This window comes from Anguilla rostrata, chromosome 9, assembly GCF_018555375.3.
Source record: "Anguilla rostrata isolate EN2019 chromosome 9, ASM1855537v3, whole genome shotgun sequence".
In the NCBI taxonomy this organism is placed as follows: Eukaryota; Metazoa; Chordata; class Actinopteri; order Anguilliformes; family Anguillidae; genus Anguilla; species Anguilla rostrata.
This window is the reverse complement of record NC_057941.1, coordinates 18,421,450-18,483,988: the sequence shown is the minus strand read 5'-3', so window position 1 is coordinate 18,483,988 and position 62,539 is coordinate 18,421,450. Positions and strand designations below refer to the sequence as shown.

Below are 62,539 nucleotides of genomic sequence, written 5' to 3'. Positions count from 1 at the left end.
TTTCAATACCTATGCCCTCCACACTAAAAGGAATAAACAATTACATTGTGAATGGGAATAAGCAGTGAGTAGAGCTAATAAGAATTTCAGATAGGGATTTTACAAGAGACCGTGTGAAAGTTTGAAAGTTTGGATAGTCCCTCGCTTCACATTGGAGTTATATAGACCTGGCTCCGTAATCATCTTCCTCCTTCCTCCATACCACCACGGATGACTTTGTTACCAATGGGTGAGCAGGCAAAAGCCCACCAGAGGGCTGCAAAGAGAAGAGAGCTCAGAGATGTGGGCATTTTTTATCAGCATTTAAAAGGATTGAAATAAGTCCACTTATCTGGTGGAAACCAGACAACTCGCCCAGACCACACTTCAGTGGAGGAAAAAACATCACTAATGTAACATTCTGCACATCGAAGCAAATATTCCATGCAGTTATCAGAGGAGCAAAACATATCAGAGTTAAGCCTGTGACTTTGTGGACACCTCTTTGTTACCAGCTAGCCCCACACGATGAAGAAGTATTTTAGCTTTGACATCACGTGACCTTTTTTTGGACTAATTCAGCAACTGCACCGTATAGGAGCTGGATGGAATCCTTGTTGTAGTACACCCTCTGGGATGACAGACAATGATTGTAGAATAGCAATTCTGAGTAGGGTGAAGACACTTCATATTAAGCTTAACAGGTACTGCCAACTTGCAGGCATCCAATCGAATGTCAAAGTTTGCTGGAATGTGACGCACTTCTTATCCTGGCTGATTGAAACCCTCCCATCCCTGGGCAGAAAATTTTGCTTCACCTTTCAGTGCTGCTGCATGTTATAGATTCCATGGCAGATCCTGGGGCCCATCCATGCACCACAGGGCCTTAAGAAGATGAGCTTTAGTCGACAAGTTCAGAAAGCGCCAACCACTCATTAATCCCACCCCCTCACCAAAATCATTATAGATGTGGTTGAAACCATGTTAGGGACTTAGGGTCATCTCAACCTTGTGAAGGTTGACTGACATGGCTGAGTTTGAAGACTTAGGTGTCACCTTACATTTGAGTATTGGAAACAGGTCTTAGAGTCTATTTGCTCTCACCTTATTGAAACTAAAGCCTCAGCATTGTTTTGCTGCACTAGGCAACAGTGTTCTGCTATCACTCAAGTCTAACATTAGCATTCTCCCTTAATTATTTCCTGTGAAACAATGCATGCAGGTACACATAAATGCATTATTTATGAAGCAAGATAAAAAAAAAGGAATTATGTGGTGTGCTCCATAATTGTAATTTTCTCATAGCAACCATTCAACTCGGTGAGTTCTTTTACAATGCAACCCACACTCCTGGTAATTTACCACAGAATTTACATTGTACATCAGAGAAGGCCAGTTAAGAAGAGAAACAATGAAAACACCTGCCATTAATTTGATGAAAATAACTACATTCAGATTGGGAATATCTGTCAATCACAGCTGGTGAACCGGGCTTGTTTGCAAATAGTGGGGTTTTTACATTTGTAAATAATATTCCAAGACAATTTTTATTCCAGACAGCATTTCCATAGTTAGAAGCTCCACTAATGAAAATATGCAGTTATTATAAATCTTATGATTATGAAGAAAAAGTAACCAAACAAATAACCTTGTACCTCTCAGCCAAAGACTGTTTGTTTTTTACACAATGATTGGTGTCTTCTGTGAGAAAATGTCATTACACTGCAGGGAAAAGCTGGACATTGTTTATAACATGAAACTTGTTTAGAATGAACTTGAATCTAAGAAGTTGTCAGTTGTTCCTACTGTGTGTTGCTACCTTGCCCAGGATTAACCAGTTTTGCCATTGTTAGTTCTAGTCCAGATTGCCATTGTTGTATGTGTTATACCTTAACAATTGATTTGTACGAACAGGTGCAGAACAAAATTTACAAAAAAACTGTCTACTGACTCTGTTAGAATGTTGGAATCATTGGGTTCGGGATGGGGTGGGGTGGTATCTGTTTTACCACACCATAGAAACAAGAGTCTCTTTATAATTAATTATATGATGTGACTTTACAGTTATTTAGAGCTGTTTAAAAAAAAAAGCAGCCATGAAACATCACATGAGTCTCCTAGCACAAGATGTCCAAACTGTGTGAGTTGTCAGGCTACAGATTTCTATGATGCACACTTGAGGCCAGGTTAAAAGTGGCAGCGGGGCGCAGGGCTAGTGGCAACATAAAAAAGTATTCAGGAAGTCTCCCTTGGCTGGGCTGTGCTCTCTCACCCACTCACCCAAAAGTACTAAGGTCAAACACTAATTGGCATCCTTTTCATAAGTTCAATTATTTGCTTTTTACATTCAACGTGCATGCTCACAATTATTTAATTTGACATTCGAAGTGCTCGTGACTGAGTCAAAAAATTGATGAATTTTTAACATTCCAAATGGAGACTGGGAAAAACCCTAACATCTGCTAACATGAGCACTGCTAACATCAAAGCTCATTTTACAGCACCTGGATGACCCCCTGGCATTTTTAGATAATGTTCTATGGAGAGATAAGTCGAAGGTTTTTGAACGACACAGGTCCCATTATGTCTGCTTAAAGCGAATAAATTCTTGTCTGGTCATCTGTCCGCGAGTTGAAGCTGAAGCATAATTGGGTTATGCAGCAAGACAGTGATCCAAAACACAAAAGAAGTTTTGGAGTGGCCTATAGTTAAAGTCCTGACTTGAACCCAATAGAGATGCTGTGGCAACACCTGAAACAAGCAGTTCATGCTAGAAAACCTACCAATTTGTCTGAGTTAAAGCAGTTCTGCAAAGACGAGTGGACTAAAATCCCTCCAAATCAATCGTTGTTACACTCAATAGAGGTGGTATGTATTGTAATAAGTAATAACACACTGCAAAGAAATATGGAAATGCAAAAAGGAATATGTCCATTTTATTGTGGATTGCAGTTGCCTGTAGTCTGGCAATTAAGGTAATGGAGGTAAGCTGCATGTACCTGACCTGTAGGCACCAGAACGGCCATCATTGTTCATCCAATGTGTTCTATAACATGAATAGAACTACGGTCATAGACTCCATAAATGATTACTGTACATTTGTATATATGAGCAAAATATGCCTTTATGAGTTTTATGAGATGTATGTTACAACCTCAAGTAGTCTTGGTTTAACACAAATAAATAAATAAATAAATAAATAAATAAATAAATAAATAAATAAATAAATAAATTTACTTTAAAACATTTAAAGAATGTTATGAGAAAAGGTGCCGCCAATTCAATTCAGTTGTGGGCTTTTTTTAGGGACTGAGCCTAAAACCTGAAACTGTTTTTTTTTTCTGCCAAGATGTCAGTGACGAGCCACTGCGAATAACCTCTTTCTCTTTCTTAGTCAGCTTTTTTGAATTGATACACTTCGCTCTGGAGGAAACTACAGACGGTCTTTCAAATGTTTTCTCTTTGTCATATGGGGATCATGTTTCAAGGCTGCTGAAATAAGAAATCACAGGAGCTGCCATTACCTTTAAAGCCGAGGAGATATTGCAACCCGAGGAAAATGTTTCCAGCTGATATAACGGAGATGAGTAAATCAGACAATTCGTTTTGGCAATGTAGTTACATTCAAGCATTGAGCAATACATGAGTATATCGACAGCTCTGTTCATAAATTATATTATTAAAAGCTCTGCTATACCTAACAGGTGACTTAAACTCTTTGTGTTACCTGAAGATATTATCTATTTACATTTTGATTTATCGATTACTAACATCAAAACAAACAACACAGAGCAGAAAAAAACATAAAATTATTATCTCACCTTCTTGGAGAAAACGCGATAAAAAAAGTAACACGGCCTGTTTTGTGTTAAAACTTTACGGTATAGAAGATAAACATGCAAACACATAGAACAAACACAAACATGCAAGTGCTCCGTCTCCATACCAAGACAAGTGAACATTATTGTCCTTACCCGCGTTTCTTAGTTTCCGATTTCTAAATACGGCAATAATCACCAGCAGATTCCCCAATACATCTACAACGGTCGTGAAGATCAGCACGCTGGCCAGCACCGCAACAGCCCAGGCGGGACGCGTGCCCGCGCCCAATGGTGGACCAAGTTCCGTGCGGTTACTGAGGAAAGAAATGTTCTCTGGCATGCCGAAATACGCTTCTAGCTTCAACCTTTCCAATCATTCAAACAAACTCTAGTAAAAAAAAAAAAAAAGACTGTTGAAATTATAAAGCGGCAAAGAAATGTACCAAATACAGGAGCAAGATACCACCACTGGCATTTCCCAACAGTTCTTAACAAAACGTTCAGGGCTTCATTGGTGGAAGTGTCATTGAACTTGTGGCTTCCGATCGTGCTTGCGTGAGTTTATTTTGCAGGTTTTGCAGGTAACAGCCGGGCGGTGACGGTGTGGGTGCCCCTGCGTCCGAAATCATTTAAACCCGAATGCATTGACAGCGCGGGGTGACTCATTGTAGCAGTGTTACTCACTGGTGATGCTTAAACTCTCAGCAACGGCTATTCAAATTTGCAAATCGTGCAAGGAGCTGGTGGCCAGGGGGCTTGGCTCTCAATTCAGAGAAAGTACTGGTAGGGATGCGCATTAATTGCTGTTTGGAAAGCCGATTAATGTGCTCCATTGACGTCTTGTAAAATATTTCAGAAGTATTTATCAGATATCAAGGGAAACTTGCATTGACCAGACCTGCGTATTTACTCAAATACGTGACTTACAGTGGATGAGGATGAAAGTAATTAAAACAAGGTCACTTACAGCTACATATATGCTACAGCAAAACATTTATCTTGACAGAGCGTCGGTGGACTGACACGCTGTGATTGAAAAACGCAATGAAATTTATACTTATATATATTTTCCTTTCGTTTTAATTTTCAAGTTATTCTTTTTTTTTTTTACGCTGAACACACTAATTCTAGACTTCTCCATTCGTGTATGAGTACTAAAAAATCGACCCCCATCCTCTTGATATAAAATGAATTATAAACTAAAATATTTTCATTCTAGTGAGGCACCAAATTATTCCTACAAGTGACAGCACAGCTATTAAGCATAGCTTTTCAATGATAGCGTAAACATACCTGCGGCAAAATAGTCTCAAATAGCGTACAAGGGTCCCCATCACCTGATAGGGCATTCCATATTCTTGATAATATGCCATTATGAAAGCCAAAATAATGTAAATAATTTGAGCATTAGTGACTGTTTATGAGGATGGGCATACTAAATAGTCATAGAAAACGTTTAATTTCCCTCTGTATAACTGTAAATTTGTCACTGTATGACATTTCACAGTTTGATGTTGAAAGATCAAAATGGAAAAAATCCAGTCAATATCAGCAAGTGAAATTTAGTTAAGGTTTCTGTACAAATAAGATAAATGAGGGCTCTGATTGGCAGTTTGAAAACTGCCCTATCAGAATATAAATACACAGCTCATCAGCTCAAATGGGTTTGCAAGTTTCTTCTATTTTTCATGCCTGAACCTGTCATTGCAGAGCAGGGAGGACAGTGGTGCCTGTGCATTCAACCAACTGGTGTCTGTGCATTCAACCAACAGCAGATTAATCTCTACTGTCTTGAAAATTTGTTTAATCAGATGAATACGAGTGGAGAAAGGCCACAGTCATCACAGACAACAGAAACAAGTGAAGAATTCAAGTGATTTTCCATTTCACTACTCTGGTTATTTGGTAAAAAGCTGGTTGTCTGAGAAAATTTCAGACTCAATAACAGGTTCATAATTGTATTAATCTGTTATACCACAAAACTTTACATCAATCAGCTTGTGCTAGGAAATATATTAACCGCAGTGCCAACAAGGAAGAATAGGCCAATGGCAGACTGGAATACAGTGAAGAATATATATGATTAACAGACAGGAACTAGAATTGTAGTATCTATTGATAAATAACCAATGAAATTGTAATTGCTTTGTCATCCAGCTACAGGTATACAAATAATATTATATATGTTGAATGCCCTTTGTTTTTATGAAATGTGCAGAGCCACTGACTTTGTAAAGGAGCTGTCTGATTTTTCCTGAGCAAGGCTTTTCTGATCCAGTCATTTAATCTGTGCTAAGATTTGGTTACTGTCTCCAAGGAGAATTATATTCATCGTCTTGACATGCCCTCAATCCTAAGGAGAATTGTCTCACAGTGTTACAAAGCATTTCAACAGTTTTGCATCAACTACCTGTACAAGACTGAATTGAGCCTTGATGGCTCGATATGCAAAGCTTGCACAATAGGCTGTCCAGGGAATAAAGTTATTTTTTTATAAATGTCTTTCACAGCTATCCCTAAGTGAATTTGAAACTTACTTGGTAGCAATAATTTAAGTATCTACATATATTTAGTTTTGGCATTAAAATCATTGTAATCACTCCTGCAATATAAACATACATAACCACCAATTTCTATGCACTCATCAGACTGTAGTAACAGAAAAGAATGCTATTTTCAATCGTATGCATATGTCCATGTTCTTATACTTCCACCAAATACAGTTAAAAAAAAAAAAAAATCATAAATAAGTACTAGACAGCACTATCTTCATGTTACTGTTTCACCATGAAGTGGGACTCTTTGTATGTCATCAAACCAGATTAGATTGTTTAAGTAAAGTGTGGTTAGTGCATATACTTTTCAATTTGGTGTTTATTCTGCAATACTGCTCAGTATACATTTTAAAATGCATAGTGCTAGTTCAACTAGTCTACGTATTGTTACGGCTGGCTCGACTGGCCGCAACAAACAAAGTTCGGATGGATCAAAAACAAGACAGAAACTGATCTAAAAACAAACCCAGACATTTATTAATCTAAATTACAAACAAAAACCTACAAAGTTCACAAAACCAAAGCTCTCCCCACAAATCACAAGACCCAAAAGAAAATCTTCCCTGCCTCATACTACTGGGCTTATATTGGGCCACAGGCAGGTGGAAGCAATCAGGGAATTAAGTAATTAAGCAACTACCTCCACCTGCACTACCCAGGCAAGCAGAGGCAGGGGACGTAACAGTATGCATAAATGGGTTTTCTTCAAATTAATTAATCATTACTGATTAATATATTACTGCTCATCCATGTATCTTTCCATTAATTCTATATCAATTATTTATGTTTTTGCATTTATTGTATGGCAGAGTAACTGTGTATTGTACATGAACTCAGTGATGAATGTGTGTTAAGTATCATTTTACTTTTTTTTTTACTTTTCTTAGTTATCATACTGCAAGGTATATTTTTACAATTGATATTAATGAGGAAATATGCACATCATTTGAGGACTGGAAATTATAAATGAGGAGGTGCCTTCAGTTAAATGGTAGTGTGAGTTAAATGTCTCTCAAACATGCGCATACACAGACACACACACACATGCATACACACGCACGTGCGCGCGCACACACACACACACACACACACACAAACAAACAGTAAATATACCCACAGACTATAGACTTTAGTTTAGCTGACTGAATGATGACTCATCAATACGACAAATCTCACTGATGTATACAGTACATCTGCTTTGCTCTGGAATTCATTTTTCTGTTTTCTGGAGTTTTGCAATTTTTTTTTCAACATTTGCTTTTTTACACATATGCTTTTTACAAATGAGCACTATTGACAAAAGATTGTGAAAACCTACAAAACTACAAAACTCTGCACAAAAACGCAAAAAGCAGAATCCTCTAATATGCACAAACTCCAGCCTAAGAGCCATTACATGAATATTGCATGAAAACTAAATAATCACCAGTAGTTTATTCAGTATTCAAAGTAAAATGATATTTAATACTGAAGAAATTATATAGTTGAAAATAGTTGAACAGGAGTGTTTGTCTAGTTTATCTTATGGTTTTTAATGTTTTTAATGTTGTGACTGAATGCTTTCAATTCATCTGTGTTGAAATGTTATACCTTACCTTGTGTAAAGCAAGGTTGTACATTATGGGTTAAAAAAGAGAAGAGCCACTACACACAAAAAAAAAGAAAAAAGAAAAAGAAAAATAATGCTAAATTAGAAATCAAAGTTTAAAATTCTCTGAATTTTGAGTCCACATTTGTTTTAACCTTTAGTGGAGGTTCCCTTTAAGTACATCAATACATTTAAATTATGTAGGAAAATGACCTGTGTGCTAGTACATATAGATATTGCTCAGATTTGTCTCTTTAAGGTCTTTCTGGTTCATTAGATTTCAATTTGAAATTCCCTTGCACAGACTTTCGATTATATTCAAGCATGATCCAAACTAAACCCGAGTGAAAGATTTCAGTCATTAGGTGAGCCATGGTGCAGTTTAAATAGGCTCATTTACAGTCTGTTGTAGAAGATGGACAGTGACTCAGCTGTTCTGACAGTAGTGAGGATTTCATTACACCACTGAGGGGCCAGAACAACAAATATGCAAGTTCATGCTTCATCTGTTCTACTGAAGGCAAGATGAAGACAAAATATAGTTAATTACGGTTTCACATAATTTATTTCTTCTAATTTTTTTTACACCATTCACAATCTATAAATGAAATTCAACTTAGAAACAACAGTAAATGTCGACACAAATTCTTCTTTTGGACAACCTACTAATGTAATGTAAATTTAGAAAAATGTTAACAGTATAACAATCGTAAATCTGCCTTACTGGGAACATTAGGAATACATTAAAAAATAGTTTAAACAAATGGCACATAACATTTTTTTCCTACTTAGCTAACCATCATTAGGAGCAATATTACAGTTTTACAGAGATTCCAGTTAACTGACATTAGTGACTGTTTAGGAGGGATGCTACAATTTTTTGGAATGCACTTGGCATTACACATCGCCCACAGTAACCCTGAGGGCTTTACCGTTATCAGGATTAGGAACAATGGAGTACTTTTAATGTTCAACAAGAAAGCAACAAAAGAGCTGACATGACACAATTCCCTAAATTTTAGAAAACAATGCACACACAATTACCCGCCAAAAGTTGAAAAACTCACATCATACATACCTTTGTGATGACAGCACCCAATAGTATCACCAAGACCATGGCCAAACACAATTCCCTGAAAGGAAACTGTGACCTTGGACTGAGACCATGGCTGAATTAAATACTGCATGAATGTGTAACATTACACCAATATACACAAATCTGTATGCTTCTGGTTGAGGAAAACACAGTTTATAAAATGTGGGTTCATCAAATCACTGTTATTGAATGGAATCAAAAATACCACATATAAGAGATGCAGTATCACTAGTGAGCAACAGAGAACACAAATATTCCTATGTGTGCCAGGGAAATTGAATAATCTCTCTAGGTTTGCTGCCAAGGTGTAGTGTGAATTCTAGCAGAAACAACACATTGCTTAACCCCTACCTTTACATTTTTATCACAAGACAAGTACAATGTTTCCTATGCAGCGGACCTTCAATAGTTCAGTGGACAGATGGAACAAAGCTGTTACGGCCATATGCTTCTTTTCACATTTATAACCTTCAGCATATTAAATGTTTTGTGATGTTCAGTGCTGAAGTAAATCCTTGACGTACTGGACAATTATCAGCCAGGGGCTCAGGCTGTGAGCAGCTATTCAACACAACGCTGGTTTTCTTCTGCAATGAGTGTGCCCATGCAGTATATCACATGTAATACATGAGAAGGGTCAAACCTGTGTCCGTCGATGACCGTTTCCAAATTCCTGAGGTGACTCCACCAAAAATTCATCCACGCTCTCGTAGTCGCTGCCATCCGAGACCGAGAGTGGGGAAGAATAAGAGATGCTAGACAGATGAGGGGTCGGCAACTCGCTGCCCGCCAAGCTTCCAGTCTCTGGTTCCTGGTGCGGTCTGAAGGTGCCGAACCCCCCTCGCCAAATGCCCAGGCTGGCCTCCCTCCCGCAGAGAGGGCCTGGATGAACGTGCGTGCGGATGCGGTGGCCTTTCAGGGGGCTCTCTGCAAAGACGGGACGAGCTGCCGGAGGGGTGTCATAGTGACCCTCGGGGAGGGGCATGGGGGGCTGGCGGCGTCCCTCTTCAGTGTCGTGCCCCCCAAAGCAATCAGCTCCATCCAGGCCACGGGCGCTGCCCCGAGACTCAAGTCTGGGTGCGTCATCAATTTCCAGGAGGCGAGAACCAGATATCCAGTCAGGCGTGCCCCAGTAGGCTACATAGGGCAGGGGTGGAGGAAAGAGAGGAGGATTATCTTAGATTTTGGTTAGCTTCTGTTCCCCTTAAAATCAACAAACTTCATCCATTATCTATACCCACGTATCCTGAGCAGGGTGCTGAAGCTATCTGAGTGTGCACTGGGCAAGAGGCAGGAATACACTCTGGACAGGCCACCCATCTATCACAGGGCACACGCACCATTCACTCACACACTCATACCTATGGGCAATTTAGAGTCTCAAATTAGCCTACCTGCATGTCTTTGGACTGTGGGGGGAATACCCAGAGGAAACCCACACGGACACGGCGAGAACATGCAAACTCCACACAGAAAGGCTCCAAGCCGAGATTAGAATCATCAAACTGATTAATTGATTTCACATACTGATCCCTAATTTAGCTACCTTTCACTCACAGAAACACACACACCGATGCATAATTCCAGGAGCTATGGCTGATACTGATCTGTAGCAGAAGCTTTTGGAGATCATGCAACAGTCACACATCTGTGTATCCCTTTGAGAGCAACATGTTAAAGATGTTCACACACCTCCGAAGGAAGTAAGCGCAAGCAACACATGCAGAAGGTGTAAGATGAGGGTGCAATTTATGAGAGAACACTCACAGTTCACAAAATAATCTTTGACAATTTCAAAGCAAATTTGGTTCCCATGATCCAGTGGGTAATCCTCTGGAATAAAAAAAGATAATATATAGAGACCAAGTTAAAGTTCAAACAAGAAGAACCCAAAAAGCAAGACATAAAACAGTTGTAAACAAACACAATTATTAACTCATATTGCACTCTATTAAAACAAATTAGGCTAAAAAGCCAGGCAATCAGAATCACAATGACAGACAGACAGACAAAAAATGCAGGGTTTTGGACACACAACCCCAGACCCTTAGAAAATCTGCCAACTTACGGTTTGCTTAAGTGAATTAAATAGGACCATGCCGATCCGATAAAGAAATACCTATAACAAAACTAAAGCACAATGGAATTCCTTGGTCCTTCAAGTTATTGACAAAAACAGCTGTCCTTTTGACTGATAAGCCTTTTTTCATTTAACGGTGCCAGCCAGCGACAGATGGGCTCTCCCCTCTAGGCCAGGTTCTGTTCCATGTTTCTTCCTATTACCAGACAGGGAGTATTTACTTGCCACTGTAACCCTAGGCATGCTCTTGGGAGGCTGCTTTGTCACAATGCCATTTGTAAAAAAAGTAATATACAAATAAAACTGAACTGAAATAAAATTAGTAAGCGGCCATATTAAGTGACAGGTGCCAGTTTGAGCTGTTGTCTTTGACAGCTGTTGTTCATGTAAACCGATATCTTCTTTCCTCCACAAGACACTTGTTTTATAGATTTTTGCCTCCAAGCACTGATTCAAGATCATTACCCTCCTCTTACACAAACAGGTTGGAGTGACCATAATGCAATGATTATCGTGTAGGATAACCCTGGATATGTTATTGTGTAGAACTGGATCTACAACTTCACTCTCATCAGCCTGACAACACTGTTCACACAAAACATACAGCAGGTGTTGGGCCTTTTTGTGAGTTTAATACACCACTAGCACAATCCGAAGAGAGAGGAACATATATGGCAGTAGGGTCGATGGGGAGTAGATGAATCACAGTTCAAGAAATTTCTGCTGAAAGTTTCTAATTAATTGGATGTAGTGGGAAAAGTGTGGTTTATTGTTTAAATGAGTGTGTGTGTGTGTGTGTGTGTGTGCGTCTGTGTGTGTGTACATGCTCAAAACTTGAAATGGTCAATAATCAAAAAGTTAAATCTTAAGCAAGGTTTTAAACCTGAAAACACTTTCTGGTAAGATTTTGCTCCTGGATATGCAGTGTTGTGCCTGTGGGCACTTAATCTCTGGTGCACCTCTGTTCCCTTACATCTTTTTGAAAAATTCAATCAGAATTGCCCCAGAAGGCCAGCATGTCTCTGGTTCAATAGGGGGCTTTATTAATTGCATCTCAGTCCTGAATAACCTGAGCAAGAAAACCCATTCATTAAACAGGTGAGCTAAAATTCTGGCACTTGAATCTGAAAACATGAACATGAGAATTGAATATATGAAACCAACATGACTCAAATCCAGGGGCTAAATAAATATATTTAACACAAAAGGAAGGCCACTGCTTTACTCGAAATCAAACATTCAAGACAATCATCTGGAACCTGACGTATACATTAATAATGATGATGAGAGAATTGGCAACAACCATATGCTGCCTAATTTTGTTGGATTAAGTCAATACAGATATAATTTTTTTTAACAGAAAATAGCATTCATATCTTGATTAGGAAATAATAATCATGCACATATAAAACCTGAAACTAACCAAAAGATGCAAGTACCTTTGTTTTCAGTGGTTTTGGCTGCACTGTTGTCCTGATGAACGACAGTCACAATTGAGGCTTGTGGGAGGAAGAGTGGAGAAAAAGACAGATGGAAAGTGGATGGATGCGTGCATTAGCATTAGCATTGCTGTTAGGTCTAACACTCAGTTCTTGTCCATGTCAGTCACAAATTTCTGAGACAGGCATCAATCACTTCACTTGCATCACAGATGCAATTAAATTAAAACTTTTACTTACAGCAAATAAACTAGCACAAAGAAGCTGAATTATATTAGCAATCATGGGAATTTGCCTTTTTATATGATTTAATTTTACACTTAAAATTGCAGATCACTTGTCAATATAATTTGTCAGGGGCTTGTCAATATAATTTGATCTATGATATTATTTAAGTTAAAATGTATGTTTTCCACTGGCCCAGACAGTTTTTTTTTTAATCTACGTATTTAGGGCTGTTTCTGATGTCCTGCCAGTGTTATGATGGCGTGTACAGGGTAAAGCAAGGAAATACACACAAGGAAAAAGGAAATCCAGTGCAGCTAGTAGAGTGATGCTATGCCTCCAGTATGTATGATTAAAAATTTCATTTAATATTATTTTCCATTGGCATAATTTCGTATGGTGCCCGCATTGAGACTACTGCGCTCGATAAAAGTACCGGCACGGCATAAAAACACAATTAGAATTGTGAATAAATGCTATACCATTAATCTGATCATATAGACAGCCACTGAAAACAGAACATCGGTGGAAAAGATGCTTTGGAGTCACTTAAGTGTATTTTATTGAAAACCCCTAAATGCCCCTATACCAGCAATGGTAAAGTGGGCAGGTCATCAGAACACTGAAACTGAAATACAGTAATATCAATAAACCCCAGCAAGTGAACTGTCCCTTTTACATTTCTTTTTTTTTCCATTTGTGATTGAATAACTGATATTATATTTCATGAGTAACACGCAGTACAAAAAGACAGTCCAGACACAAAATAACCCCCTGCCAGCTGCCAGGGACCAATTCAGCACAAGTCAGCAGGTGAGAACAAAACACAGAAAAATGGACACTCAAACTTAAACCTGAATGAATCCTTTCTTGTGTACACTGATTCAGCAACTCACATTTACTGCAAAAAACGGTTATTTGGACAGGTCGTAATCAGGCTGCCAGACCCCACTATCTCCTGAATCTGTGTGATGCAGGATTTTTACTCACACAATCTGTGTTTTTCTGTGGTGGCGGGTATGGGTGGGGGGGGGTGCTCAATAATATCTGTTGGAGGATTTTGTACTGTGAAAATTAAAAACGCAAATTTCTACTGCAATTTCCTGCTGAAGGTCTTGTCCTTCAGCTCTACCTCAGAAAGCATAGGTGCAGACACAAGCATTCCGAATGGAGGGAGACGGAGCAGAACCATCGTTGAGTGGCATGTGGATCAGTAGCATAAATCATTAACAGTAAAACTACAGCACTATAGAAGGATGGTGAAAAAGGTGCGACACCTCCAGACAGTTGTAAAACACTCTAGTTTGGTAATCCTTTGCTTTGCTAAACTGTCAATCTGCCAATTACACAAAATGGAATTACAAATACAAAATTAAACTATTATCTTCAAGGTCCTTACGAAAACAATCAACACTTAACTGTTATCTAAACTACCCTTGAGATAATCTGCTTAGAAAAAATATAAATATATTGTGTTGTTAGTTGATAAATTACCATAGAGAATAGTACATTTAATATTGATGGGCTTAAACTACAATGAGAAAATAATAATTTAGGTACTCAATAACACGCTGCGAGCTATTATAGGGACTTGTTATTCAAAGTGGTGTGAAAATGGGAATAATTAAGAATGTGAAGGATTTTCCTGTAGAGCTTTTTTCAATTGAAAAAGGCATCACAATGAGGCTGCCTGAGCACTAGAAAAAAAATGTATGAACGGGCAATTCACTGTACGATTAAATGCAGTTGGGCAGGCAATCTTTGCACATAGCGTATAGCCCAATTTGCCAGTTACTATCTATGACGTACTGTAATTCTATAGCATTAGATAAATTTTAGGCATGGTACTATTGGATTAGGTATGCCTTACCATCGTCACAGGAGTCAGAGAAGACAGAGCTGAGAGACTGAACCTCAGAGTTACTGCCCGAGAAACTGGTGACCTCTTCGACCATGTCTGCCACTTTAACTGCAAGAAAGGAGGGAGGTCCGGGATCAAGCATCTAATCCTGGGAGTGAGTGTGTTAGAACATAGAACGGAAACCAGAACACGCAGTTAAACTGCATATAGAGCTAGAATTAATTCTGAATTCTATGGTGTGAGGCCTCTCTATTGCATGTGTACGTGTTCTTTGTGGTCAATATGCCATCCCATCATGCTCTTCTCTCTCTGAAAAGGTGGATGCCAAGCAGAAAGGACAAAATTCTAAATTTACATTCTGGTGTGGGGAAGAACACCAGTACTGGAGCCATCTCACAGCACTACAATCTTTCCTCCTATCTGTGTATTTGCATGCTTATTGAATTTTTCATGTGTTGGGAGATTGTTTATATTGGCCTACTTTCTGTGCCACACTGCAAAGCTGCAGATACCATTTGCTTTGTTGTGGCAATCTGATATTATGAAGAAATAATTTGTATTGTGGATGAAGATCTACAATCATATCTGGAAGAATACAGGGAGGCACAATATGTGCATTTAGAACATGAAGAAGCAATGGAAATACTCATTTCAGTTAAATGACACACATTTTAAAATAAAAGTTCAACCACATGGCATCCTGCCGAATGCCACTGCTACTCGGACTGGTCTTCAACCTTCCAAAGTTCTCGAGTGTCACTCCCCTGCTGTGGTCACTCCAATGGCTACCAGCTGACTGTAGCCTACACTGCAGCCAACAGGACAACCGTCTTCTAACTACAGGACATAATTCAACTTCACACGCCACTGCGACCACTCCGCTCTGCTGCAGATTACTGACACAGAGTAAGCAAGAGACTACGGGGATCAGGCCACAATCTGAATGGCCACCACCACTACCCTTCAACCACCTAAGAAAAGTTGGCAACCCTGCAGTCACAGGAACTGAACAGTAAGCATTTGGCTACTCTGAATATTGAGATGCTCCTGTGCTGACAAGCTGCGTGCATATGTTTGTGTCTATACTTAAACACCTTAGGACAACACTTGCCAAGATCAACATTGAGCCATTGTTGACATCCTTAAAACTACATTTTCACATTCCATGCAGTCAACTATTCATGCCAGCCATGTTGTAACCTTTCAGCAACACTGAATCAGTTATAGAGCTACAGGCCTTCCTGTGCAAAGTGAATAGTGATTTAGTGACCCTCCTCATCCCTCCCTGTACTTCACTCCCCCCCAGGCCCCAAACCTCCAGCCGCCTTACGTGTGGAGCTGCAGACAGAGTGACAGGGGGAGTGCTGGGGCAGGTTGGGGGCCACGCTGCAGACAGCCACTCCCCGCCGGGTGGCGAGACGGCGTGGAGACTCGGAGCGGAGCAGGCGAAGGGCCGACGCCTCCGCGCTGGACAGGCCCGGTCCGTCAACCAGGCCGCCTGCTTCCGCACGCGGGCCGCTGTGGATGCGGGGGAGGGTGTAGGCCGTGGGGTGCACGAGGACCTGCGGTGGGCCCACGCCGTCTGGGTACACACCGCGGGGAGCGACCCTGACGGGCGGGAAGGAGGAGCCCCGGTTGACGCGCCGCGGCAGGTCGCCGTGCGCGTGACGCCGGTGCAAGACCTTCCCGTGGAAGCCGAGGAAGAGCACCAGGAGGACGAGGACGACAAAGACCAGCACGCCGATGCCGACCAGCTCCACCGGGCCCACGTAGGAGAGGGCCTCGGCCTGCATGCCGGGCACCGTGGGGGCGGGCGCCGTGGGGCCGGGCCGGCCGCAGAACGGTCCCTCGTACCCCTCCGCGCAGTCGCAGTAGAACGCCCCGACCGTGTTCACGCACGTCCCGCCGTTGTCGCACTCCTCCCGCTCGCACTCGTTCACATCCTCCTCGCACCTGCAAAAGATGGCGGAGCACTGAGAGCCTGTTCTATCTGCTCTCCCTCCCCACGCTCCACTGCCTGAGCTGACGGGCTCCTTTGAAGCAAAAGCATACGTCTGCTCCCTCACACTGATGTGTGATGATGAAAATGCTTCCCAGGGGTAATCATACCCTTCCCTGTAATTTAAACAGGGCACCATCTAAGCATCTGACTGCTCAGAAACGCTTATGTTCCTTTTCTTTCAACTGCTAGTTTTTTTTTTGCTGTGAGAAAATTTAGATTTGGAGAGTCATCCCAGGTGAATACGTCAATTTTCACTAAGAGAAGGTTTGCTTCAAAGTCACAGGTGTTGCACCAGGATGACGTAAATTCAGGGATCATGACTGAATTTAAATATTTTTTGTGATAAACTGCAATGCAAGTTGAAATGAAAAACTTATTTATGCAGCTGAAAAAAGGCAATGGGCAGGAGTATGCCATTGTTGAAAATGGCTTGTAATCAAGAGGTTACAGGTTCAAATCCCTGTGGAGCACAACTAGACCCTTAAACTGAATTGCTTCGGTAAATACTAACCAATATAAACATATTATAAACAAAAAAGTGTGCCCATGATGTCTTTAAAAACAAATAAATCATGTAAAACTGCTTTCTCTAAAATCATGGAGTTATTTTCACTTATTGGACCAAAGCTCACATTACCACCAAAACCAGATGGCTTAGTCATAGTAATTAACACACACCTCTAAAATAAATGTACACTGATGCTAACCAAGTCGACCGTTCACTCAAATATGTACTCTGCATTAGCTCATTGCTGCCACCTGCTGAATAACTGAGACCAGTACTTATTTTTCTAGGAGATTCTTATGCATACACTAAATTATGCACATAAATGACTATTAAGAGGACAGAGGTCATATAATCTTCATTGTGCATTTTAAAACACCATGTAATTACCTAGACTTTATCAAATTTTCCAGATTTAGTAGGTAATACGGTAATAACGGTTATTGACTGAGGCATGGACAAATTCATATTGGTTTAGATGAATTAGACACTCACATGAGGCCAGTAAATCCCCTCTGGCAGTCACACAGGAAGCTGCTCTCAATGGACCGGCAGGCTCCATTTTGACAGGGATTGGGGATACAGATGGAAATCTGTGTCTCGCATCGCTCCCCGGCAAACTCTGAGGTGCAGCTGCATTCATAACCTGATCCAGAGAAAACAGCTTCAGTTGTCAATGGGTTGGGTTTACACCTAAGCATAACCACATCAGGAGACTCACTTGTACAAGATCCTGAGTGGAACAAATTAATCACCTAGCATTGAAATGTTAGCATGTTATTGTCACCGTACATTTTCCAAAGCTTTTGTCATGTATTTATAATTGTTCAATAAAACCAACTGTGCTACAAACAGCATTTCACCTGAAAACACCCTTTCTCTGTCACCCATACTCAAACACCATCTCTGAACCTACATTCTGATAATATTCTGAATTTTTATTGTCACCTGTTGGAGTTTAACAGCTGGCCGACTGACAGTGCCAACGAACACACTAAGACAAGCTTGAAAAATACAGCACAGCTAACGCAGGCAGTGATGCCAGTAAACAACAACAAAAAAACAGCAGTAGTGGAAAACAAAGGTAGTGGTAATGGGAGTTGCATGCTGTTCATATGCCCACTGCTAATTACTTTCTTCAGACAAGACTGTTGGTGCAATGGCATTTACAGTCTCATCTCTTCCAGCACCCAGCACAAACACATCTAATTGCAGCAGGCATACTCTTGGCGTACTCCTGTAATACAGACCAGTGACAGTCTTTGGGTGGGCAGAGAACTTGGGAGAAGAAATGTAGAGGTCATTTAAATGACCATTAGAGGGTCGTTTCTCTGAAGCAGTTTAAATTTTGTGAGCTCAGTTAGAACTGGGAGGCTGAGTAGCGCAGTCTGTAAGTAACTGGTGCATACTGGTTGTACTGTGATTCCATGTCTATCTGAAACTCTCTCTGCTTCCCCCAGTTTTAAGAAGGTAAAGACAGTACATACCATCTGCAATCATACAAATTAACAGAAAAACTATCCTTGCCAGTTGGCAATTGACTCATTTTCTCAGTTGAGTGTTTTGTGGTATTGCTCTTTATGTAACACAAGGATTTGTATACATCCACTAATTAATTTACCACGTAGGTTTTTGTATTGTTTATTTCCACATTCAGAGCGTACAGACAGAGTATAAATATCTTCTAACCTCCACAGACCGTGTGAATTCCAGCTTCACTCATCAGTGTAACATTGGCCTTTGTCATGCGACCTTTATTTAACTAAAGGGGGATTACCTGCCAATCCTTATTAAGGTCATTTAGTGCACTTTCTAATCATGCAAAAGAAATGAGACTGAACACAGTACCAGTCAGCAACAGAATGAGCAATGCAGCAAAAATCCACAGACTCACCACCAGATGACAGGCTGGTGCAGCTTCCGCCGTTCAGGCAGGGCCTTCCCTGACAGGCGTCCGGATACAGCACGCAGCCCAGCTTCAGTTCAGTCAGACCCATGACCTCTGCGTAGCCGCTACGCTTGTTCTGCAGGGGCAGCTCCACGCCGTTCAGGACCACCGAGCTCAGGCACCCTCGGAACCCACCCCGAGCACGCGGCCCCCTGCTCTGCGCGCTGCTCCGTGGGTCGAGGTCAGGAGGCACCACCCTCGCCCCCAGGAAGAAGGAGCCGTCGCCGCCCAGGGGCCAGGGGCGAACGGACGCGCGGCGCCACTGGCGCTCCACGAAGCTGTCGTCCAGCGACAGGACCGTGAGGTTCGGCATCAGCTCCAGGGACACGGCGTGCCAGGCTCCATCGTTGATCGGCCTCCTGGAGATACCCAGGCTGTTGTCGCAGTCGAGCTGTAACTGCAGCTTTCCCTCCTCGATCTGCCCAGTAGGGGAACAGGTAGAGGGTCAGAACTGAGAGGAGAATGCTAAATTTCCATGCTCGTGGGCAAGTTCAGTGAGGTTTATTTGAGTTACACATCATTAGACAGAAGGCAAATATCCAAGTCAAATATTGTATATTGTAGTGAGTTGTGTGTGTGTGTGTGTGTGTGTGTGTAGAGCTCACCTTTAGTACAGAACAGGGCTCAGAGCGTTTGTACACGATGACCCCTTGGCGGTGCAGTGTCCTGATTCTCATTTCCAGTTTCATCTGGCTACTTTTACTACCGTCTTGTACTCGGTATTTAATGTAGCTGTTTCCAGTGAAAGTGAGGGGGGTTTTACCTAAGGACAGACAGACAGACATATGACTAATCATGACTACTTTAGTTTAATATTAATATGTCCCTAACATTTTGGTTCCCTGCAATGGGGGGGGGGGGGGGGTATGTATAAAAAAAGTGCTGCCATTTATACGTAGTGAAACCAAAATGAATTAAAATAACCTTCAATAAAAGAGAATGCACACTAACCATATGTGAATTGTTTAATTACAAATCTGTAATTGTTGAGTACAGAGCCAAATCAAGAAGAAACATGTCTTTGTCCCAAAAGTTATGGGAAAAAATCAAACCATCATCTCCATGAGCTCAAAATTGTAAATCCATTACGAAATTTAACTTGCATGCTGCTCTGTAAACAAAACTAAAAAAAGCAGCAGGTTTTTCTTTTTTCCTTTCCTTCTCCTGAACTCACACCCCATCCAACATTATTGCTTCCATATACAAAGTTCTGACTGACCATTTCCACCCTCCCAGGATGGTGAGGAAAAACCTGAGCCCCTGCAATACTCATAAGCAGAATCGGACAGATATGTGGCTGTCATTAATCATTTTCTCCCAACTTTACAAGCTGAATGATAAGTTTTCTACATTTTCAAAAGCATAAATGGAAACAATATGTTACACATTCATATCTTAAAGACCATATTGCCATACAATAATATTAAAGTATTGACATATTTTACTGTAAATTGCACTTGCCTGCACACTGGCTCAGGTTGCCTGGAAAACACTGGCAGGTATAGGACTCTGGAGCGCCCCCTGTGGCTGCACACTGCATGTCCTCTGGGCAGGACTGACTCTCACACAGCTCTGAGGAAGGTGTGCAGTTACCACCTGTGGGAGGTTGGTGAAAGGTTTTGATGTAGTCTCAGTTTAAACTGGATTTGTAGCAAAATTCTAATGAACAGGTATCACCCCACCAATATTGCATGCATATGTATTAGTAGAGCACAATCACCAGATAGCCTGGATAATTCCTTGTTTCCAGATGAAGGGTTTTAAGGATCACTGTATCTCAGCCAAAGACATGTGATTTACACAATTACATTTAAGTGTTTGATTGCAGGAAGCACCACAATGCAGATTCTTGCTGTTGCTTGCAACCCATCGCCATAGTTGTTGTGGCCATAAATCACTGATTATGCCACTTCTCTCTTAAACTTACAGATTAGAGTATTTGCTGAAACTAATGAATTAGGCAATCTTCTGACACTCACTGATCAGAGAGTTTGCTGTTCTATTGGTGAAACTCACCAATACAGGCCTCAGGAAGGGCACAGTGTTCAGTCCTGCTGAACCGTGGGGAGACAAGGCTGAACCTTGCAGCGCTGTATGTCACAAACGCATCGGGCACCAGATCGAGGACCTGCTCACAAGGCTTCCCTCGGCATTCTGGGCCGGTGCAGCTTCCGTCCAGGATGTCGGAGATCGGCAGCACGCGCTCTAGCCGTCCCCGCGAGGCAGCGAGCATCCGTGCCAGCTGCAGAGCCCCATAAAAGCCACCGTCCGGAGCCTCGGCCGCCAGGAGCAGGTCCAGGTGGGACCTCCCAGGCACGGGCTGGAGGCCCAGCAGGTGCACCGTGTCTCGGCCCTGGGCGTCTGGCGCACCGACCACTTCGCGCAATGCGCTCACGAGCTCCTGCAGCGTCCGACCCACAAAGTCCTCGGGGGACACATTCCCAAAGCGCACGGTGACGCTGTCCCGGAGCATCTCGGCGGTCGCCCGCTCCACGACCACAGTCACGTCCACTGCCACGGAGACGCGGCCGTCGTTGACGCTGGCATTCAGCAAATACCGGCCAGGGCCCAGGCCCCCCATCGCTATGATCCTCCCGTCGTACGTGTTGATTTTAAAGGGGCTGCTCTGCTGGGGCCTGAAGCTGAAGGACAGCACATCCTTCTCGTTCCAGGCGGTGGCGTGGATCTTCCCGACGACGCCCCCGGGGAACTCGTCCGCTGCAGTGATGATCCGGATCTCCAGGGGCAAGGCCACAGGCCTGCCGAGGCTCTCTCCGGTTACACGGACAAAGACGTAAGCAGTGGACGACAGGCGGTGCTTCCCTGAGTCCTGGACCTTTGGGAACAGAGTAGAACCGGCAGAAAATCCACGGGGCTAAGACAAAGAAAGCTATTTTTCCGTTCCCACGCACATAGTCTAAATTCCTAGTGTGATTACAAGTCTTTCAATTTATACAGCTGCTTCAGATTAATTGTCTGTCAAATTATTTTGTACAAGCATAAAATTGACAATAGACCAAGCCTTGAAATGTGCATGGAATGACTATGATAAATAACAAGGATAACAATACAGATAATAAATTCTAAAAATGTATCCATACAGTTTGAAGAAAACACACAAGTACAATACACCTTACACGTGAATAGAAATAAATTCTCTCTATTGTACATGCTTACGTTTCATTTCTCATTTAAAACTAAATCAATGGTCCTCAAGCCTGGAGCCATAAGGGGGCTGGTTTTATGTTTTCACTTTAAAGAACAATAAACTCAACCCAACAGACCTGGAGAGGTGAGATAACAGTGTGATCAACTGCTTTAATTGAGCATTTAAGTGCTGAATAACAACAAAATCCTTAGTACCCTGTATCTTTCCAACACCAGCATTGGGGGCAACTTCTTAGTACAGTTGACTTTCTATCATTCGGCATAAATACATTCAATATCTAGCAACAAATAGTACCTCACCTGCACCTCAACAGCATATTCCCTCATTCCATCCAGCCCAAGGATGTGATTGGACCTAAGCGTCCAAGCCTCATCCAAGACAAAGGCATTTCCTGCATTGCCAGTGATGATGCGTAATTCGAAAGGGGGGCCATTGCGGGGTGAGTCTGGGTCTGTGACGGACAGCTGCACAATGCTGGTGCCAACAGGACTGCCCCCCTAATATGAAAAAATAGTAACTTGAAGACGTACAACTTTCCAGGCACTTAACAAAACAGAAAGTATGTCAGATGAAAATAAAGCTAATAGAAAAAATAATCTTACTAAACAAGCAATTAATCTATTACCTTCACAAAATGTAGTGCTACACTGGAACACTGGAACAGTTTGGATACATGACAAATGTTCAAAAGCAAGTTCCACAATGCACAATATATTATGAAAGCAGCCACAGAATATTTTAAAACTGACAAACTGGGATCCTTAATTAAGAATTCAATATGAACACTGAGAACCCAGACAAATATTTCAACTTCAAGACCTGTATTTTAGAAGCTTGTGATTGTCCATCAGTGCTAAATTTATACCTGAATGGCAATGGTGTAATTGAACTGGGAGAAGACAGGCGGGTTGTCGTTCACATCTGACACATCAATGTTGACTGTTACCGCCGATGACATGGGGGGGGATCCGCTGTCTTGTGCTTTCACCACCAGGTAGTAGCTGGATATCTGTACAGAGATCAGCACAAAGGAGACATAATCCAGTGAGGAGCGAATCAGGAGGACTTCATAAATGCACAGACACACATTTATTTATTTATTTATTTACCCATAACTTGTATGTGACTAATAAGCATCCATTTATTTTCCTGCTTGTACAAATACAATTTCAAGTAATACAATATTAATTCATTCTGTTAGTCTGCAGTGTAACAGGTGAATACTTTTGCACTTGTTATCTGAAATATATGTTTTTTATACTGTATGCATTTGATTCTCCACCCAAGTTCACTTTTCTTCCTTTTACTCTCACCATATCAACCTCTTTTTTTAAATAAAATGTCCCAGTTGTTGCCTGATATGTCTGATCCTTCTCCCTCGGTGAATGATATGGAAGAGCAGGAGAAGTTTCTGGTCAGTACTGTGCTGGCTCCTACCATTTCTCTGTCCAGGTTTTTGTTGACTCTGATCACCCCAGAGGCTGGATTGATCAAGAACTGATATCCACGGTCCCCTCTGACAATCGAGTACACAATCTGTCCATTTAATTGGCTGTCCAGGTCTTTTGCCAATACCTTTCAACAAAAAGGAGAATATACATGACACAGTAAAGGAAAAGAAGGAAACCCTCAATGGTGAATCGTCTAGGAGTACAAGCGGTGATCTCTCCAACAGGTATCAGAAAATCCACTTGAAGGACAACCCCTGCATTGCCCTCGGAACCTGGACTTCTATCAGCACTGTAGCATAGTAATCTTGTTACCCTCACATGTGAAAGTAATAAAGTACCTGAACGACAGACTGCCCTATCGTGGCATCCTCACTGACTGCGACGTTGTAGACATCCTGCTTGAATGTGGGCACGTTGTCATTCACGTCTGTCAATTCAATGGTTAACATGGTGACTGCTCCCAGAGGAGGAGTGCCCCCATCCCAGGCCTCCACAGTCAGGAAGTAGCCTTTACGCACCTCAAAGTCCAGATCCTTGGACACAAAGATGGTGCCTAGATAAAGGATATCAACGAAAAGAAGTGAAGTTAGATCTTCGGTGGTATTACTGAAAAACAAGATATCATACATTTACATAATGGAACGAAAATAAGCGGACAATTTAAACACTGTCCCCACTTCACAGAGTAACAGCACATGATGCACACATATCAACCTCATGCCTTATGTTCCTGCCCTACTCCTCTCCATTACCTGTCATAACATCGATCTTAAAATGCCCAAACTCATTGCCAGAACGGATGCTGTAGTAGATGTCAGCATTCACACCAATGTCCTCGCTAGTGGCACGCACACGGAGCACCTCTGTTCCCACGGCAGCATCCTCAGGTACGCTGGCAGTGTACTCCCTTTTCTGAAAAACTGGAGGGTTGTCATTGACATCCAGCACAGTGATGGCCAGTTCGACCGAGGAGGACAGAGCCATGCCCACCCCCTGGTCAGAGGCCCGGGCCTTGATGATATAGGATGACCGGAGCTCTCGGTCTAGGGGCCTCTCAAGAACTACAATCCCCAGGGTCTTGTCGATAGAAAATGTCCCACCAGCAGAATCCATCAGGAAGTAGGAAATCTTACGGTTTACACCTGGAGACAGAATATAATACAAAACCTCTGGTAATTTTGAACATTTAACAATGGAGGAAGTCAACTGCCATGTTTTTGTTTAAGATCATTCCAAAATAGCATCTTGCGTGATAAAAGTCCACTGACTCGATCATGACAGTTGTGGATGTCAATGTGATACATTTTACATTTCTCCGTTTCCAACATCGATCATTCTATAGACACTGCAGCCCTTGAGGACAAGGTTGCAGGTACCCTACAATTAAAACATCATCACCAATATTTAATTTAAGTTGTTTGGGCTGGGAAGAGCAACTGAGCTAGCATACACCAGTGAGGCAGAGGACAGAAGCTGACTCACCTTCATCTGGGTCATAGGCCTGCAGACGGGTCAGCAGAGCTTTTGGGGCTGCGTCTTCGTAGATGCTGGCTGTGTACCGGGAAGCAGAGAAGGCCGGCGGGTTGTCATTTACATCCAGGAGGGTCATGGAGATCTCTGCACGGCAGAACTGCCCCCCTCCATCTGTTGCCTGGGCAATCAGTTTATACCTAGGGGTCCTCTCCCGATCGAGGGCTGAAGCTACCTTCACTTCCCCTAGATGAGGGTAAAGAGCCAGAGATCCAAGCTATGTTTACTTGTGTGTCACTGTAGTGGCCACGAGAGGAAACAACATTAATACAGAACTAACTCACTCACTCACTCACTCACTCACTCACTCACTCACTCACTCACTCACTCACTCACTCACTCACTCACTCACTCACTCACTCACTCACTCACTCACTCACTCACAGTGAGCTCCATAATGTTTGGGACAAGGACATCTTTTCTCTTCTTCTTGATTTGGCTCTATACTCCATAATTTTACATTTGTAATCAAACAGTTTACAGTTTAATGAGGCTGAAGTGCAGATTTTCAGCTTTTATTACAGGGTATTGAAACACTCTGGTTTCACCTTGTATAAATGACAGAACTTTTATGCATAGACTCCCATTTCAGGGCACCATGCTCAGTATACAAGGGTCATGGTAGTTTCTGAGTAGTCAGGTGAGTTCAATTGCTTCCTGAGTATAGGTATAAGAGAGCTTTCAGTATCTACTCTTGATTCTAGGCTTTTGGACAGTTGTATTAACTACATGTGAATTGTGAAGTACAAAGCCAAATATCTTTGCCCCAAAACATCAAGGAGCCCACTGTACATGTACACAATCTGTATGGAAATGCATACCAGTGTTAGCATCCATATAGAAGTCCTCAACCCCGATGCCAAACAGAGAGTACTGAATCTCTGAACTGGTACCAATATCTGCATCAGTGGCCCGCACTGTCAGGATGATGCTATTGAGGGAAGTGTCTTCAGGGAAAGAAGTTGTGTACTGGGTCTGAGAGGATAAATCAACCACCATCAAGTACAGCCAATAATGAAATCCATGAAAGAGCATCACACACAAACACATGCAAGCACACACACAAACATACAAGTAAAATCACAAATGCATACATACACAGGTCTACCTTTAAAGTCCATTCATTAGGCCATCATTCAAGAGCATCTATGTTAAAAACACTAACTTCTAAAGATTCTTAAGACACACTATTTGTGGCATCTTAGCATTTGCTACAATTATCAAGCATTCACATAATTGAATGCACTGCTCACAGAATAACATAGGACAGCACACCGTCACAATGTGGTCATCAAATCATATATAGTGCTGAAGAAACTTCAAGGTGTAAAGGAAGGAAAAGGTAGCCAGTCAAGTATTAATCCTGCAGTGCTTACCTGGACACAGACTGGACTGTTGTCATTGGTGTCCATCACAGTCACCTCCACCACAGTTGTGGTCATGAATAGCCCATCACTAGCAGTGATGTTGAGGAGAAATAGGTCCTGCTCTTCTCGGTCCAATGGTCCCTTCACATACACCTTCCACTGTCCCCCAACCAACCCCACAGCAAACAAACCTGCCAGATTCCCACCTGGGGATTGTACATGCACATGAATGAATGAAAAAACACAAGCATGCACGCACGCACGCACGCACGCACGCACGCACGCACGCACGCACGCACGCACGCACGCACGCACGCACGCACGCACGCACGCACGCACGCACACACACACACACACACACACACACACACACTTTAAGGACAAAGTCAATGAGAAAGCACTGAATATCTCCCTTTGTGGAATTGTCTTTTTTTCTGTAACAACTGCATTTGAGTGTCTGAAATGATCTTTATATTGTCTGTAGAGATGACATATATTACATACAGAATTCCCTGAAAGTGTATTGAGTGAGTATGGAGTTAGTTAGCTTTAGAGCTACAAGGCTGCTTTTACCTGTGATGTGTAAGCTGACTTGCCGGTTGATATCAGAGCCATCTTCATCTTGTGTGCTGAGAACAGCCACCACCTCCCCTGGGGGGTCACTCTCCAAAACTGCACCTCTGTAATAGTCCCTCTTGAAACTGGGCGGGTTGTCATTGATGTCAGCAATGGTGACTGTCACAACTGCAGTTGAGGACATGGAGACCATCTCCCCCATGTCAGATGCCACCACTGTAAATGTGTATGATGGACAAATCTCTTGGTCAAGGTCTTGGAGGGTAGTAATCCAACCTGTTTTACTGTCTATGGCAAATGTACTGGAAATCGCATCTGTTCCAGAGTTTGGAGAAAGGCCTAGACTGTAAGTAACTTGACCGTTGGAGCCCCAGTCCGGGTCAAGGGCCCGTACTTGTATTACCCGGGTCCCAACTGGCATCCCTTCCATGACCATTGCTTCATAGGAGCCAGTTTCAAAAGAGGGTTTGTTGTCATTTAGATCTAGTACCTTCACCTCCACATCTACAACTGAGACAGATTCTACCTGCGCCAACTTCACAGTTGCAGACACTTTGAAACGGAAGACGCTAACAGCCTCATGGTTCAGAGGTTTCCTTAGTTTGATGATACCCATTTCCCTCTCCACCATGAACACACCACCCTGATTGCTCTCCAAGGTCTCCCCAGCAACAAGGCGGAAGACAGCCGGATGGCTGGGGACCAGAAGGACGGAACCTAATGTGGCACCCACGGGCGTGTCCTCAGGAACAGTGAATGAGTACTGGGGCTGGGTGTAGGAAGGTATAGAGACCTCAGAAGGCAGGACATGGATGAAAACTGACACTAGAGAATGCTTCATAGGGATCCCTCCATCAGAGGCCTTCACAAAGAAGGAAAGAACAGAGTTCTTCAGATGGGTAAAGCTGCCTCTTGTGACCATCCAGCCATTTTCTGGGTCTATATCCAAGGTGTCTACTACAGGGATGTGGGCTTCGCTGTAAAGTGAGTAGGTAACTTTGCCATTTACACCTTCATCAGGATCATAGGCTTGAATCTGAGTAACAAGGAAGCCCCTGGCCACATTGGATTTGATGCTTGCCCTGTACTCCACAGCTTTGAATTGAGGAGCATTGTCATTCTCATCCACTAGCATAACTCTGATGGAACAAAAGGAGGCTCTCCCTCCCCCATCCACAGCCATAACGGCCAGGACAATATCCTTATTTGCTGGACTCTCCCTGTCTAAGTTTTGTTTGGTTGTGATCAGGCCATCCATATCAATGTTGAACTGATCCTTTCCCATGTCATTGATGAAGGAGTATGTGACCAGGCTAAAGAGCCCAGAGTCCTCATCACTGGCTTTGATTTTGATCACGCTAGACCCAATTGGAGCGTTTTCCAATACCTGGGCTAGGTAGAACCTTTGGTTGAAGACAGGGCTGAGAAGGTTAGCTCCCAGGACTCGGATGAGCACCTGAGCAGTGCTGGTAAAAACTCCATCTGACACAGATACATTCAGGCTGTACATGTACTCCACCCCCTGCCTCACCTGGCTGGACAGGGTGATAGTCCCCATTTTCTTATCCATGACAAAATTCATCCTCTCATTCCCAGACAAGATGCTGTACTCCAGCTTGTTGAAGTCTGACATATCTGCATCAGATGCCTGGACACAAGTCACAAGGTGCCCTTTTGGTGCCAGTTGGCTAAGGTATGCTTCATAGAGCGGTTGGCTGAAGACAGGAGGGTTGTCATTGGAATCAACCATTGAAATGATGACAGTGACATCACTGCTCCTGACAGGGAATCCGCTGTCAATCGCCCTGACAGCAAAGCTATAGCAGCGGATCAACTCATAGTCAAGCATGCGAGCTGTCAGAATGAGCCCACTGCTACCATCTATGTGGAAATAGTCTGTGCTGTTGATGTGATCTGGAAGGATCAGATATCTGATAACACAGTTTTTTCCAGAGTCCTCATCGGTCGCTAAAACTTGCACGACCGGAGTTCCAATAACAGTAGTCTCAGGTAGGGACGCTGAATAGGAGGCTCTCTGGAAAACTGGTGAGTTATCATTAACATCCAGCACTGTCACATCCACACTCACCTCTGATCTGGCTCCTGTCAGCATGTCTGTTGCCCGAACAATCAGCCTGAAAGAGAAGATGGCTTCAAAGTCCAAAGGGTAAGCAACACTAATAATGCCAGATTCAAAGTCAATGTTGAACTGTGAGGAAGGGTCCCCATCCACTATTGTGTACATGATGCTCTCACCCTCAGGGCTAGTGGCATTAATTACCAAGATAGGGGTGAATATAGCAACATCCTCGCTGACTGAGATTCCATAGAATGGTTTATCGAAAACAGGCATTGCTCTGTTCACCACAGTGATCGGGAACTCCACTGTGGTGACAAGAGGAGGTTGCCCACTGTCTTCAGCAAGAACTACCACCTGGTACTCTACATTGGATAAGTCCACTTCAAAGGCTTTTTTCAGTGTGAGCTCGCCAGTGAGTCTGTTAATATTGAAGTGTCTGTGAGCCTGCTTTAAGGAATAGCACAATTGCCCATTGATACCTTTGTCCCGGTCTGTGGCTGTGACTTGAAATATTGGCGACCCTGGTTTGGCCTCTACCTGCACAACAGCGTAATATGGAAGGCCAGTGAATACCGGGGCATTATCATTAACATCTTCCACTTGGACCCTTATTATTGCTCTTGCCACCCGCATTCGGTCATACTGCCGGCTCACCTCTACAACAAGCTCATACACCTCCTGTTCCTCTCTGTCGAAGGGCACACCAGTAGTCTGGATCACCCCCGATGTGGCTTGGATCTTGAAATTAGTCCCAGCATTCAGGAGGCAGTATTTGAGGGGTTCATTAAGCCGGCTTCCTACAGTACTCGCCACTGCTACCATCATTACATTGGTGACATTCTCCTGGACAGAGGAGGTATAAAGTGCCTGTGTGAAGGAGAGACCACTGTCCATTGCCTCCCTCACCAGTACTGTGACCAGAGCTGTACTGGAGAACCTCCCATCACAGACAACCAAGCTGAACCTGTAGCGATCCTTAGAGAAGTCAAGGTTCTTCACCTTGAGAATACCGCTGATGGGATCAATGGCAAAATGTTCCAAGCTGCTGTCTGTCAGCGTATAGGTCAGCTCTGTTGAGATAGTCTGGTCCGTATCAGTGGCGGTCACTTTCAGTACCTCCACACCAACGTATGTGGGAAGCAGCAGAACAGTTTCATACACATCTTGGGAAAACCTGGGAGGGGAATCGTTGGTGTCAAACACAGTGACAGTGACTTGAACTGGACTCTCAGCTGTCAGCTGGGGCACTCCGCTGTCCCTCACTTGGACCCTGAAATTAAAGCTGCTAAAGGTCTCATGGTCCAAGTTGGCGATGGTTCTTATTGATCCAGTGCCAGAATCAACAGTGAAAAACATTTTGGCAGTGTCCTCCATGATCTGATAGACTAACAGCGCATTCCTGTGCTTGTCAGCATCTGTGGCCTTTATCACCAGAGGTCTGCCATCAGTGGTCAGGACCACACTGTTGATGGGAGAAGACTCACTGATGCTCCCAGTGTACTCCAGCTGTTGAAAGATTGGTGGGTTGTCATTCCTGTCTACAACCTGGATGCTAACAGTGGTGCTGGAGGACTTCCCCGCCAGGTTGTCAGCCTGTATGGTCAACACATACAAAGCAGTATTCTCATAGTCCAGAGGTCTCTGGGTTATGATGACCCCTGTGTAAGGGTTAATCCTAAACTTCCTTTCAGCATTCCCTTGCTTTATGTCATAGGTCAATGTGGAGCGGCCAAGGGCAGTGATTGTGGTCACAGAGGTGCCGACAGCCTCATTCTCATTAACTTCTGCCTGATATTCGCTCTGGGGGAATTTGGGGCTGGAGTTCTCAGAAAGTATGACAGAAATCCTGACAGTGGTGGTCGCGCCCATGGGAGGGGAGCCATTGTCTGTCACTCGCACGGTGATGACATAATAACCGACAGATGTTAGATCGAGGTCTTTGGCAATGGAAATTATCCCGGAGACTGGTTCAATGCAGAATGTGTTTCCAGCATTACCTATTTTTGATAACAGAAAAAGACCAATGAGCCTGAGCAAACACAGAAACAAACAGCCCATGCATTTTCTCACTTGATTGAGAGAAGGTAAAAAACATAGGTGCTATTAATATTGTCAGTGCTTTAACAAGTAACAAGTAGAATTACTCAGTGATAATAATTACCCAATGATAACACTTATATTCAACAATACAGAACTTGTTCTGCAAACTATTATTAAAGCTGGGTCGTTTATTTTGAGATTATTCAGCAATCTACCCCTCAACCATAAGAAGAGCCTCAGATTCACTGAAGAAACCTACTATATTTTACAGTAGTCTAGCCTCAGCTATAGGAGCAATTCTCCGTTAATTCTGTCCTTGGGAAAATCAAGAAAATAACACTGCCTCGTGGACAGCCTAATTCAGAGTTGCTTTGCATGTGAACTATGTTTGGAGGATACCTGCTTCAAAGGAGTAGAGCAGCTCTCCATTCTTGCCCTTGTCTCTGTCCAGTGCAGTCACCTGCAGTACGACGGATCCTGTTTGTGCCGATTCAAGCACAGATCCCTCATAGAGAACACTGGTGAAGTAAGGGGCATGGTCATTTTCATCCTCCACAGTCACCAGGATCCGCGCCAGGTCCCTATGGTATGGGAATTCCTGGTCTTTCACCTGGAGGTATAGTATAAGCATCATACAGATGCACTATTGGTGTAGTATACTATGGTTAAAATGCATTGCAATACAAGTTTTGGTTGAAAGACGAAAACAAAGAAAATATTTTGTTTGATATTACAGAAAACGAGCATCATACATAAAACATTAATTTTTTTCTGAACCGGAGCCACATACAAACTCATTAGACACAATCTACCCTGGGCATAAACTGGCAAGTGTGGCATGAACATGACATATGTCAAAACAACAACACAGTCAAAATGCTCTAATACTAAGAGACAAAGAAAGTGGCAGAAATGTTTTGGTCTCATTCTCTATAGGCACATTTCTGTCAAGTTAAAGCAAATAAATACAGTTTGAACAGTATGTATTCCCTCTCCCCCGCACCATGACAGTGAGAATGTGCTGGGTGCGAGTCTCGTGGTCAAGCTGGTAAGCAGTGTAGACGGCCCCAGTCCCAGGGCTGATACGGAACATGCGCATGCTGGCTGGGTCCACGCTGCTGTGAATGGAATAGCTCAGCCTGCTTTTCTTGTCTCTGTCTGTGGCCTGGACGCGAAGCACCTCCGTGTCCGCAGGGACATCCTCAGAGATGGCCACATCATAGGCCGGCTGGGAGAATATGGGTGGGTTGTCATTGACATCCAGTACCGTGATGAATACCTGTGAGAGGGGGGAATGTACAAGTTTGCATTGCAACAAATACCACAGATGGGCCTTCACTTATTGTCTGCCTCACTTGTAAATTGCTTACTGGACGTTTTTAAGTGGATGGTCAAATAACTGATTTATTAGATAAAATTTAAATAAAATGTATTCGATCTTTTGAAAGGATTGTGAAAACCCAACTCTAAGCTGAGAAAGCTTCTTATCACAAATCCTTCAAAAATATTCATTTTTTACAGGAACACTGGTATTTTCTGTCAATGTTTCATTTTAGTAGTATTGGTGTGTGGCTGCATGTATTTATCTCACAATTGCCCCAATCAGGTATTCTGGTATCGGCAGTGTACAGCTGCATTTGCACTGCATTCACAAAAAAGTATCTAATGTGGGATTTTTTTTCTGTCTGTTAAAATACCACTGTGCCCCATGTCTGTTCCAAGCCTCCCACAAATGACTGATCCTGACCCCATTCCACCTATCCATCACAAGTAATCAGGGTTGTTGCCAAGGCAACAACAAAAATGAATAAATGGGTTTGTATTGTCAGAAAACCAGACTGTTCTTGTGACAGTTGTGTTACCGCCTGGCATAATTCATCTCCAAAATATGGCTGCTGAACACTGTGACAGGTCCCGGATTTTCCATCATAGATTAAAAACATTCCACTAAAATAACTGGAGAATTAAAGAAAGATGCATTGTGCATCTCTGGACCAAAATTTTTAACATTAAGCTGCTCATTTCAGTAAAAATTAATTCAATGCATACTGCAGTTATTTTGTTCCACAACAGGTAGCTCTTTGGAAGCTTATCTTTTTGCCTGAATATCATGTCTTCAGTTTCAGCTCAGCAAACTTGTTTGTCATTTAAAACAGCTGAAGAAAAGTGCCTCCCAAAATCTTCATTTTCTTTCTCATTTGATCAAATGATACAAATCTCATGTGTGGAAGCTTGAACAGAAGGTTGGTTTTCACAATGCCACATAGGCTCTGAGGTGCAGCAATCAACATGTTTTGATTAGATAGGTAGAAGCAAGTACCTTTGTGGATGCAGTATTTGTCCCATCTGTCACCTCTATGGTCATGTTGTAGAATGACTGGAGCTCAGCATCTAGCGGCCTTGCTATGATGATAGTCCCCAGTCCCCTTTTTGTGTCAAATTGTTTTTCAGATGTTCCCCCTAATATTTGTGGAAAAGCAGGGGCTTTAACAACAGATAGCTGACTGTAACAGCATTAGCAGAGCAAAAAAAAAAAAAAAAAATAGTGATAGCAAATTTACCCAACATCCATAAATACTTCCTAAACCATAGATATTAAAAAAGACAGGCGCTGCTGATACCTGCTGTGGCTGTGGAACAGTTTCTCCAACAAGGTGTTTGAGGAATATAAAACATCTCCCTGGAGGATCCATCACCTTTAAGAACAAAATACACAAACAAGGAAAGCAAATTGGACAAAAAGTGTGAGAGAATTTGATTACACAAAAGAAAAAATGTAAAGGGGAGAAGGTAGAAAAATAAATCATAAGCTTACTGGAAGTTCGTGTGTGATTTTGAATAATACATGCAGCATTGAAACTATGGAATTTGTTTGACATGTTGATGGGGGTGGGGTGTTTCACTAAATCTCCAATCAATGGTTTGTAAACTAGATAGATAATATATTTATTTTCTACCATCTTCCAAACTTGCTGCTGCCAGAGGTGGCAAGGAGAGAGCAGGGACAGGAAGGGGGAGGGTGGCAAGCAGGGAGAAAGGAAGCGAGTTTCAGCACTCTTCCACAAGCATAGGTATAGTAAAACACAATAAAAAGCATTGTACACCTCTAAAAAACCAATATCATTAGGCTACCAAGTCCTTTTGGAGTCTCTAAATGGCCTTTTCGAAAACTAACCTAGACACAGAAAAAACAATGCAGAATACTTAGTGGTATTGTCATCAAATTTGAATCAGGATTTTTCCAGCATACTGGCTGTGGCTCCATTGTGTTTTCTAACCGGACCCAACAGAGCCACAAGCATCTGTGTCCACTAAAAAATATTTTATGTGAGAAAAACTTTCTTTTAGCTTTGTTTCATGAATAATTAAAGTAATTTTGACAATTGGTAGACAAACTCCCTAGGTATAGGTATGTCAGTTTCAGGTTTTTGTTAAAAAAAGGGGGGGGGGCTAAAGAACAGATTAATTTGCTAGCTAGTTCATTTTCTCAATTTTTTAAAATTAAAAATAAAAACAAAAAAAAACAAAAAAACATACCTGCAAAACATGAAAATGGATCATTGGCCATAGATATTGAAACTGCATATTTACTGTGGAAAGAACCTAAGAATGTTCACGGTTATAGTGCACTAGCTTTTTGACCATCAGAAGGTTCATTCAGTTCCCTAACAAAGTGGGGACAGACTTAACTGTTAGTGGTTGTGTATTTTGTAATCACTGGGCATGCCTGGATGCAGACTACATTATACAGTTTTCATGAATACACAAGTCTGAGCTCACCAGTGATGTAAAACCACAGGGGTGTGGTTCTCTGCTGTATTGAGACCACGCCCACAGTCTTGGCCACCCGGGTGTCCTCTGTGACGCTGAAATTGTAGTACGGTTTCCTGAACAACAGAGGCTGAGCAGAAGGTACTGGCTTGCGGACCCATGTGATGTGCAGCTGTACTGTGGACCACTTCACAGGGGTTCCACCATCTGTAGCTTTTATCTGGAGGTAGGACAGGGAGGAATGAAGGGCCGGGTTCAGTGGATATATTAAAAACAACGAATAAGCAATAATAATTGATTATATCTTTTCATAAAGTATATAAAGTATACTGGTCCGCTGACAATCAAATACAGGGAGTGAGAGGTCAGCTGACAAGTACCGTCAGGTTGTCAAAACTCCCAGCAGTAACCATCTTTCTTGAGGATACCACAGCCGTCATGGGGTCAATGAAGAACTTGCCGTCGTCATTCCCATCCACAATGCTGTAGGAGAGATCCGCGTTGGGGCCCTCATCCATGTCAAAGGCAAAAACCCTATGGATGGGGTCCCCTCTCTTGTTGCGGTCCCGCTCAGGGAGGCTGATTTTGTAGATCTTCTCAGGGAACTGCGGGCTGTTATCATTTTCATCCAGAATGTGCACAATCACCCAGACCGTGGACTGCCTGGAGGCCTGGCCCATGTCCATGACTGCTACCTGTTACATGCACAGACAGACAGACAGACAGACAGACACACACACACACACACACACACACACTTTTTAAGTTTTGCATGAGGGGATACAAGCTCAGAACTATTCCAAGGCAAAAACAGTACACATCTGATAGGACAATAAAAAATGGTAGAGGACGTGACAAATATAGGATAGATGATGAGGCAACGATAACTAACTTCCATTTAAACAAGGGCACAAAAACCTTTGGTGTGATGCTTGAAAAGAGCTGTGCTTAACATGGCTAATATGCAAATGGGGAGCTACAAACTGGGGTGTAATAAACATCGTATTTTAAGTGGGTACACATGTACCATCTTCTGTTGAATCATTTCAGTCATTTCACTTGGACTGCATACACTTATTGAACCACATTATTGACATATTTGAGCCCACCATCTGTGCTGAGCCTGGTAACCAAAAACACCCTTTCTAATGATGAATAGCCAAAATAAATCTGATAAATTCATGTTTTTTCATCAGAACATTTAATGAGCATTTTAAATGCTCAAGGATACAACAACAGTTGAACCTTTGTTTCTGGTACCAAATCATCTATCCTTCTTTTACATTATTCCTGCACACATGTAAACTCAGTTTGAGGACATAATGATGAGATGCCATAAATATGAATGCTCACATCACCCACATATTCAAGGCAACTATTCAAGAGGAAGAAAGCTGTAAATTGGTCTTTACCTCCAAAAAGTGCTCAGCTTGCTGCTCTCGATCCAGTTTTCGTGAGGTTGTGGTTATAAGGCCTGGAAACAAAAATACAGTAATTACAATGCCATGAAAACGTATTTCCCCCTTCCTGATTTCCTCTATTATTGCATATTTGTCACACTGAATGGTTTCAGATCGTTATACAAGTTCAATCAGCTGAATGTAATTATCGATTAAATGTTGATAATTGTGATATGTGTATTTGATAACTTTTTTCATTAAATAAATGAAATAATAATTTTAAAAATGTGTTTCGTGTTTATTCTGGTTACCTTTGTCTGAAATCAGGAAGGCAGCAAATACTTTACTTTTTCACATCATTGCAAAGTGAATGATCAAAGTATCACAGTCAGAATATTATAATATTATTAATATATTGCCTTTCGATGTCCATTTTGTTTTAACTGACCATTTGGTTTCTAAATGTGTAAATAAAATATAAGGTGTGGATAACCCATGTCACCATGGATGCGGCACAACAGTAACAGCAGGACTCAGTATTGGAGAAAAACACAAACAAACAAAAGGAAACCAAATCTGGGTACACAGCTATTTCTGTGTTGGATATCAAACAGAATTAGACAACAGTGCAATAAATATTCAAGTTTGCACTCAAATCCTTTCAATTGGGTCAGCAGTAGTTTTGGGGAAATGTGTGAAAAAGTCTTTCTGCTGGTAACGAGCCTGACATTGTCTCTCTGGGGCATGTAAATGACATGTAAAACAAGCCATTATAGTCAGAAGCAGATAAAGTGAGAATTCACAGAACCTGAGCCATCTTGTATTAAGGCACTGAGATGAGAAGGTTGAGACTGTGGCTTCTATTAATAGTATGTTTATAAATGCTTAAAGTAGTGTTCATTAGCACTTCAGAAATAGTGCAACAAACACAATCATTGTGTCACACTTGCATGACAATCACCATACAGTAGTGTAGTCTATAAGTATCACAGAACAGTAGCATAAAAGTCAATTTATATCGCATATGCCGAAATGACATTTTGACCTCATCAAATGCCTTTTTCTTTTGGAGACAATGTGTATTCAGAGGCCCTAAATCTACAATTGCTTCATTAACAACCCCTGAGAGATCAATGGGCTACTGAATGTTTATCACTATAGGCGGAAGATTAAATCGAACTGAATTTCTAACGTGACAACGCTGAGATGGGGAGTGAACAGTTCAAGGTGAAAGAGCAGAGGGTTAAGGGAGAGGATGATAAAAAGCACAGACAGAGAAAGAGTGAATGTAAAGAGAGACAGGGGAGAGAAAACAGTTCAACCAAAAGCATCAAAACTGTCCGGGTAACTTTACACGTTTCATTTTCTGCTTACTTTGATTACTGCCCAATCTGCACTGGCCACTTTTTTAATTATTCTCCCTGTACTGTAGCATCCTGTATCATCTATTAATGTCACTGAAAATCACTCAATTGAAACTTAGTTTTATCAATAAACCTCTTCTGGCATGTGTTGTGCTTGACTGAAAAATTATCAAAATGACACAATGTTCACATGAGCATAATGGGTATAGAAATATCTGTGAGCAGAGCATGCAGTACATGCAAATGAATTAACTGTTTTGTCTAAATGTATTCATAATAATAGGTTCCCTCCAACTTCCACTGTAAATATGACAAGGCCATACATCAGATAATCATTTATAAGTCATTTTACCAATGACTTACATTCCATAACCTGACTAGACATGCAACTCCACTCCACAACAAGCAAACATCCTTCAAGGCATGTATTACAATTATCCTGATTGATCAATTGGTACATAGCCTACAGCCACGTGCATATACACATGAAAAACATATAGGCTACTGTTAGGTAATAACAAGCTGCCAGTACATTACACGTAGAGTACACATAGAGTAAGTAGAGATAGAGTAAGCAAACATCTCTGGAAAGTAAGATTGGTTTTTAATATCTTCTGTTGTAATCCCTGTATAGCCAAATGTGTAGCAATGTTACATTTTACTCTTAATTTATGTTTCTTTGTTACAAAAACCTTGTTTTTATAAGGTTATAAAAACAGGTTTAATAGCTTACATATGTTTTTTTATGCAGCATCTTATGTTGCTGTGTATCTTTTATCATACTGGACTTATAGCATTTGTTGAGAATGACAAAAACAGGAATAATATTGAGCCAATATTCCAACCTGTTTTGGGGTTCATGGCAAAGAAGTTCTGAGGATTCCCACTGGTTATGCGGTAGCTGAGATGGTCTCCAGACACAATGGCATCAAGGTCCTGAGCTTGGATCTGGATCACAGACACATCTTTAGGTAAGTTCTCCGTGACTGTGGGATGGTATATGGGGTCAGAGGTCAGGGGGGCATTGTCATTCACGTCGTCCACCCGGATGTATATTTCAATGGTGCCATAGAGTGGCACCACCCCTCTGTCTGTGGCACAGACTGTCAGCCAGTAGGAGTCCATAGTCTCACGGTCTAGAGTGTCTGTTGTATAGATGACACCTGTTAGGGAAGAGGGGCAGAAGAGAAAAGCATCAGAATTTCCTGTAAAACCAAATGTCACACTGAAAGCACAAGAAACCCCTTGTATTATGAGGCATAAACTAACTAACAAAAATGTTTTTTTTAACCTACCAGCATTTTTCAGAAAACATTCAATATCTACCTTCTACATGTAATGCCTTGTATCCCATGGGCACATTGTTTTGGATTTGATAGACTTTCTGCCCAATTACACCAAGAGTATAGAATGCAAAACGCATAGATAAAAAGAAAATGCATTTTCTGATGAGTATCTGTAGCTGATAGGATCACAGCTCAAACTTAATGAAGGGACATGCTACATGTGCTAGTCTTGGTCTCTGTGTACTTTTGTGGCACATAATTAACATTTCTTGTTTTAACCCAGTTTAATTATGAATTTGATTTCGTAGGAATCTGCCTTTTTCCCCCAATTCATTTAATTTAGAACATTTTAGACTGAGTTTGTAAGGGAAAGCAGTTTTAAATCTACTAGAAACCCAAACACAATTATGTGACACACAGGTATGAAGCCCAGGGTTGGAACCTCTTTTGCACACTATTACACCCAGGTCCAGGGTGCAAAGCATAGTTCCAGAGGTTGATCTCTTAATTCAGGCACATTCTCCTTCACTAGACACCAAATTACCTGCAATTATGACCTGCTCCATAAAATCTGCTGTGTTTGGTGTGGCGAGCTGACCGCTCTGACGCGGACCCTACGGGCGACATACTGCTGATGAAGTTGACCTATTTCAAAGCAGTGAGGCAGTCGATCACATGGTCAGCTGTGCCTCCAGGCCCAGTACAGAGTGCTGCTCCATAACAATTGGTGCCATGGGACACAACAGGACAATCTCTGTGTTATACAAGCACACTCGAGGCATGCAGAACTCTGGATGGAAACGGCCAGGCAATGTGAAGAGGATCACCAGTGACACAGAGACGGAGGAAATCTGATCATGCAATTTTCATACTGATAGCAATCCCAGAGATGGGATGAAGTCTGACAGGTGCCTGATCTTGATTTCTGCTTAGCACACTTTCGCAAGAGAAACTCTGAAATTCCAGCACTGCTCTTCTACACTTCAGTTAGCTAATTAAGGTTTACAAGGACACAATTAAGATCAAGACATTACTTTCATATGAGACTAGGGATTTTACAAACAGTCAGGTGTTCCTTTGAAATGGAGTGGAAACGATGCTGATTTGTTCAGCATTATTTGGAACACATGAATTTTTTTTTCCTTTAGCAGAATTAATTTCATTTGTATTTATTTTGAAGAATCATTAGAAAATTTATTTAAAAGAGCATTCATCTTCATAAAAAGTCAATGCAAATATAGTCATTGCTGATTTTAAGGAAACAAACTGCAGAGTGCTGCATCTGATATGATACCCACTGATATGCCAACAAACAAGATTATTAAGGGAATTTGAGGGTAGAACATGGATACTATCCATATACCACTTAACAATTATTACATTCATAAAATACATAGCCTCATTGACCGATTAAGCCATTGTGACATTTCAGTACTGTGTCTCATCACTAATCAATACTAATTAACCTGATTAATGCACTACCGAGTTTTGTAGCGGTTGTAGACATGACAGCTTCATTTCTGCCTCTTGTCTTTGTCTCTATTAAATGAACACTTTAACAGTTAGGGGGTATCTCTTTTCAGAACATCAACAGAGTACACTGCTCAGCAATACCTCAGTAATTATCCATTTGGGATTTGATGCTGCAAACGTCTGGTTATGAGCTCATCTCCCAAAACAAAAACACATTACTACTCTGACACATTCTGACAGTTATGATTTAAAAAGCACAGTGCTTCAAGTGACCTCAAGGTCAAAATAATTACTCATGAAATCATTGTTTCTGTCAATTTTTTTTCTTCTGTTTACACACTTTCAAGGCCTCATGAGAGTACACATGGATCATCAGATATGGACATAAATACCCACAAATTAAATCTGACAGTCTGCGCTTTTCCCACATATCAAGTATAGTATATACTCATATAGTTTATAGATCTCATATAGTTTCATTTCAAATCAAATATTGTCCCACTGTCCAAGTACTTACAGACTGCACTGTATATGCATGTTAGGTTTATATTCACTATGAGCATTGAAGTGAAGGAAATGTTCATTTGCCACATTTTAAATAGCATAATTTCATGTAATCTAAGGACAATATACAATACTTTCAAAAGCACTCATTGCTCCATGCAAAAACAACATGGATCAACCCATAAAGCTATCATGGACAAACCTGTTTCTTCATCAATGGAGAATCTGCCAAGACCACTTCCACCTCTTATGGAGTATCGAATATTTCCATCTTTTCCTTTGTCACTGTCTTTGGCCTCAACTTTAAACACACTGGTTCCAATCCGAGAGTTTTCCTTTACTGAGGCCTTTAGTGCAAAATTTGAAAAATATGGGGCATAAAGGTTCTCAATCACATCCACTACCTCCACCTCGACAAAGGAGTTAGAGCGTAAAGCAACAGGTTGGCCATCGTCAATGGCCTGTACTGTCAAGTTGTAGAACTGCTGTTCTTCATAATCCAGTGACTTTGCCAGCCTTACTACCCCACTGTCTCTGTGAACTTCAAATACCCCATTGAAGCTGTTCAGCAGGGTGTATCTAACCTGGCCACCCAATCCCAGGTCCGGGTCCTGGGAATCTAGCCAGGTGATGACAGAGCCGACTGGGAGATCCTCCGGAATGCGGGTGTTGTAGAAATTTGGGATGAAAGCAGGGGGGCAGTCATTGACATCCTCCAGAGACACAGTCAGTAGAGTTACAGAGAACTTCTGACTGCCTTTCTTCCCCTTATCACGTGCTTCAATTCTAAGTTGAAATGTTGAAATGTATTCCCTGTCAATCTGCCCAGCAACATAAACAATTCCGCTTGAGCTGTGAATCCCAAATGGAGTGCCACTTGTTAGCAATGTGTAGTAAATTTCACCATTCTGCCCCAAATCTCTATCTGTAGCCTGGACCTTAGTGACCTCTGTGCCGATAGGTGTATCTTCAGGAATCACAGCACTGTAGCTCTCCTGCAGGAACTGTGGCTCATTGTCATTAGCATCCTCCACATTTACATTCAACAGACGCCAGCTAGATTTCTGTGGCTGACCCAAATCCCAAATTGTTATATTGAGAAGATACTTGTCCTTTTTCTCACGGTCCATTGGAAGAAAGACTGTCATAAGACCACTTTCCATGTCAATATTGAAGCAGTTGTCTGTATTTCCATCAGATATTGCATATAAAATCTTACCGTTGAAGCCAGCATCCCCATCGTATGCCTTAACTTTTAGGACACTTGCACCAGTCCTGAGGTCTTCTTGCACTGATATGTCAGAGGGAAAAGACTCAAACTGTGGAGTCTGTCTATTCACAGAGAAGATATCAGAATTTCTCTCTTCAGTTGTGAGCTTACTACAAGAAGTAGCTTTTTTTAGTTGCTTTTCAGCTAACGTTTGAGCAATTCTGGTTTCCCTACACTTGAAACTCTTAGAGCCCTTTCTTCCACGTACAACTGAAATGTTTACAAAGGTGAAAGCTGAGAAGTTCTCTCCATCTGTGGCAATCATTTTTAAACTGAAAAGTGCATTTTTTGGATTAGCAGTCGCTAAAGACCTCCGCAAAGAAAGAACGCCAGAGTCAGGGTTCAAGTTAAAGAAATCACGCTCATTTCCAGAAATAAACTTGAACTTAACGGGTTCCTGTTCATCTAGATCTATGGCAGACATAGTGATTATTCCATGCCCAATGGGGAAATCACGAGAGATTGTGCCCCGGCAGGCTATCTTTTCAAACACAGGCTTGTTATCATTAATGTTAGCTAAGCTAACCGTGACGTTGACTTCACTCTCTTGCCTATAAGGTGAGCCGCAGTCAGACCCCCTCACAACAAATGTGTAAATATCACATGCAGACTCATAGTCTAGCTCTTCTGTTGTCCTTAAAACACCAGTTAATGGGTCAATAATGAAGGGTAAAGCCTGAAGACTTGGAATACTGTAAGTTATTAATCCATTTACCCCTTTATCAGCATCTACTGCAGACACAGCTATCAGTTTTGTATCAATGGGAACACTTTCATTAATAATAACCTCATAAGACGCTTGGCTAAATGTAGGTGTATTGTCATTTTCATCCTCAATGGTGACCACCACATTTGTTCTTAGGCTACTGTTAACCTCAACAACATCCAGGGAGAAGACCATCTGTTTTACCTTGGTGAACTGTTGAACCGTTGTGATTACACCAGTTTGTGCATTTATCTTGAAATACTCTGAATCCTGAGAGGGACTGAGAGTGTATTTAACTATGTTAGGTTTGGGAGCTATTTTTACAGAAACTACAGTGGAACCAGGAGGTGAAATTTCACTGAGCTTGGTTTGGTAAGTCTCCTTTTCAAACTTCAGTTCAATGGACTGGGGTCTTTTCACCAACAACTGCACCACCTGCAAGTCTGAAAACTTCGGTGGTGAGCCCCTATCTTTGGCCTGAAGCGTGAGATTACAACCATATGGGAAACTATCCCAGTCCACCAGCTCTGAGGTCTTTATCTTGTATTCATTTCCCACTGCTGATCGATCCACAACAAACTGTTCCAAAGGGTCTCCAGCCACAATGGAAACCCATTCAATATCTCCATTCAAACCTTCATCCACGTCTTCCACACTGACCACAGCATAGACTGGGTTCGTATCCAACAAGGAAGGGATGTTCACAACTATGTTCATGGAGGGGGCATACTCGTTGACACGTTCCACATGAACAGATACCTTTGCTGTGCTGCTCACTCCATTAATCCCATATGGCTTCACTCCTCTGTCAACAGCTAAGACCTCCAGGTTGTAACTTCTCTGCTTGTCCATATTCAGCTTTGTGCAAAGAGAGATCACACCACTTGTAGGGTGGACAGCAAAGTTCTCCGCTATCTCTCTGAAAGAGTAATAAAACTCTCCGTTGGAGCCAATGTCAGCATCTGTAGCTGTTACCTGCACCAGACTTGTCCCCAGAGGGGTGCTCTCAGAAACACTGACTGAATATGCAGTGGGTGAAAACAGAGGTCGAAGGTCATTCATGTCCAATATTTGCACATTCACTGTGGTTGATGCCTCCAAGCCACCTTTTGTGATGGCCTTCACCGTCAGAACATAACGGTCCTGTATTTCCCGGTTGAGCATGGCAGAGTTTCCGCCTTTTGTTCTAATGCACAAAAAGCAGAAATCTCCCACAATGTACTCCTCTGCACTAAAAAGGCCTTCCTCGTCCACAGAATCAATCGAGTACTTGATGTCCCAGGAGCGGCGGGCGAGAAACACCCCCATCCTGACCTCGCTGGAAACGTAGGTTCTGGCAGCTGAGTTCTCATAAATGGTGGCATTGTAGACAGGGCGTGTGAAGAGGAAGCGGTGGGCCACCCCGGAATCCTGAGGACCTTGGCAACAGATCTCAGAAAGAGACAGGAGGAGCTGCAAGACCAGGCACAGGAGACAGGTATGCACACCTGTGTCACCGCCCATATTTACAGCCATCCCATCACGCTTGCATCCTAAAACAAAGAGATGGTGAGAAATGCTTTAAAACCTAGGGCACATAAACGTATGCCCCCATTCAATCGAGATCATTTAATCACTTAATACACATTAAGGCTTTTCATCATCAATTCTTTAATATCATGAATGTTGTGGGCTTCATTTTCATACTCTAATTTTAATATTTTTAATGAGTCTCTGATGAATTAATCTTGCCATGTAATAGCAGATTTATTTATTAATTTATTAATTTTTTATTTATTTTCACCAAGTTGGATATTACATTAGCATGCCAACACAGTTGGGTGACAACTATATATTCAGTGGTGGGGTAATTTGATGTTGGACAGGATTATTGTGAGGAATGAGAAATTTACTTGATCTGACTAAGCAAAAACATACATTGTTGGATGTGTTGAATTCAAAAAGGAATTGAAAATTTACCTGAATAATTGACTAAAACTCAGCCAGGTGAAAATCTAATTTCACAGGTACTCCTTGTAAGCATGCTACACCCCATCTATTCCCCATCCTCAGTACAGTGACACTTGGGCTCTGTGTCATCTGTCATTAAGGGTAACAGGTCCTCCTTATACAGTACCTCTTTTCTCAGAGTTGATACCTTATGCCAGTGGAGGGAATCCCAGCTCAGTTCTGAGAAAATCATGCAGCTCCAATTCTCTCGCAATTGTTCTATTGCTGGAGGGTGGGGAAACCAGACAAATCAAATATCGTTCAATCCTGACATCTTGCTGCATGAGTAAATGTTGCTGGCACGCTTTTCTTTGCCTCGCACACAGTTTGTAAATCATCACCATGCTTTTTAAAAATAAATTAGTACGATGACAGAAATTGCAGAAACGGCACTTCATTAGTTAAACTATGAAGAATGTTGTTCACCTTCACAATACAGCAAATGCAGTGCATTAAAAATAAAAAGCATCCAAGAACCAAAGAAGCTCCTGAAAATTGGAGTCTGTCGTATAAAGGTTATGCTTATAGGTTATGTTTTAAATTTCTTGGCATAAAATAAATTAATTCATTGAATTTGATTCATTTGAAATTAAAAATTAAAATTCTTCTGGAGTAGAGTTAGTAAATATATAGTTATATGTTAAAATTCTTAATTGAACACTTAATACGATTGGTTAAACCATGCATTAATGTGCTCTACGGACCTATTTTATGTTGCAACCAAAGTAGACCAATCTAAAAATCACTCATTCTCAAACACACAATTTTTTGCTATGTTGCAACCAAATTAGACCAATATCAAAACTGATGTCTCAATATGTTTCAACCAATCCTGTTCTATTGCCTAGACTTTGCTGCATGAAATTTATTTTTAAAAAGCAGATGTTGAGAAGAGCAAAGAAACTGATTTCTTACCCCTGGCTGAAAGAAAGACTCCGGACAGAAAGAGCGGTAGCAGTCAGCCCTCTGAAGGTTGCATAGAACACAGAGAACGCGGCTTTACGCTGCGCTCAGACTAACTCCAGCCATGATGGTCACTGCAGTCCCAACACTCTCATGCACGCATGGTCCTACGGGCCCATGCATATGTCACTCTCAGGAGCTGGAAGAGCATGTCCAAGGTCTGAATAAAAATAAAAAACAGAGTTCAGAAATCTTTGCTAAAATAAAATACCTACATTTGATTCACTATGGCGCTCTCCTAGTGTGGAGAGAGAGAGGGACAGAATGAGTCAAGTCATCACCGCCTGAGGGGAGAGACTTGGTGAGTGCTCTGCAGAGCAGTGGCGAGGGGGGTTCAGAGGAGTTCACAGAATTATTTTTTGCTTTTTTAAATGTAGTTTGTGTTATTACTTCTAACGCATGTTTCATGACAATTACAAATACAAAACCTCATTGTCCACACAGTGGAAATTTGCCTTTGGCTTCACCATAAAAACACATACGAAACGTAAAAAGTACACAACTACAACACATGACAAATACAGTAAACATTTTTAAAGACAATCCAAAAAATACAGTTGTATGCTCACTGACATAAAAACGATTCCCTGGGTCATTTACGCCTTCCATGTTTACTAGTACCATATTCCACGTTATGCATATTAATCATTTTTCTGCAAACATGCATTTAAAAATAATATGAGCATGATAGAAGATCATGGGTATGAATGAGAGATCCAGAGACAGGAGGAATGTTTGCTGTTAATATGCAAACTGAAATATTCTAGAAACTCTGTATTCCTGCAGTTTGTTGGAAATTCCTTTCCTTCAGGGGAAATGAATATTTTTTAATCAAATATTGCATATTCTGCAAATATACAGTGAAACTTGGAGATAAATGAGACTGTTACACTTTCCATATAACTGAATTATGATAGGCTAGTCAAACAGATCCAGTCCAGCTGTTGTCATCTTAAAAACAAGCTCATGCCCTAAGCTTCTCCACAGCTAGTCTTAGCAGCAGGTTGACTCACTCTCTGCTTGGCCACCCAGTGGTAGAATGAGCTTCTGTTGCTGGTCAGGGCTACATTCTTCATATTCTGCTAACCTTCTGTACTGAGTGTATTTGCACAGCATTTGCTAGAACCTTTCTGGGTTGTGCCATTTCAGAATACCAAAAATAAAAAAGGGTATTTTAATTTTGTGTGCAGGTGTTGTGCGTTTAGTTTCTCAAACTTCAGCATGATGGAAATACACTACGACCAAAAGCATCTAGACACCCCTTATTCAGGGGCTGTTTTCCATGGTTTGGACTCGGCCTCTTAGTTCCAGTAAAGGCAAATCTTAATGCTACAGCACACAATCACAATTCTGTGCTTCCCCAAGTTTAGGGAAGACCCTTTCCCGTTTCAGCATGATGATGCACCTGGGCACGTGGCAAGGTCCATATAAAAATGGCTTTGTCAAGAACGGTGTGGAACCACCTGAATGGCCTGCACAGAGCCCTGACCTCAACCTCATCCAACACCTTTGGGATCAATTTGAAAGCCAACTGCAAGCCAGCCCTAATTGCCCAATCAGTGTCTGACCTCACTAATGCTCTTCTGACTGAATGGAAGCAAATCCCTGCAGCAATTCAACATCTAGTAAAAAGCCATCCCAAAAAGTGGAGGTTGTTATAGCAGCAAAGGGTGGACCAATACCATATTAATGTCCATAATTTTGGATAAGACGTTGGATGTCAGGTGTCATACTTTCGGCCACATAGTGTACTTTTTTTTTTAACCATACATGCGCACACATTATATATAATTGGTTAAACCTTGCATTCATGTGCTCTACAAATAATTTGAACCTATTTTTAGCCAACTATGTTGCAATTAAAGTAGACCAATCTATTAACAAAGACTACCATTCCTCGGTGGTAGCCTGGCTACCTACACATAAGAGCAAATAACAGCCCTTAAAATTAAACAGCCAATCAACTGCAAAATACTTTATTAAATGTTTAGTTTATATACAAGTTACACATTAATTTCATATACACACATTTCAGGGTTTACTTTAGATCCACAGCATACAAAACTAAGGAGCTTATGGGCATTAGAAGTCAAACTGCTTCTCAACTTCAGGTGGTTTGAAAATGAAGTCCTTCTCTGTGGTTTCAGTCTTCAGACATTCATCATCCGCCTCCTAAGTAAACAATGGAACCGTTAAGGACCAGATCAAGCCATTTTACTATTAATTCCACATCACATTCAAGACCAAATGTGTCATACATGTTCACATTCCTCATTCATAAATCTCTTAAACATTTACACCATCCAGGAACCCAAAGCATGCAGTGTCAATATTCCACTTAATGACTAACCAAGCAAGTCTCAAGGGCTACATCCACATCATATACCATGCCCCACTGGCTGTGACCAATACGAGCCAACTTGAGACCACACATGCAGCAGAGTCTCATCTATCCCCTGCCTCTCATGTCTGCAACAGATGGACTATACCATTGACTCACCATCTGCTGTTGATTTCTGAGAGACACACTGTACTATTGGACAGGCAGTGGTAGGATTGTTGGGTGAGGGACTCACCTCACTGAAATACTTCTCAATGAGGGCCTGGGCAGCCTGGTACACAGAATCATTCTCGTGGTTCTGCAGGAGCTCAATCCGGTCCAGTCCTCCAAACTCCTCCACCAGGAGACAGAGCTTCTCAGTCTCTCCCAGCTTGGCAGCAGCCTAGAAGGGGTGAAATGTATGGAGACATGGATGCTATATTGCATGTACACAAGAACTCGAATAAAATATATTTATTTATTAATCTGAGTCACAATCCATGTGCCTACCAGAAAGATGTTATTGATGGCATCCAGGATAACCAGGATGGTCTTGCAGTCTTTCACCTGCAACAGATTTAGGATGGCTTCCAGACCCCCACTCTGGACCAGCTGTACCACCTGATCCACTGTGCCTCCAGTGGTGTAGTTTGTGATGGCCCATACTGCCTCTCGCTGGGTCTTGAAGTCGCCCTGTGAAAGAAGTCAAATAATTCACATCAATTTATCCACACAAGGACATGTGAACTTAAGTTAATATTAACCATAAAAGTAAAAAAAAAAAAAAATCTTCCTTACTACAAAATATGCACAATTATAAGAACTAAGGCAATGGGAAAGCCCTTTGTGGACATAGTCAGAAATAGCTATGCATGCCATAAAGAATAAAATCCCCATGTTCATTTTGTTCTCATTATGTTATTACAAAAAAATTGCATAACCAGGTAAAACCTCAAATTAAAGACTGAGGTGAATCAATAGGCTCCTAATTGGTGAAAGTGTGGATACCTGGCCACTAAAACCAATCTGGAAAATGATAAATTCAAACAGAAAATGATGATAGGTCAAACTTGCATTGTGTTTAGTTTAAATAAAAAAATGGAGTTCCACGAAATTGAGCCTATGGATTTAGCTCCATCTTTAATTTAATCAAAATAAAATGGCTACCTCTGTCAGTTTGCAATGTAGCACAATAAACACAATATTAACATGGGAATTCTATTATTTGTGGTATGCAAAGGTATTTCTGGCATAATAGTTTAAGAGGGTAAATAATCCCTCTAAACATGAAAAGCACCAAATTAAGAAAAATTTGCATTGTAAAAATTATGGGACTGCAATTGTTGTTGGAACAAAAGCCAGCATACACAGGACCCAGGACCAAGTTTGGGAGCCTAAACACTGAGGGTACATTCCAACAGCTTACCTCCTTGCTTCCTTTCATTCCTCCTTTCCTAGTATGGAAGGGCAAATGGGTCAAAATCGTGAAATTGATGTCTGAAATTACATGTTGTCAATATGGGGTCATTCATTGTTAATTTTTATCTCCTTTCTTACTTTCCTTGCTCCTAGCTCCACCCACTGCACGACACAAAGAAAGGCAGCAAGCAAAGGACATTCAGATGGAGGAATCAAGTAAACGTGTCTAAGGAAATGGGAAAGTCCTCGCTCTTACAATTATCAGTTTGAAGCCACATCAATTTCAGACGTGGCAGATAATGATCGACCTGTTGATCCACCATGTCATGCATTCCCAAAAAATACCTCTGCAAAGGATACACTCATGTTTCCTTGCACAAGAATTTTTCAGGAGTCCCACGGCTCCACAAAGGAGCATTTAATTGGTTGGAATGTCCTTAAAGACAGCGCACCTCAACCAATTTTCAGGTCAGTCAAGGATGTCAAAGATGAAGGACGAATAAAATAAGCAATTGGAACACACCCACATTGACAACGCATGATTACAGTAAATCACGTTTTTGACCCGTCTGGCCTTCCATACTAGGAAAGGAGGCAAAGAGGTAAAAAATAAGGGGTTGGAACACACCCTAATAAAGCTGAACCTCATCCAGGGTTAGTGCTTGAGGGTTCACACTCACATTCTTAAGCAGGTCTATGAGCGGAGGCAGCAGACCACAGGTGATGAGCTGCTGGATTTGTATGCAAGGCCCAGCTGCGATATTAGACACGGCCCATGCTGCCTCCTTCTGCACGCTGGGCTTGTGATGCCGCAGGAGTCGTGGAAGGGCAGACAGCACACCTGCATCGATGGCCACCTGGGTCTGGTAGTCAGAGCCACTCACGATATTGCCAATGGATCGCAGCGCTGGGGTCTACAGAGGGTGACGAGATTATGGTTAAAATTTCAGAGCAGTTCATCCGGCAAGCAACCTCATTCCTTTGTTAGCACATCTGAACACACATTTTACACCCATTTGTACAGATTTAAGCCTAAAACACTTACGCTCAGAAGCCCCAACCCACACTTATGAATATATAAATTAAAATGGTGACAATTAACATTAGCCAAATAAAATTAGATGGGGTATTACCACAACAGAAAGCTCCTCAAATCCCATGAGAGCTACTAGGCGGGGCACAATGCCAGTTTTGACCACAATGTCAATGCGATCGTTGGAGCCATCTGTGAGGTAGGAGGTCGCCCAGCAGGCATCGGAAAGGATATCTTTATCAGCAAAATGCAGAAGCTGGATCAAGGAAGGCAGGATCTGCTGGACTGCAGACAGAGCAGGAAAGGGGTTCTTGTTCCTGCACAGGTTTGACAGTGTCCACGTCAGGTTTCGGAGGTAACCTACCTGCAGGTGATAGACAAGGTCCATCAAAAATAGTTTTCAAATGAAATTGGCTTGATTATGCAGACATTCAACATTCAGTAAGAAAACCCACCAACCCCACCCAGCCATTCAAATTCCACTTGTCAGCAAGTTGGCTCAACAGCAAGCAGGCATAAATTGCCTGAACTTGGTGTCAAAAAACCAGGACAATGTCATAGCTTAAGCCAATTACACTGACAAGATGGATAGTAATAACAGATTGAATAATTCATAACTGGCTCTAAAATTAAGCACCCAACCAAATGGGTACAGACCTTGAACACGTGAAAGAGGTAAACGCTGCGCGCACGCACAGACACACTTACAGGAGAATCAGGAGTTAGCCGTGCCAGCAGTGCAGGGATAACACCACAGTCAATCAATGCATCTCGATATGCTGGGCCATCACCTGTCAATCACACAATTTAAATTAAGTTTTCAGTTGCTTATACAATAAATCTATTGTCATTGCATGTGCATGTACTTGCCCTCAATTTGGCACGTCAATACGTCCTTTGGAGAGCCACTGTCCTTTCCTTGTTTCCCCTTGTCTAATATTTTTACTTTAAACAAAGTTAAATTGCAGCTCTACATTCTCTCTCCGTTACAGTTATACAGTATAAAGTACTCATTTAGAGCCAAATAAAACCATATTTAACAACAAAAGTGCAACACTGCAGCACAAATGAAATCTTAAATTCCTGAGCAAAACATTTTAGAGCAGCTTTGAAAATGATTCTGGATTCCAATGAATTATTACAGAACCCAGATCACATATCAGAAGTTAAAATCTGGCAGGCCTGTGCAATTTAACCTTAACATGAGACAGCCCCCTAGAACGGACAGTTCACTAAACTGCAGAGAGGACATTACCAGCAATGTTCCCCAAGGCCCAGATGGCCTGCTCACTGATGTGCAGGAGGGGAGATGCCAGGAGACTGATGAAGGCGGGCACAGCACCATGCTCCACCACCTGCTGAGTGTGCCAGGAGGTGCCCGAAGCAATGTTAGTGAGGGCCCAGGCCGCCTCAAACTGCAGAGTGGTGTCATCATCTCGTCCCAGGAACTCCACGAAGCATACGAGCAATCCGGCATCAATGATCGCCTTGAGAGGTGGGTTCCTCTCCCGAGAGAGCAGCTTCCTGTGATGATTTAAAATAACATCAATAACTCACCATCTCAGCATGAGAAAACAGGATGCCAATTTTTATTCCATAGGTGCAGATGAAATTCAGAGTAATTTAGTTGTGTCTTCACTGTTAATCTCAGACACCAATTGAAAAGAATAATCTGAAAACAGATTTTTTTTAAATGTCTGGCACAGCAGAACACCAGCAAAACACTGGATACATAAAACGACCATGATGGTGAAATCAAGTTCAATAATAAAGTATAGTCAACCACCATTTAATCTCAGTCAGGAGTTTAACATGCTATGCATGAATCACCTCAGTAATCCATTCATTTTTTACAAGCATTCATTTAGAGCAGTTGTGTGCGGCCACTTCAATCATCTGGGTGCATTACTGCGTGCATTATTAGATTATCCTGTCTAATGAATACAAAAAGGGGGACTGTGCCAAAAACGACATGAACACGTGATCATGAAGACAGCCGCCAATTTAGCCTACCTGGCTGCTTGGCACCCTCGTGTTTGCTCTTCTTTGGATTTGCCGTGGATGTTGCTGATAATGTCCTCGATGGTCGACAGAATTACCTGGAAAATGGTGGTTCACCAAGAGAACAATGCAAAGCAAAAAAAAACAAAAAAAAAAAAAAACAGCACGTAGCACCAGACTTATGCACTGGATTCGACTCGCATGAAAAAATGGGTTACCTCCTGATCATCCGTGTTGTACTCCGGAGAAAGGACTTCATCTGGTAGAGAGGATATATTTCGCTTCTTCAGTATGTTCTCGGTTCTTTGTGTTTTTCGCAGTTCTACGCAAACAGCAATCCTACGCTCTCGGAGTTTCTACAAAGAGTATGCGAAACAAACAACTGCTTGCAAGTTTTATTTATTCTTTTTAACGAGCATTATTGAGCAAAGTAGATAATACTGTAAACCGCGTGGGATTTGTAGCCTATGGCAGAATAGTGCGCAGTCTACGACTCACCGAAGGCTCCTTGCCTTTGTTTTTGAATTTTGTCATCCTTTCTTCGGCAACATTTTTAGTTGGCATTTTGGACCCTGATTAACCAGTAAAATGGAATTGGTGCGTTAATACGATGAAAACTAAAACCCATGCCAGTATGTATTGGCCTTATCTGAACTTGTTAAACGTTGTTTCCGCAGAAGTTTAAAAATGCAGCCATGCATATGAACCAGTCCGGACAAATTAACATTTCCTGCACACCGTTTGGCAAATCCATTTGAACAGGTCGAAGCATTTACACAACATTTTAAAGTATAAAATTATGGTTTTTTTTTTTTTTTTACTGTCAAACTGTAAAGATTATTTTGTTTTGTCTTTCAATTCCACCGGTCAGTACGGGAGGGAGAAAAAGTAGGTCGAACAACCCTTATCAGAACTTAATTTGATTACATTCACCGTACCCAAATGTATCCCTTATTCCGCTGCCCACCTTATGTCCAAATACAACGTACGTTTAAGCTTGACCGTGCAGGAATGGGATTTAAATGTTCAAGTAGCGCGCGCCAGCAGGTGTTTCCTATCGCCTTTGATTTGAGCGTAACGCCACCCCATTCGGTCTTGATTTCCACGCCCTAATGTGGACCTAAAAGATTGCTTGCTTGTTTGTTAGTTATAGAGATTAGCAAGTCAGTGAACAGTAAGTGTGGAATTTGAAGCACTTATATTTTAAATGTTGTTTATTATTACATATATTTGTACAGAGCCAGCTTGTGGTTCAAAAGGATGCATAAGGAAATATTGTTTATTACAGACAAAATGGCTTCATGGACAAGAGATCAGTTTATTAGGAGTCTTTATGGTCTTTTGAACATCACTAAGACAGGTTCTCAATTCACATAGATCAATTGTTCAGACACCTCTGTAGACTTTGTGTAAATCTTTCTCATGGGAATGTTTGGGACAGTTGTTCTGCTAGGAGGTTGTCATTGGGTTTTCATTGAACACCTATAAACTGAAATTGATTTACAGAGCACAACATTTGCAATGTTGGTAATGAGTTCTTGGAACATGTGCCCCTGGGTATGCATCATGAGGAGGCAGAGTTTACCCAGTTTTGCATATTAACAATGGTGCATTATTTTTAAAGCATGTGCTCTCCAGTCTCAATGATTCTTTGTGTGCAAGGGAGACATTTCCTCTGAAATAAAGAATAGTCTGTTTTCACAATAATTGTCTTATATATTACATAGTCATTTAAAAAAAAGCAATATAATATAAGGCATGTGATAACTGTGACACCTTGTGATGTTACAGTCATCACAGTGAGAACAGTACCCCCTTTCACAGAGTTCTGTGATATGACTAAAGAGAGCGCTCCTTTCTTCTGTCGGTCAGGGGATGTCTCCCTGAATGCATTAAAGCCTTGTTCTTTTTCTGCTGTTGTGTGCTGCAGGCAAAGGCCATGACTGCTGCTATGAGACATGCTACCAGGGCCCCAAAGATTCCAGCACCCAGGAGCCACTGCCAGATCTTCTGGGCCTGCTGTAGATAAGGGCTCAGGAATTCCTGCAGAAAGCGCTGGACTGCAGGATGGCGAGAGACAGTGTGAAGGTAAAGACGGAAAGAGAGAGGTAAAGATGAGAGGACAGCGAGGGGGAGAGAAGGCCAGGTGAAATAGAAGGGCAAGGGAATAAAGAACTATCATCATTAAATGATCAAATGTCAAATAAATAACATGGAGTTATGTAGACTATTCCTGCCAATGGCCCGATCCCGAACAGAACCCTCTAGATTTGTGGACTCGCAAACTTTAATGGCGTATTTCTTTGGACAGGTGAGTCCATGAGTGGATAAGGGCTTGGCGGTTATATAATGGGTGAAATGGGATGAGACTTCTGACGTCCCCCAATATGTGACACGTTGCTGAGCGATGATGAAGTTATGTTTTTGACATTGGCAGCATTTGCTGTTGTGCTTTTGTGCATGTCTGAATACTAGTCATAGTGATATTTTCAAAGATTAAAAAGCTTTTGGGGCAATGTTCAACTACTTACACACAAATACTTTCTTGGTCATGGTCATGACATGGACTCAGTTTGTTTAAAGAAATTTGTATGACGAAAAGAGAAGAGGTGATCATCCACCAACTGAACTGAATTTTGGTGATTCCCTTCATCTAAGTTTGCATGATGTGGATTTGCCAAGAGGGCAGACAGAGGATGTAGAAAGCCCATGCAAAAGCACATGCAAAACATTGTTTTTATTGTAAATGGGATATCCCCACGCCCTCGTGGGCTTCACGGGAATGTGCCTTTAAGTTCACTAGTCCAGAGAATGAGATTAAGCCAATGTAGCAGTTAGCTGTAACGTAATGTCCATAACTATAAATAAAAAAACCTGTCTCATGCACAGACCATTATTGCCCCCTGGTGTTACAGAACATTCCTGTTGCACTACCTCCAGTGATTCAGAGAAAATGTGCTGTTTTTATCAGACTGTTTTTAATGCTTACCATTACTACAGACAATTGCTTATCAGTGAAGAACAACTTTCATGTAGAAATGTACTCAAACTGTTTAATCAGCAGCCTAAAGTCATTCAGCTAAAACAACAGTTAAATGAAACAATAGTCTTCTGCAGAGCAGATTGACTTACCTGGATCTAACAGATGAGCATACTCATACCCCAAGTCTTTGCTGGACAGGAAGTAGTCGCCGTTCCTGTGGAGAGTTATGAAAGGAACCATGAAGTATCCGTCATTATGTCCGATGGGGGCATTGGCCCTGGGGTACTGGGACCTAGGCGGCTGGTGTCTCCGCAGCCACTGTTCATAAATACTGAAGAGAGAAAGAGAGCAGAGACTGACTGAAACATTCAGAAATCACACTAATACTTCCACTGAGGTACTGCGACTGAGAATCTCAAGTCTGCCACACCTGGAGAGCCACAGTTTTTCTTCCATTTTTAAAATCACCTCCAACCTTTGGAACCCTGGGGCCCTTTCTTTCAGAAACAAGGGGTGCGTCCCATTTCTTTTCACTCCTCACCTCTTTTCTTCCACTCCCCCACTACCACTTGTCTCCTACTCAGAAGTATGTGGAGGAAAGGAGGGGAGGAGATGAGTTTGAAACTGCTGTGGCAATAAAGATCTGTGTGCTTCGCTCATCTCTTCCAATATTGGGACACTGCAGGGAGGAGATGAGCTGGTAGTGGAGGAAAGGAAACATTTTTTGAGTATTAGGATGCACCTCTGGTGCTTCTGCTACAGGAAATGGGTTGTGTTTGTTTTAGCCAATGGGAGTCATGTATTGTTAATGGTTGTCATCAGTGCTAATTAATTAATTAATCATTTTTCTTTTGCCTGATTTACATATTTAGTTTGATTCAAGCCATCAAGGAAGTGAATATTAAGAGTGGTTTGACAATGAGTATCAGTTGAATTTATTTTATAAGTCTAATAATTGATGCTTAATTCAAGAAAGGAGGGGAATTAACTGAAGTATTACACTAAGTGGGACAGTAAAGTATGTTTCGTTGAGCTATTTATACATATTCATTATTTATAATTGTGTATGTGATGTATGGTACATTTGTCTAAACGGTGTTTATGCATTGCATAAATTAATAATTCATTCTGTGATATGAAAGAGTAATTTCTGTTAAACCAAAAGGAAGTTTTTGCCTGTGGATGTTCTGATAAGAAAGAATCGAGAAATCCTTGTCTTTATCTTTGTCCTCTCAATGGGGTGACACTGCAGCGCTAACTGTCTAAGCAGGAGTTGTGAGAGAAATTCTGCTGGTGCATACTGAGAACATAATTATATTGGCTGAGGCAGTAATTGACAGCAATTTACTTAGTGGATATGCCAAGAGGCAGGAACTCCATTCACTGATGTGTAACAAGGCAGCGCAATTTGCTGCAGTTAACCTTTCATATCTAGTGTTAAAATTTGGCAAAGTAGGATGGATAGGAGGATAAAAGTCTCCATGTATTGTTTTTGTCTCCATGCTGATTTGTTTTCAATCACAGCTTGGTGACAGGAAGACTTGCAGTACCTGTCGACAAAGGAGTGGTGTAGGAAGAAGATGGGGTCATTGGCAGACCCTTGGACTGAAGACATGGAGCCATTCATGTAGGCATGCACAGCAGCATGCATCCAACGTTGAGCACTGTTGCCCTGTCCAGTCTGGGGATTGCCAAAGCCTACAAAAAGATAAAGAAGATGAGCCTCTTTCAGTCTGCAATGTGCGTATGTGGTTGGGATTGCCTTGATATTATATACTCACAGACAGATCATGCTCATTAACATATTGTATAATCACATTATACAATATGTTAATATTTAGAAAAATGTAAAACATAAGCCACAGAGAGCTTTTTTAACGCTTGTGTTGTCTTTATATTACAGTATGTATGCGCCCCATGTCCACGGGATCAAAAATGACCCACTCTCACCAGACCACTTGTGATAAAGCTTTCCAAGTTCACAGTCCAGACAGACTTTCAGTATTTCTTCAGTCTAAACCACTCATTTCTACTATAAAATACATCATAATACATTTATTTATTTATTTATTTATTGCTGTAACAGATGTGTGGTGCTTAATTTTGATTATGATTTCATAACTACAGGGTGAAAAAGACTCATAAGTCTTTTGCACCTTGGTGGTGTACCACTTTCATAAAAATGTAATAAAGAGCAAGGCTTAACTTTTTTTTAAAATAAAAGTAGGGTCACTCCAGGAAAGTTAATCAAATTTAGGGCATAATAAACTGCTTTTAAACTCCAAAAAAGGGCTATTTTTGACAACACAAGGGCTAACACACTCTAACACATGAAAATATATTTTCAATGATTCCTTCAAAGCAGTTTGATCTAAACACATTTTAAATTAAGCATTATTAGTCATTTCCAAGGTTCATTGTAAAATTTCCACCAAGAATCAGCCAGGTTCCCCAGTGAAACACCCCAGTAAGAGGTGAAGGGGTGAGAAGGAAGCAGATAGCTGACCTTCTAGAGTGTTCCTGAAACTCATGTTGGCACTGATGTCCATGGGGCTGGTGTCATATTGCTCAAGGCTGAGCGTGAACTCCACATCAGCAGAAGTGGGCAGTCGGCTCACTACGTCCCGGTTTTGGTTGCCAGGGTTACGAAGCAGGGGTCCCTCCCCTGTGCCATTACATAGTACCCCCCTGCTGTTATATTCAGCTGCTTGGGAGCATATGACCTGTTAATGATAAAGTATATTAACCACATATGAATCCAAAAGCACAGAACAAAAAGCATAATCATATATATCCATTGTATATACAAAAATGACATTTCATTTTACATTAATTGTACACACCATGAATTGCAGCTTTTCATATTATTTGTAGTATAATATAAGCTGTCTTCACTGTGTGGTTAATTATTACATTGCAAGTAGTGCCCAAGGTTCAGTGGGTCTGCACTTTGGTTTTTTGGTTGAAATCTTATGATAACAATATCACTGTTTTACCCTACAAGATGGCTCAATATATGCCCTAACTCTTCCTTAAAATTTAGACAATCTATGTAGGTTACCAGGTGTGAAATTACCATTTTGGAGAGCTATCGTATCTGCATGTTTGTATGGTTTCCCTTCACACGGCATATAATTTAAAACCAGAAACCAGCAAATCCTGCAGCCCTCTAACTCTGAATCCCTGATCTATACAATACATGAGTGATGTCTAAGGGTATGCATTGTGATTGAGAAATCATTCAGTGGGGTATACATATGAGAATGCCTGCAAACCACAACTGAAAAATAAATTTAAAAATTCAATTTTAAATCATACCACTCTGCGTTGTTGAAAACACCTTTTCATTACAACGAAGTAGGCTATATATCTCTTACGTATTTTGTTAATTTTTGGTTGACAATTTGATAGATAATAAAATGCAAAATATTTGTTCATAATTAACTTTAGGAGTAGCCTACTGTCGTGGCATGTTTAGTGAGTAGTGGTGCATTCACCTTCCACGAAGAGAATACCGATGCAGGACTGATGTGGTTCGGCTTCAGAAGATTCCGACCACCCATTAACTCGTCAGTGCATACTTCACAGTCCAACGCATCTTTCCAATCCCAGTATGGGATGGTGAAACTGAAGTCTCCTGTCAGTTTGCGGATTTCGTGTTCCCATGACAACAAATACACACGGTGCCACGGCAAAAAGGCTGGAGCCCAGTGTGCAAAATCAATATCCGTCCAAACGTTAGTTCCTCCAAGCAAGGCATCTCTTGACACGTAGTAGTGCATCCAAACAAAGACATCATAGACACTGGCATCCGCAAACATGGGATCTGTTCCATTGTTCATGTGTTCGTAGGTGCCGGTCACTATCACGTAATCTGTGCTTATGGTATTTTTGGCTAGGTTCAAATAAGATATTAACTTCTGTCTTTCGGTGACTGACAGTTGAAATATATTCCTTCTCAATGATTCCCTTTTCTCAGCACAGTTGACGCCAAAAAAACCGAACTTGCAGTCACCACAATCGAAGCCCATGTAGTTACCTGCACACTGGCACGTGCGATTATAGAACACGGAGGGCCATCTCTCTCTGTCGTCTATTCCGTTGAATGGATACTGCGGACCGTTGGGGAGGTCGGATATGACCACATCTTGGCAAAAACCCCTACCAGAGCGGGCTCCACAGACGGACCCGTCCTGTTCCCATACTGGACAGCACTCCTTAGTTTGTAGGATCTCGGCGGTAACGCATGCTCGCGGGAACTGAAGGTATGCGGGTCGCAATAGAAACAAAAATATTAAAAGTCCCAAACTCAGCATCGCTGTCTAGCCAGTCTCGTCTCTGCCTTGTTAGAACAAAGTGAAGCAGAACCGGAGTTCTTCTAGCATAATCCTCAAACCCTCATCACATGCCTCAAATAGCAGCCTTAAGGTCCTAAACTGAATGGGAGTTCTTGTCATTATACCATACAACTGAAGTCATCCGTGTAGCTATTTATAATGAGAATACTTAGCATTTTCACCTCCAGTCATGGGGTAATTTAGAATCAGTCTGTCTTGAGAAGAAAAAAAAGACAACGTGTAGTAATAGAAAACTTAAACACCATCAAGTTAATCGAACACAAATGTGCACTGGCAAAAATAAACCCACAGTGAACGCAATTAACTGGTCAACATGATGATTTAACATATTTTGAATAATGTTGCTGGATTAATATGTCCATTGTGGGATTTTTTGGTATTTGAATTCAATTATTTAAGATGCACGTTGATTCTGAAGGCAATACACAGTATTGTTTGAAACACTTTTTTTTTTTCTTGAACACATTAAAGTTTCTATGGTCATATGCATGTTAAACATTGAACTGTGAATTGTCCTGTACACCGATCCCCACTTAGCCATTTGAAATGACAAGTTAGCATGCTATAATGTATTAACTTTAAGCATAATATCTGGTTTAGTGTTTCTTTGCCTATGAACACGCGCGTGCAAACAGCGCTTAACCACGTAAGCGATAAAATGAAACGTATTTCTTGGGATTATGTTATGATGCTGCATTCAGGGTATCTGTCATTGCACGCCTGCTCAGACACACGCACCTCTCTTTCTCTCTCTCTCGTTATTTACACATTTCGAATTCGTTCGTTATACACTCGTTATTTTTGAATGACTGTGATTACTGAAGCGCCATGACTGCAACTAGGCCTACAGTCTAGAGCAAACCTAAATGAGTTCCAAGGAATCGTTCGGTATCATAACATATTTTGTACCAGGTGGTGACGCTGTGTCCCTATGTTTTAAAAAGTGCCGCTTTGCCTGACTTCCCCTCTTCAACTGCGGGAATGAAGTGGAACAGGGGAGAAGGATGTACCGATGTATCACGACTTAAGTTTGCCTTAAAATTCACTGACGAAATGCACTGGATACTGTGTAAAAAATAAAACAAAAAGTGTAAAAAAATCGACGACTGTATATGTTATGACTGAAAGGGACAAGGATGGATGATGAACAACATGAAACAAAAACAAAAGTTAAAGCCCATCAGTTTGATCAGTAACACTCAATTATATTTATTTTAAACTTTATTTATTTAAAAAGCTCTATATAAAAACAGCGATTCTTATTTCATTTAAATTATGAAACATGTTCTCAAACACCAATTTCACTCATGTAAAAAAGTAACTGCCCCCTTAAACTTGATAACTGGTTGCTTCCCCTTTAGCAGCAACACCTGCAACCAAATATTTCCTATAACGACATATGATATCAGTCTTTCACATCACTGTGAGGGAATTTTTGCCCACTCTTCTTTGCACAAGGCCACTCCAAAACTTTAATTTTGCTTCTTTTCAGCCATTCAGATGTAGACTTGCTCTTGTGTTTTGGATCCTTGTCTTGCTGCATAACCAGACTACGCTTCTGCTTGAGCTCACAATCAGATGACTGGACATTCGCCTTAATGGTTTTTTTGGTATCAAGCAGAATTCATGGCTCCTTCAATAATGGCATTTCATCCAGGTCCCAAGGCAGCAAATAATCCCCTCACCATCATACTACCACCAGTACGTTTGACTGTTAGTATGATGTTCAATGAAATGTTGGATTTGCTTTATGCCAGACATAATGAGACCTGTGCCATCTAAAAAATCCGTAGAACATTATCCCAAAAGGCTTGGGGATCATCCAGTTGCTTTTTTGCAAATGTGAGATGAACATGTTTCTCTTGGTTAGCAGTGGTTTCCCTTTGTCAAATATAATATTTTGCCTGAACATCCATAGCCATTCAGTGTGGCAAATATGCAATAATAGAAGAAATAAGGAATGGGTTGAATGCTTTTTTTCACAGCACTGGAAATACAGATAAATGTAGCCTAGGCAGTTCAATATAACTTAAGAAAAGGCTAAGTTGGTGACACAGAACTAGCAATGAGGGACACTGGGGGACCACCAATATTAATATAATCTGTGCACAAATGACTTGTTCTTTGTGGCATCTAGATTTCTCTATACTCTGACAGCAAGGAAAGTTTGGCAACACTTTACATGAACAGTCTTTCAGAAGACGTTCTTAAATGCCAGTTCCAATAATCCTAGGCATATGGTAAGTGTCACTTGGTATGTCATGGTAATATCACTTTCTGCTTCAGTGATGGCATAACTCATCATGTCTGTTTGTGATTATTATTGTAATCACAAATGATGCATACGTGCCTAACCTATTGTAGTGTATGACCTTGAAAAAAAACAT

General features: G+C 41.5%; 4 protein-coding genes and 1 long non-coding RNA gene across 6 annotated transcripts in view; 1 reads left to right on the top strand and 4 right to left on the bottom strand.

Moving 5' to 3' along the window:
- Nucleotides 1–4,269, bottom strand: part of mtnr1bb (melatonin receptor 1Bb) — an 11,665-nt gene extending 7,396 nt beyond the window's left edge. Inside the window, exon 1 of the mRNA XM_064350831.1 lies at nt 3,954–4,269. Within this exon, the coding sequence (XP_064206901.1) occupies nt 3,954–4,140 (187 nt within the window). The 5' untranslated portion in view covers nt 4,141–4,269. The remainder of the gene's footprint in view (nt 1–3,953) is intronic.
- A 4,245-nt stretch (nt 4,270–8,514) lies between these two features.
- LOC135263160 (protocadherin Fat 3-like) lies at nt 8,515–44,605 on the bottom strand. The gene is made up of 28 exons (XM_064350830.1): nt 41,313–44,605; nt 38,693–39,010; nt 36,496–36,557; nt 35,464–35,778; nt 35,093–35,303; nt 33,934–34,008; nt 33,633–33,772; nt 32,316–32,591; nt 31,712–31,922; nt 27,190–31,269; nt 26,626–26,822; nt 26,071–26,224; nt 25,202–25,435; nt 24,472–24,861; nt 24,058–24,272; nt 23,706–23,843; nt 23,134–23,277; nt 22,568–22,765; nt 21,116–21,935; nt 20,561–20,695; nt 19,705–19,862; nt 19,046–19,517; nt 17,647–17,797; nt 15,975–16,597; nt 14,654–14,752; nt 12,559–12,618; nt 10,807–10,872; nt 8,515–10,176 (listed from the first exon to the last, which is right to left on the bottom strand). The coding sequence occupies exons 1-28, from the start codon at nt 44,599–44,601 to the stop codon at nt 9,677–9,679; spliced, it is 13,731 nt and encodes a 4,576-aa protein (XP_064206900.1). The 5' UTR covers nt 44,602–44,605; the 3' UTR covers nt 8,515–9,676.
- Nucleotides 44,606–47,998: 3,393 nt separating this feature from the next.
- Nucleotides 47,999–53,884, bottom strand: kpna7 (karyopherin alpha 7 (importin alpha 8)). 2 transcript variants are annotated; one of them, XM_064350828.1, is made up of 11 exons: nt 53,750–53,884; nt 53,310–53,383; nt 53,030–53,167; nt 52,824–52,909; nt 52,066–52,334; nt 51,519–51,601; nt 50,911–51,174; nt 50,458–50,691; nt 48,869–49,051; nt 48,615–48,761; nt 47,999–48,210 (listed from the first exon to the last, which is right to left on the bottom strand). In XM_064350828.1, the coding sequence occupies exons 2-11, from the start codon at nt 53,373–53,375 to the stop codon at nt 48,121–48,123; spliced, it is 1,560 nt and encodes a 519-aa protein (XP_064206898.1). In that variant the 5' UTR covers nt 53,376–53,383; nt 53,750–53,884; the 3' UTR covers nt 47,999–48,120. The 2 variants fall into 2 exon arrangements, with proteins under 2 accessions (XP_064206898.1, XP_064206899.1); XM_064350829.1 differs by having other exon boundaries at nt 53,779–53,824.
- On the top strand, nt 53,868–57,781 carry LOC135263159 (uncharacterized). The gene is made up of 4 exons (XR_010332404.1): nt 53,868–53,985; nt 54,742–54,899; nt 57,319–57,534; nt 57,698–57,781. It is a non-coding gene; the product is annotated as an uncharacterized LOC135263159 (long non-coding RNA).
- Nucleotides 54,030–60,189, bottom strand: LOC135263156 (tyrosinase-like). Its single transcript, XM_064350827.1, has 5 exons — nt 59,292–60,189; nt 58,301–58,517; nt 57,345–57,492; nt 55,944–56,125; nt 54,030–54,871 (listed from the first exon to the last, which is right to left on the bottom strand). The coding sequence occupies exons 1-5, from the start codon at nt 60,108–60,110 to the stop codon at nt 54,651–54,653; spliced, it is 1,587 nt and encodes a 528-aa protein (XP_064206897.1). The 5' UTR covers nt 60,111–60,189; the 3' UTR covers nt 54,030–54,650.
- Between the last annotated feature and the right edge of the window lie 2,350 nt (nt 60,190–62,539).

Bases quoted from the DNA above. Each gene is read 5' to 3' on its own strand.
- LOC135263160 (XM_064350830.1), bottom strand. From the start codon at position 44,601: ATGGCTGTAAATATGGGCGGTGACACAGGTGTGCATACCTGTCTCCTG. The intron at 26,823-27,189 runs GTAAAAGCAGCC...TACAATCCCCAG, and splicing joins AGTCAGCTTACACATCACAG to GTGGGAATCTGGCAGGTTTG. The intron at 10,873-12,558 runs GTACTTGCATCT...TTTTTATTCCAG, and splicing joins CAAAACCACTGAAAACAAAG to AGGATTACCCACTGGATCAT.
- kpna7 (XM_064350828.1), bottom strand. From the start codon at position 53,375: ATGCCAACTAAAAATGTTGCCGAAGAAAGGATGACAAAATTCAAAAAC. The intron at 52,335-52,823 runs GTAGGCTAAATT...AAATCATCACAG, and splicing joins CGAGGGTGCCAAGCAGCCAG to GAAGCTGCTCTCTCGGGAGA. The intron at 51,602-52,065 runs GTAATGTCCTCT...TGTGATTGACAG, and splicing joins GGCCTTGGGGAACATTGCTG to GTGATGGCCCAGCATATCGA.
- LOC135263156 (XM_064350827.1), bottom strand. From the start codon at position 60,110: ATGCTGAGTTTGGGACTTTTAATATTTTTGTTTCTATTGCGACCCGCA. The intron at 58,518-59,291 runs GTGAATGCACCA...TATCATTAACAG, and splicing joins CGGTATTCTCTTCGTGGAAG to GTCATATGCTCCCAAGCAGC. The intron at 54,872-55,943 runs GTAAGTCAATCT...GCCATCCTGCAG, and splicing joins TGCTCATCTGTTAGATCCAG to TCCAGCGCTTTCTGCAGGAA.